Source organism: Lolium rigidum, chromosome 7, assembly GCF_022539505.1.
Source record: "Lolium rigidum isolate FL_2022 chromosome 7, APGP_CSIRO_Lrig_0.1, whole genome shotgun sequence".
Classification (NCBI taxonomy): Eukaryota; Viridiplantae; Streptophyta; class Magnoliopsida; order Poales; family Poaceae; genus Lolium; species Lolium rigidum.
The window spans coordinates 307,887,467-307,959,555 of record NC_061514.1 but is presented as its reverse complement, the minus strand read 5'-3'; the positions used below and the strand labels follow the sequence as shown (position 1 = coordinate 307,959,555).

The 72,089-nt window shown below is 42.2% G+C and overlaps 3 protein-coding genes and 1 non-coding gene across 6 annotated transcripts; 3 read left to right on the top strand and 1 right to left on the bottom strand.

Annotated features, from left to right (window-relative positions):
- Positions 1-19,030: 19,030 nt before the first annotated feature.
- Positions 19,031-29,726, top strand: LOC124676547 (probable protein transport Sec1a). Its single transcript, XM_047212588.1, has 21 exons — positions 19,031-19,112; positions 19,611-19,666; positions 19,772-19,853; positions 20,564-20,642; positions 22,009-22,059; positions 22,141-22,237; positions 22,307-22,339; positions 22,453-22,581; positions 22,712-22,903; positions 23,010-23,093; positions 23,197-23,295; positions 23,379-23,470; positions 24,241-24,334; positions 24,864-24,989; positions 25,076-25,171; positions 26,043-26,159; positions 26,260-26,337; positions 28,401-28,603; positions 28,996-29,086; positions 29,204-29,293; positions 29,376-29,726. Exons 1-21 carry the CDS (start codon positions 19,031-19,033, stop codon positions 29,427-29,429), a joined length of 2,025 nt encoding a protein of 674 aa, XP_047068544.1. The 3' UTR covers positions 29,430-29,726.
- A 690-nt stretch (positions 29,727-30,416) lies between these two features.
- TRNAT-CGU lies at positions 30,417-30,488 on the top strand. The gene has a single exon. It is a non-coding gene; the product is annotated as a tRNA-Thr (tRNA).
- Positions 30,489-37,713: 7,225 nt separating this feature from the next.
- Positions 37,714-55,823, top strand: LOC124673807 (probable cleavage and polyadenylation specificity factor subunit 1). Of its 3 annotated transcripts, none has more exons than XR_006992830.1 (27): positions 37,714-38,133; positions 38,243-38,380; positions 38,884-39,037; positions 39,306-39,441; positions 40,894-41,039; positions 41,488-41,583; positions 41,680-41,732; positions 42,369-42,500; positions 42,613-42,664; positions 42,767-42,883; positions 43,741-43,881; positions 44,112-44,237; positions 44,760-44,837; positions 45,674-45,793; positions 46,725-46,819; positions 47,788-47,987; positions 49,151-49,893; positions 50,716-50,796; positions 50,877-50,942; positions 51,028-51,105; positions 51,250-51,480; positions 51,709-51,837; positions 51,935-52,108; positions 53,430-53,615; positions 54,319-54,677; positions 55,014-55,331; positions 55,754-55,823. XR_006992830.1 is itself a non-coding variant. In XM_047209846.1 (26 exons), exons 1-26 carry the CDS (start codon positions 37,805-37,807, stop codon positions 55,126-55,128), a joined length of 4,275 nt encoding a protein of 1,424 aa, XP_047065802.1. In that variant the 5' UTR covers positions 37,714-37,804; the 3' UTR covers positions 55,129-55,627. The 3 variants fall into 3 exon arrangements, 1 of the variants encoding a protein (XP_047065802.1); XR_006992829.1 differs by lacking the exon at positions 55,754-55,823 and adding an exon at positions 55,425-55,627; XM_047209846.1 differs by lacking the exon at positions 55,754-55,823 and having other exon boundaries at positions 55,014-55,627.
- Positions 55,824-57,470: 1,647 nt separating this feature from the next.
- LOC124677877 (WD repeat-containing protein 25-like) lies at positions 57,471-61,219 on the bottom strand. Its single transcript, XM_047213827.1, has 4 exons — positions 60,919-61,219; positions 60,327-60,488; positions 59,136-59,620; positions 57,471-57,861 (listed from the first exon to the last, which is right to left on the bottom strand). The coding sequence occupies exons 1-4, from the start codon at positions 61,217-61,219 to the stop codon at positions 57,490-57,492; spliced, it is 1,320 nt and encodes a 439-aa protein (XP_047069783.1). The 3' UTR covers positions 57,471-57,489.
- Between the last annotated feature and the right edge of the window lie 10,870 nt (positions 61,220-72,089).

The window sequence follows — 72,089 nt, the reverse complement described above, 5'->3', positions numbered from 1 at the left end:
TTTCATATGTGACAAAACAAATATCGGTGCAACATCTTACGGCGATTTGTTTGTCATTTCCCATACAAAACTATATATATATATATCCTTAGTTCTTCTAAAGTACTCAAGAATATTCTTACTGTCGTCCAATGATCATCATATGAATCATTCTGGTATATGCTCATAACACTTTATAGCACATGACATCTGATTGTATACATATTATTCGTGATCTATAATCACTCATGTGTTTTTACTCATTGAGTGTCAGATACACTCAAGTCTTTGTTAAAACTTAACATGACAAGAATATTTTCTTAATATTTTTATATTGAACTATTTCAATATCCATTCTATGTACTTTGACTTGAACATATTATGTGTTTCAATCTATCTTCATAGATCTTGACACAAAATTTGTTTCAGTCCATATCACTTTCATTGAAGTTAATTTTTCAATGAAACCTTTTAATCAAGTATGTAATTACATTATTTATAATCAACTATATGTCATCTACATAAGTATTATAAATATGTCTCAGCGCTCCCACTTAATTTCTTGCAAATGCAAGCCTCTTCATCGTCTCTGATGAAATCAAAAAACTCTTTGACTATTTCATCTGGTGAAGATACTAACTCCATGATACTTACTTCATTCAATTGAAGTTTGTATACCTATCTAGTATTCCACGGACCAGCAAAACTCTTGGTTGTATCTTGTATACACCTTTAATACACACTTCTGATAAGTAATGTATTTTGCCATCCTACTAACATATCTCATAAAAGAAATATGTAGCGATTACTAGAATAATCCACATAGACTATAAGCATTGCTACGGAAGATCTAATCTTATCGTAGTCAACTCTTTGAACTTTGTCGTAAACAACTTTTCGACAAGTTGAACTTCTTTAAGGATATTTCATCCAAGTCCATCAATTATATAGATCCATTTACTTTCAAAAAGTATTCATCTATCTTGGATTTCATGGCGTATAGCCATTTTAACGGAGTCAGGGCCCATCATAACTTCTTTGTTTGTAGTTGGTTTATCATTGTTCAAAATCAATCCTTTGTCCACAAATCATTTATTTGATCACAAAGTAAACCATACCTACAAGGTTCAATATGTACTTCGATCTCCATGACTAAAACACTTTGTAGTCATGGGAGCCATGATCGTCGTGGCCGCTTCCGGACCAATTCCGATGCTCGCGCTACTACGATCATTATGCTCAGGTTCATAAACCTTATCAAATTATATTATCCTCCCACTCAAATACTTCACTAGAAACAATTTCTTGGAAATAAGAAACATTGACAAACACTTTTGTCTTTGTCTCGTGGGAAGAATTCCCAACTAAATCTCTGGGATAACCAACAAAAACATTTATCCGATTTTGGTTGTAAACTCTTAGACCAAAATTTAAAGAAAAGACTATTAGGGTTTATACCCATACCATAACTTGTATGGTGTCATTTCAACGGATCATGATGATGCTCTATTCGAGTGTAAAAGCGGTAGTCACTAAAGCATAATCCACAAAAATATAATGGCGTCATAATATTTTATCTCATCATTAATCCAACAAGGTTTGGATACATCTCTCGGATACTATATCATCATTATGATACTCCAAGAAATGTGAGTTGTAAAACAATTTCATGACTCTCTTAGATGTTCGCTAAAACTCGTAATTCAAATATTTTCACCATGATCCAATCATAGATATTTGACTTTTCTATTACGATGATTTCCACTTCATGCTGAAATTTATTTGAATCCATTTAAATGTTTCAAACTTCTTCCTTATCGAATATATCCATATATACTCAATTCATTGTTGAAAGTTTTCATGAAGTAGAAGAATCTCCCGCACACAACTATGTCCAGTGAACCACATACATCATCATGTATTTTTCCACTAAGTTAGTTGCCCGTTCAACTCTTCGCCTATGAACGGTATTTTAATCATTCTCTTTAGAAAAGATTTGCAAGCACCAAATGATTCAAAAATCAAATGACTCCAAAAATCCATTTGCATGGAGTTCCTTCATGCGTTCCTTTCTAACATGACCTAAATGGCGGTTCCACAAATAAGTGGAATTCAAATCATTTGCCTTATGGCATTTTAGCGTCAGTGTTATGTATGTGTGTTTCACCATTAAGATTTATAATAACTTATCCATCATATATGGAGTAATGTCATAATTTGAACAACTCATTGTTTTCATTTGACCAGAGCAAAATAACAATTATTAAGTTCTTTATTATAAATTGTAAGGGCTAGATAGAATGCCAACGACGAACATAATAACACTTTATTTTGTTCCAGACGTGTATTCCTATCATATTCCTTGTCAGTCACTTAGGCCATTGTATTCTTGTATTGTGTTGTTTTGTATGACACTTCATACCAACCAATATGGTACTAATACCCAAGAATTTCATTGTGTGATCTAACTAGGAATACAACCATAACATGTATATCATTTATATACACCTGAGCTAGACTTTCTAGTCTTTTCTTTCTTTCTGCCAAAATATCTTTTGCAGTTTCTCTTTTAGTTTTCCTCATTATTCAGAAAAACACTTCAACATCAATAACTTCTAGGTTTGTTGGTCAAATACCAATAACCTTGAGGTTCTTACTTTGAAGTTGATCATCATATGACAAGTGTTCCGGATTTCACTATTAGTAACCTTGTAATATGATGAACAATTTCACTCATAATTTTATCCATTGTATCATGATGACTTTCCGAGACCATGTCTGTACATGCTAGGCTCATAAAGTTTTAACCTTGGTATTCGCTTGTGCAAATCTGGCTTGCACCCGTTGTAAGCACACGTAGAATCTATAACACCCGATCATCACGTGATGCTTCGAAACGACGAGTCTTAGCAACGGTGCATACTAAGGACAATCACTTCATGGATATGCGAATATCTTTAGTGCCCCAATAGTTGGAGGATTGGGACGTCTTGCGTCTTCAACCTTCGTACATTCCCATAAAACTTATGAGTTTATGTAGTCTCGCCAAAATATATTCTATCGTCTTGCAATAAGGTCTTAGATATCACATATATCTCATACCTTGATTATTTCTGAAAACTAAATTTTCAGCTCCTTATTTTTCAAACAGATTTGAACTTCAAGTTTTACGGAGACAAGATAACTTTAGGTACTAATTGAAACCACAACTCTTTGAATCAACAATATGAGGTTTACTAAAAGTTTGCAATAGGACTTAATCATTTCTTGATTCTTTAACAATACGGTACCAATCCGTAAAGTTTCTTGTCAGACTTAACAGTATTTCTATCTCAATTACAAGACTAGCGCATGGTAGAAAACAGATGCCAATACTACAAAATTAATTCAAAATACTACTCAGACTATGTTTATGATAATTAGTTCATGTTTTAATCTAATTACTAATGAACTCCCACTTAATACAACATCCCTCATAGTTGTTAAGTGGTACACGATCCAAATCCACTACACCAAAACCGATCATCACGTGAGATGATGTAGCTTCAATGGTGAACATCAACATGTTGATCATATCATCCATATGACTCATGTTCAACCTTTCGGTTTCCGTTGTCCCAAGGCCATGTCTGTACATGCTAGGCTCGTCAAGCAAACCCAAGTATTCCGCGTGAGCAACATGGCTTACACCCGTTGTATGTTGAGTTTATCACACCCGATCATCACGAGATGCTTCAAAACGTCAAACAATGCAACGGTGCATACGAGGGGAGAACACTTTATTATCTTGATATTAATGTGAGGGATCATCTTATAATGCTACCGTCGCGTTCTAAGCAAAATAAGATGCATAAAAGGATTAACATCACATGCAGTTCATATGTGATATGATATAGCCCTTTTGTCTTTGCGCCTTCGATCTTCATCTCCAAAGCACGGACATGATCTCCATCATCAACGGGCATGATCTCCATCATCGTCGGCGTAGCGTCAAGGTCCATGGCGCCGTTTTCATGGTTGTTCACCTCATGTAGCAACTATTACAACTACTTTGAAATACTACTCAACATGAAAATTAAAGACAACCATAAGGCTCCTGCCGGTTGCCACAATACAATAATGATCATCTCATACATATTCATCATCACATTATGGCCATATCATATCACCAAACCCTGCAAAAACAAGTTAGACGTCTCTAATTTGGTTTGCATATTTTACGTGGTTTAGGGTTTTCGAGAGAGATCTAATTCTACCTACGAACATGAACCACAACGTTGATACTAATGTTTTCAATAGAAGAGTAAGTTGAATCTTCACTATAGTAGGAGAGACAGACACCCGCAAAGCCTCTTATGCAATACAAGTTGCATGTCGAACGAGGAACAAGTCTCATGAACGCGGTCATGTAAAGTTAGTCCGGCCGCTTCATCCCACTATGCCACAAAGATGCAAAGTACTCAAACTAAAGATAACAAGAGCATCAACGCCCACAAAACCATTGTGTTCTACTCGTGCAACCATCTATGCATAGACACGGCTCTGATACCACTGTAGGGATTCGTTGCATAGAAAACAAAAATTTTCCTACCGCGAGAACGCAATCCAAGCCAAGATGCAATCTAGAAGACGGTAGCAACGAGGGGTATCGAGTCTCAACCTTGAAGAGATTCCAAAGCCTACAAGATGAGGCTGTTGTTGCTGCGGTAGACGTTCACTTGCCGCTTGCAAAAGCGCGTAGAAGATCTTGATCACGATCGTTCCGGCGCCACGAACGGGCAGCACCTCCGTACTCAGTCACACGTTCGGTTGTTGATGAAGACGACGTCCACCTCCCGTTCCAGCGGGCAGTGGAAGTAGTAGCTCCTCTTGAATCCGACAGCACGACGGCGTGGTGTCGGTAGCGGTGGAGAACTCCGGCGGAGCTTCGCTAAAGCTATGCGGGAGATATGGAGGAGAGGGGGGCGGCTAGGGTTTGGGAGGGGGTGGCCGGCCACTTCAAGGGGGGCGGCCAGCTTGTGGTCTTGGGGTGGCCGGCCCCCTCCCTTGGCCCCTCATTATATAGGTGGAACCCCAAGTGTTGGACTCCAAGTCTTCGAATAAGACCCGAAACCAAAACCTTCCATATGAAAAGGAAACCTACCTAGGGTGGGAATCCCACTTGGGGTGGGATTCCCCCCTTCCATATGGGGGGGTGGCCGGCCCCCTAAGGCCTTGTTTGGCTAGCAAGTTTTGACCGGTTTTGCAGTGTATATTTCAAGTGTAATTAGATAAATGTTCTCAAATCCACCAAACTAGCTGTTTGGTTGAAGAGTATTAGAACGAGTAATACCGAGTTTAGATCCTAAAACTCGTCGGGTTGAAAGGGAATCGAAACGCGAGGTATCGTTCGCGTTTTTTACACTTCGCGACGCAGCGAACTCACTGGATACAGCGCATGCAGCGGACCTGTGTCGCGGCCCCGCGCCGTGTGAACACGGGAAAACCATCGATGTAGCCGTGGCTGGCGGGAGGTAGCACATGCATCCACAGCGTGTGTTCACACTGGAAACTGCAGGCAACCATCACACCTGCCGTGCACGGTCTAGTGCCCTATAGAGTATTAAAAGTATGGAGGGTAAAATTTCACCAAAAACTCTCCATGAAACACCTCCTAACACCTACATATACACTTGCACCAAACAAGGCCTAAGGGGGAGTCCACTTGGGACTCCTCCCCCACTAGGGTTGGCCGGCCATGGAGGTGGAGTCCCACCGGGACTCCACCTTCCTTGGTGGTTTCTTCCGGACTTTTCTAGAACCTTCTAGAACCTTCCATAGAACCTTCCGCATCATTTTAATTCACATAAAATGACATCCTATATATGAATCTTATTCTCCGGACCATTCCGAACTCCTCGTGATGTCCGGGATCTCATCCGGGACTCCGAACAAATATTCGAACTCCATTCCATATTCAAGTTCTACCATTTCAACATCCAACTTTAAGTGTGTCACCCTACGGTTCGTGAACTATGCGGACATGGTTGAGTACTCACTCCGACCAATAACCAATAGCGGGATCTGGAGATCCATAATGGCTCCCACATATTCAACGATGACTTTAGTGATCGAATGAACCATTCACATACAATACCAATTCCCTTTGTCACGCGATATTTTACTTGTCCGAGGTTTGATCTTCGGTATCACTCTATACCTTGTTCAACCTCGTCTCCCGACAAGTACTCTTTACTCGTACCGTGGTATGTGGTCTCTTATGAACTCATTCATATGCTTGCAAGACATTAGACGACATTCCACCGAGAGGGCCCGGAGTATATATATCCGTCATCGGGATGGACAAATCCCACTCGTTGATCCATATGCCTCAACTCATACTTTCCGGATACTTAATCCCACCTTTATAACCACCCATTTACGCAGATGGCGTTTGGTGTAATCAAAGTACCTTTCCGGTATAAGTGATTTACATGATCTCATGGTCATAAGGACTAGGTAACTATGTATCGAAAGCTTATAGCAAATAACTTAATGACGAGATCTTATGCTACGCTTAATTGGGTGTGTCCATTACATCATTCATACAATGATATAACCTTGTTATTAATAACATCCAATGTTCATGATTATGAAACTAATCATCCATTAATCAACAAGCTAGTTAAGAGGCATACTAGGGACTTCTTTGTTGTCTACATATCACACATGTACTAATTTTTCGGTTAATACAATTATAGCATGATATATAAACATTTATCATAAACATAAAGATATAAATAATAACCACTTTATTATTGCCTCTAGGGCATATCTCATTCAAGCTCTACTATCCACGGACTAACACACTCAAAGAGAGCACCCTCTCATGAGGGTAATCATTCAGAAATTAATACTTGGTACAATTTGCTATACTATGTGTACATTTTTCTACACTATGGTAATTGCCACCCTACACTAATAGTTATAGTAGCTCATGCAGTCATGCTTTTCTAGGATCTTTTTGTTACTTTGTCTGTATCATTGTTATGGGGATGTTGTAGGATAACGTTGCATAGAAAACAAAAATTTTCCTACCGCGAACACGCAATCCAAGCCAAGATGCAATCTAGAAGACGGTAGCAACGAGGGGGTATCGAGTCTCACCCTTGAAGAGATTCCAAAGCCTACAAGAGGAGGCTCTTGTTGCTGCGGTAGACGATCACTTGCCGCTTGCAAAAGCGCGTAGAAGATCTTGATCACGATCGGTTCCGGCGCCACGAACGGGCAGCACCTCCGTACTCGGTCACACGTTCGGTTGTTGATGAAGACGACGTCCACCTCCCCGTTCCAGCGGGCAGCGGAAGTAGTAGCTCCTCTTGAATCCGACAGCAGACGACGGCGTGGTGTCGGTGGCGGTGTAGAAGTCCGGCGGAGCTTCGCTAAGCAAACCGGGCAATATGAAGTGGAGGAGCAAAGCTAGGGTTTGGGAGGGGTGGCCGGCCACTCAAGGGGGCGGCCAAGCTATGGTCTTGGGGTGGCCGGCCCCCTCCCTTGGCCCCTCATTATATAGGTGGATCCCAAGTGTTGGTGTCCAAGTCTTCGAATAAGACCCGAAACCAAAACCTTCCATAGGAGGGGGCAAACCTAGCCCAACTAGGACTCCCACCCAAAGGTGGGATTCCCACCTCCCATGTGGGGGGGGCGGCCCCCTATGGTGGAGTCCACTTGGGACTCCACCCCCACTAGGGCTGGCCGGCCATGGAGGTGGAGTCCCTTGTGGACTCCACCTTCCTTGGTGGTTTCTTCCGGACTTTTCTAGAACCTTCTAGAACCTTCCATAGAACCTTCCGCGACATTTTATTTCACATAAAATGACATCCTATATATGAATCTTATTCTCCGGACCATTCCGGAACTCCTCGTGATGTCCGGGATCTCATCCGGGACTCCGAACAAATATTCGAACTCCATTCCATAATTCAAGTGCTACCATTTCAACATCCAACTTTAAGTGTGTCACCCTACGGTTCGAGAACTATGCGGACATGGTTGAGTACTCACTCCGACCAATAACCAATAGCGGGATCCGGAGATCCATAATGGCTCCCACATATTCAACGATGACTTTAGTGATCGAATGAACCATACACATATATTACCAATTCCCTTTGTCTCGCGATATTTTACTTGTCCGAGGTTTGATCTTCGGTATCACTCTATACCTTGTTCAACCTCGTCTCCCGACAAGTACTCTTTACTCGTACCGTGGTATGTGGTCTCTTATGAACTCATTCATATGCTTGCAAGACATTAGACGACATTCCACCGAGAGGGCCCAGAGTATATCTATCCGTCATCGGGATGGACAAATCCCACTGTTGATCCATATGCTTCAACTCATACTTTCCGGATACTTAATCCCACCTTTATAGCCACCCATTTACGCAGTGGTGTTTGGTGTAATCAAAGTACCTTTCCGGTATAAGTGATTTACATGATCTCATGGTCATAAGGACTAGGTAACTATGTATCGAAAGCTTATAGCAAATAACTTAATGACGAGATCTTATGCTACGCTTAATTGGGTGTGTCCATTACATCATTCACACAATGACATAACCTTGTTATTAATAACATCCAATGTTCATGATTATGAAACTAATCATCCATTAATCAACAAGCTAGTTTAAGAGGCATACTAGGGACTTCTTGTTTGTCTACATATCACACATGTACTAATGTTTCGGTTAATACAATTCTAGCATGATATATAAACATTTATCATAAACATAAAGATATAAATAATAACCACTTTATTATTGCCTCTAGGGCATATCTCCTTCAGTCTCCCACTTGCACTAGAGTCAATAATCTAGATTACATTGTAATATACCTAACACCCATGGCATTCGGTGTTGGTCATGCTTTGCCCTAGGGAGAGCTTTAGTCAACGGATCTGCTACATTCGGATCGGTGTGTACTTTGCAAATCTTTACTTCTCCATCTTCGATGTACTCGCGAATCGAGTGGTAACGCAGCTTGATATGTTTCAGCCTCTTGTGTGACCTTGGCTCTTGTGCATTGGCGATGGCACCCATGTTATCACAATAAATGATTAATGGGTCCAATGCACTAGGAACCACACCGAGCTCTACAATGAACCTCTTCATCCATACCGCTTCTGATGAAGCCTCTGAAGCCGCTATGTACTCTGATTCTGTTGAAGACTTCGCCACCGTGCACTGCTTCGAGCTTGCCCGAGCCTACTTGCAGCACCATTCAATATAAACACGTACCCGGATTGTGACTTAGAGTCATCGGGATCGGTGTTCCAACTTGCATCGGTGTAACCGTTTACAACGAGCTCTTGGTCACCTCCATAACAAAGAAACATATCCTTAGTTCTTTTCAAGTACTTTAGGATATTCTTGACCGCTGTCCAGATGTTCCATTCCTGGATCACTTTGATATCTCGCTAGTCAAACTAACAGACATGTGCTATATCCGGTCTAGTACATAGCATGGCATACATGATAGATCCTACTGTCGAGGCATAGGGGATGTTACTCATCCTTTCTCTTTCTTCTCGCCGTAGCCGGTCCTTGAGTTTTACTCAATACCTTGCCCGGTAACATAGGTAAGAACCCTTTCTTACTTTCGTCCATTCTAAACTTCTTTAGAATCTTGTCCGAGATATGTACTCTGTGATAGCCCTATTAGGCGTCTTGATCTATCTCTATAAATCTTGATGCCTAATATATACGATGCTTCACCAAGGTCTTTCATTGAAAAACTATTATTCAAATAACCCTTAACACTGCTTAATAGTTCTATATCATTCCCGATCAATAATATGTCATCTACATATAATATCGGGAATGCTACGGAGCTCCCACTCACTTTCTTGTAAATACGAGGCCTCTCCATGACACTCTGTATAAACCCGAAGTCTTTGATCACCTTATCAAAGCGTCGGTTCCAACTTCTCGATGCTTGCTTCAGTCCATAGATTGAACGCTGAAGTTTGCATACTTTGTCGAGCATTTTTAGGATCGACAAAACCTTTGGGTTGTACCATATACAACTCTTCCTCAATGTCTCCATTAAGGAACGCCGTTTTGACATCCATCTGCCAAATCTCATAATCGAAAAATGCAGCTATTGCTAACAAAATCCTCACAGATTTTAGCTTCGCTACGTGTGAGAAAGTCTCATCGTAGTCAACTCCTTGAATTTGTCGGAAACCCTTTGCGACAAGTCGAGCTTTATAGACGAGTAATATTACCATCAGCATCTGTTTTTCTCTTGAAGATCCATTTATTCTCGACAGCCTTTCGGCTATCGGGTAAGTCTACCAAAGTCCATACTTTGTTATCATACATGGATCCCATTTCGGATTTCATGGCTTCTTGCCATTTGTTGGAATCTCGGGCTCATCATCGCTTCTTCATATGTCGCAGGGTCCTCATCATTGTTATCCACAATCATGACATTTAGACAAGGATCATACCAATCGAGGAGTGGCACGTTCCCTTGTCGATCTGCGAGGTTCGTAGTTTCCTCGTTCGAAGTTTCATGATCATTATCATTAGCTTCCTCTCGTTGCCGGTGTAGGCGGTACAGGTACAACTTCCGTCATTGCGCTACTCGATCAACGAGTATAGATTCTTCAATCTCATCGAGTTCTACTTTTCTTCCAAGTCACTTCTTTAGTGAGAAATTCTTTCTCAAGAAAGGTTCCGTTCTTAGCAACAAAGATTTTGCCTTCGGATCTGTGATAGAAAGTGTACCCTATAGTTTCCTTAGGGTATCCTATGAAGACGCATTTCTCCGCTTTGGGTTCTAGCTTGTCCGGTTGTAACTTCTTTACATAGGCTTCGCAACCCCAAACTTTCAGGAACGACAGACTTAGGTTTCTTATTAAACCATAATTCATACGGTGTCGTTTCTACGGATTTTGATGGTGCTCTATTTAAAGTGAATGCGGCTGTCTCTAATGCATAACTCCAAAATGATAACGGCAAATCGGTAAGAGACATCATACTACGAACCATATCTAAGAGAGTTCGATTACGACGTTCGGACACACCGTTTCGTTGAGGTGTTCCCGGCGGTGTCAATTGTGAAAGTATTCCGCATTTCTTTAAATGCATGCCAAACTCATAACTCAGATATTCACCTCCACGATCGGATCGTAGAAATTTGATCTTCTTGTTACGTTGATTTTCTACTTCACTTTGAAATTCCTTAAACTTCTCGAAAGTTTCGGATTTATGTTTCATGAAATAGATATACCCATATCTACTCGGATCATCCGTGAAGGTTAGAACATAACGATAACCACCGCGCGATGCTACGCTCATTGGTCCACATACATCGGTATGTATGATTTCCAATAAGTCGATAGCTCGCTCCATCATACCGAGAGAATGGAGTCTCTGTCATTTTTCCCATTAGACATGCTTCGCATCTATCAAGTGACTCAAAGTCAAGTGATTCAAGTAATCCATCAGTATGGAGTTTCTTCATGCGTTTCACTCCAATATGACCAAGACGACAGTGCCACATATAAGTAGAATTATCATTAAGTTTAATTCGCTTAGCATCAATGTTATGTATATGTGTATCACTACTATCGAGATCTAACAGAAATAAGCCATTCTTTTGTGGTGCTCGACCATAAAAGATATTATTCATAAAAATAGAACAACCATTATTCTCAGACTTGAATGAATAACCGTCTTGCATTAAACAAGATCCGGATATAATGTTCATGCTCAACGCAGTACATAATAACAATTATTTAGGCTTAAAACTAATCCCGAAGGTAGATGTAGAGGAAGTGTCCCGACTGCGATCACATTGACCTTGGATCCGTTTCCAACGCGCATCGTCACTTCATCTTTCGGCGAGCTTGTCGTTTATTCTTTAGTTCCTGTTTCGAGTTACAAATATGAGCAACCGAACCGGTATCAAATACCCAGGTACTAGAACGAGAACTAGTGAGATAAACATCTATAACATGTATATCGGATATACCTTCTTTCTTCTTCTTGACAAGGCCGCTCTTTAGATCAGCCGGATACTTGGAGCAATTACGCTTCCGGTGTCCCTTCTCCTTGCGATAATAGCACTCAGGCATCGGGCTTAGGGCCGTTCTTAGGTTTCATAGGAGGCGTGGCAGCTTTCTTGCCACCCTTCTTGAATTTTCCCTTAGACTTGCCCTGTTTCTTGAAACTGGTGGTCTTGTTGACCATCAACACTTGGTGCTCTTTCTTGATCTCAATCTCGAGCAGCTTTTAGCATGCCAAAGAGTTCGGGTAACTCCTTGTTCATGTTACGCATATTGTAGTTCATCACAAAGTTCTTGTAACTTGGTGGCGGTGATTGAAGGACACGATTAATCCCCGATCTGTTAGGAATCACTATTCCCAAGTCACCGAGTTTCTTCGCATGCCCGGTCATGGCGAGCATGTGCTCACTAACGGAGCTGCTTTCTTCCATCATACAGTCGAAGAAATGTTTCGATGCTTCATAGCATTCCACTGCCGCATGAGTCTCGAATATAGCTTTCAGCTCATTCATCAACTCATGAGGATCATGGTGCTCAAAACATTTTTGAAGATCGGATTCCAGACTGCACAGGATGGCACACTGAACTTGAGAGTACCGAGTTTTCCGAGTTGCGTAAACAGCTTTTACTTCATCGGATTCATCTTCTGCAGGAGGGTCACCTAGCGGTGCATCAAGCACAAAATGCAGATTTCCGCCGAGAGAGGAAGATCCTCACATGACGGAACCAGTCGGTGAAGTTGCTACCGTTGCTCTTAAGTTTCTCTTTCTCTAGGAACTGATTAAAATTGATTGAGGACGCCATCTCTACAACATATATTTGCAATAGTTTAGACTAAGTTTATGACAAATTGAGTTCAAATTTTAATTCAACATAATTAAAACCCTAGGTGAACTCCCACTCAAAACAATATCCCTCGCATTGTCTTAGTGATCACACGAACCAAATCCACCGCACCTAAACCCGATCATCACGAGAAAAGGTGTGATTTCAATGGCGAACACTCATAGTGTTCATCATATCAACCATATGATTCATGCTCTACCTTTCGGTATCACGTGTTCCGAGACCATGTCTGTACATGCTAGGCTCGTCAAGGCCACCTTAGTATCCGCATGTGCAAAACTGTCTTGCACCCGTTGTATGTACTTATCGAATCTATCACACCCGATCATCACGAGATGCTTCGAAACGATAAGACTTAATAACGGTGCTACTAAGGATGAACACTTTATTATCTTGAGATTTTAGTGAGGGATCATCTTATAATGCTACCGTCGCGATCTAAGCAAAATAAGATGCATAAAAAGGATTAACATCACATGCAGTTCATATGTGATATGATATGGCCCTTTTGTTCTTGTGCCTTTGATCTTCATCTCCAAAGCACGGATATGATCTCCATCATCTTCGGGCATGATCTCCATCATCGTCGGCGTAGCACCAAGGTCAATGGCACCGTCTTCATGTTTGTCCTCCATGTAGCAACTATTACAACTACTTTGAAATACTACTCAACATGAAATTTAAAGACAACCATAAGGCTCCTGCCGGTTGCCACAATACAATAATGATCATCTCATACATATTCATCATCATATCATGGCCATATCACATCACCAAACCCTGCAAAAACAAGTTAGACGTCTCTAATTTGGTTTGCATATTTTACGTGGTTTAGGGTTTTCGAGAGAGATCTAATCTACCTACGAACATGAACCACAACGTTGATACTAATGTTTTCAATAGAAGAGTAAATTGAATCTTTACTATAGTAGGAGAGACAGACACCCGCAAAGCCTCTTATGCAATACAAGTTGCATGTCGAACGAGGAACAAGTCTCATGAACGCGGTCATGTAAAGTTAGTCCGAGCCGCTTCATCCCACTATGCCATAAAGATGCAAAGTACTCAAACTAAAGATAACAAGAGCATCAACGCCCACAAACCATTGTGTTCTACTCGTGCAACCATCTATGCATAGACACGGCTCGATACCACCTGTAGGATAACGTTGCATAGAAAACAAAAAATTTCCTACCGCGAACACGCAATCCAAGCCAAGATGCAATCTAGAAGACGGTAGCAACGAGGGGTATCGAGTCTCACCCTTGAAGAGATTCCAAAGCCTACAAGAGGAGGCTCTTGTTGCTGCGGTAGACGATCACTTGCCGCTTGCAAAAGCGCGTAGAAGATCTTGATCACGATCGGTTCCGGCGCCACGAACGGGCGGCACCTCCGTACTCGGTCACACGTTCGGTTGTTGATGAAGACGACGTCCACCTCCCCGTTCCGGCGGGCAGCGGAAGTAGTAGCTCCTCTTGAATCCGACGAAGACGACGGCGTGGTGTCGGTGGCGGTGTAGAAGTCCGGCGGAGCTTCGCTAAGCAAACCGGGCAATATGAAGTGGAGGAGCAAAGCTAGGGTTTGGGAGGGGGTGGCCGGCCACTCAAGGGGGGGCGGCCAAGCTATGGTCTTGGGGTGGCCGGCCCCCTCCCTTGGCCCCTCATTATATAGGTGGATCCCAAGTGTTGGTGTCCAAGTCTTCGAATAAGACCCGAAACCAAAACCTTCCATAGGAGGGGCAAACCTAGCCCAACTAGGACTCCCACCCAAAGGTGGGATTCCCACCTCCCATGTGGGGTGGTCGGCCCCCTATGGTGGAGTCCACTTGGGACTCCACCCCCACTAGGGCTGGCCGGCCATGGAGGTGGAGTCCCTTGTGGACTCCACCTTCCTTGGTGGTTTCTTCCGGACTTTTCTAGAACCTTCTAGAACCTTCCATAGAACCTTCCGCGACATTTTATTTCACATAAAATGACATCCTATATATGAATCTTATTCTCCGGACCATTCCGGAACTCCTCGTGATGTCCGGGATCTCATCCGGGACTCCGAACAAATATTCGAACTCCATTCCATAATTCAAGTGCTACCATTTCAACATCCAACTTTAAGTGTGTCACCCTACGGTTCGAGAACTATGCGGACATGGTTGAGTACTCACTCCGACCAATAACCAATAGCGGGATACTGGAGATCCATAATGGCTCCCACATATTCAACGATGACTTTAGTGATCGAATGAACCATACACATATATTACCAATTCCCTTTGTCTCGCGATATTTTACTTGTCCGAGGTTTGATCTTCGGTATCACTCTATACCTTGTTCAACCTCGTCTCCCGACAAGTACTCTTTACTCGTACCGTGGTATGTGGTCTCTTATGAACTCATTCATATGCTTGCAAGACATTAGACGACATTCCACCGAGAGGGCCCAGAGTATATCTATCCGTCATCGGGATGGACAAATCCCACTCGTTGATCCATATGCTTCAACTCATACTTTCCGGATACTTAATCCCACCTTTATAGCCACCCATTTACGCAGTGGTGTTTGGTGTAATCAAAGTACCTTTCCAGGTATAAGTGATTTACATGATCTCATGGTCATAAGGACTAGGTAACTATGTATCGAAAGCTTATAGCAAATAACTTAATGACGAGATCTTATGCTACGCTTAATTGGGTGTGTCCATTACATCATTCACACAATGACATAACCTTGTTATTAATAACATCCAATGTTCATGATTATGAAACTAATCATCCATTAATCAACAAGCTAGTTTAAGAGGCATACTAGGGACTTCTTGTTTGTCTACATATCACACATGTACTAATGTTTCGGTTAATACAATTCTAGCATGATATATAAACATTTATCATAAACATAAAGATATAAATAATAACCACTTTATTATTGCCTCTAGGGCATATCTCCTTCAGATGTGTGGAGACCGGCTTTTGTGAACCTGGGTGTATGTGAACCCACTTTTTTAAAAGTGGGTTTGTGATGTCAAAACATGTTTCAAAAATCGAAACACAAAATGATTGCAAAGATGATCTCAAACATGTGCCCTGGACATAAGTTTCGTTCTGAAAAAACATTTTATTTTGCCTCGGCAAAAAAGTGAAATTTTACAGGGCTATGTAGCAGTATATATGTGACGTATTTTGTCTTTTTTAATTCTGAAATAAAAAAGTGCTTTCTCCTTGAAAACTTTCTACGCACACATGGAACATGCATCGTACCCCGATATTTTTATTTCAGATTTTTTTCACATTTCGAAAATGCATTTCCAACCTGGGTTCACGTGCACCCAGGTTCAACTGGGGCTTTTCCGGTTGGATGTGTGGCACTTCTATCTATAGTTTTACAACATCGTTGGGCAAGTGCCAAGTGCTAACCATTCAATAGCTATAATACGAAATATCTATTTCCTAGAATTCACAACTAAATGTAAATTTGGGCTCGTATTATTGTTTTGGATTATTAGTGAAGAAACAGTTAAGGGACCGAAGAACGATGTTTCATCAGTATTACGGGACTAAACAACGGCTGGAACAATTAAGATGCTCTAAGGTTTTTTGTACCAACAAGAACGAACATTTCCATCAGAGTATCGGACAAATCTAATATTTCCGTTCTAAATAAAATTTAATTCCATTAGATAAAAATGTCTTGTTACCATCTTTTGCAGGAAAAAATTGCACAAGGGTAAGATCTTTCATCTCACAACGGCCGTGTCAAAAAGAACGATGCTTCAACGGACCGTGGAAAGATATATTGTAACAGACATGAAACACATTTGGCACAGCGGATTTTATTTTTGATGAAGCACATTGTTTGTTTATTTTACTCCTCTGGTGTGTTTGGAACGAAGGAGTGGCCTACTGTATTACAAAGTAATTGTTCCACTTTATTGCCGATTACTTAAAATGCAAATATCTGATGGACTTCATTAGCATATTAATTTAATCCATACATAAATATTTAGTAGCTACCATTAAACTTAAAGAATTTTGTTAGCAAATACATATGACAATACATAAAACTCAACATCAAAAGATAGCATATTTATTTTTTGTGACAAAAGAAGAAAAAATTCGATACTAAAATCATGATAAATTGAGGAGTCGGCACTTGAGCTAGCATAACCCTTGACAACATTGTTTCCGCTTATTATCCTAGTCTAGATTGTCCATAATTTTTTACAATATCAGTATAACAACTAGCTAAAATATCTCTTGAGGCATGTCTCCCTCAATAGAGATACAAGTGTATGGGGGTACTTGTTAGGTGGTAGCTCTACTATCCACACGACTTCAGGGCCTAACACACTCAAATAGATCACCCTCTCATGAGGGCAATCATTCAGAAATTAATACTTGGTACAATTTGCTATACTATGGTAATTCCCATCCTACACTTATAGTTATAGTAGCTCGTGCTTTCCTATGATATTTTTGTTACTTTCCCTTGCCTTTATCATTTTTATAGGGATGAGTGGCACTCCTATCTATATATAGTTTTACAACATCGTTGGACAAGTGCCAAGTGCTAACCATTCAATAGCTACAATACGAAATATCTATTTCCTAGAATTCACAACTAAATGTAAATTTGGCCTCGTATTATGGTTTTGGATTATTAGTGAAGAAACAGTTAAGGGACTGAAGAACGATGTTTCATCATAGTATTACGGGACTAAACAACGGCTGGAACAATTAAGATGCTCTAAGGTTTTTGTGTACCAGGAAGAGCAAACATTTCCATCAGAGTATCGGACAAATCTAATATTTTCATTCTAAATAAAATTTAATTCCATTAGATAAAAATGTTTTGTTACCATCTTTTGCAGGAAAAAAATTGCACAAGTGTCAGATCTTTCATCTCCCAACGGCCGTGTCAAAAAGAACGACGCTTGAACAGACCGTGGAAAAATGTATTGTAAGAGACATGGAACACATTTGGCACCGCGGATTTTATTTTTGATGAAGCACATTGTTTGTTTATTATTTGGCACACGTAACATACTTCATGTCATTGGCAGGTGGACCCGGAGGTCCTGATCTGACATACCACTACGCGAGTGGCATAGAAAATACTCCCTCCGATCCATAGTAGATTAGTAGGTATCGTGGATTTGGTTTGAAATATGTGCTGCCGCCATTTGGTTGGAAACAAATCGCAACTTTCTTGGGATGGTAGTCTGTGTAGGCGTGAACATTTTTCGCACGGATCCTCACGCCGATTATTCTTGTGCGAACTTTTCGGTGGATCACAAAATTTCCTGCCTTCCAGAAGGGAAGAAAACTTCCTCCGCGTTCCAATTCCTTTTTTTTTTCGAAACACAGTACAATCAAAGACGCTCATACATACGCGCACACACTCACCCCTATGAACGCACACACGCATACCCTACCCCTATGAGCACCTCCAAGAGACTGCGTTGAAGAATTGATCCGGCGGGTCTTGAGATTGACGAAGTCACCACAGGCGCCTCGCTGTCGACGGGAACGTCGCCTCCCACTGAAGAATATTCCGCCTTTATGAGACACCAAAGTGTCAAATCGGGATTTGAACTCCAGTGGGCGTGAAGTCACTGCTGCCTCCTAACCATCCAACCACAGGTTGGTTCTCTCCGCGTTCCAATTCCGTGAACTTTCGTCGACCAAATTCGCTGCCTTCGCAAGGGGAAAAAGAGCCTTCTTCCTTCGATCCGAAGAAAAACCACACGCATTCCCTTCTCCCTTCAACACTCCAGCCGCGTGGAACCTTCCCGTCCGCACTCCCGTCACTTTCACCACTCCCGCCAGACCCACCCACACCCACTGACGTGTGGGCCCGCAACGGCGCGACCCGGACCGGGTCCACGCGGCAGGGACCGAGCTTAAACCCCGGGCGGCCCCAACACCACCTCGGCCCATTTCTCCCCGTCCCCGTTGCGAATTTGGAAGCAGCAGAGATACCCTCGCTACTCCGCCGCGGACTGAAAAATCTCTCCTCCCCTTCACGCCGGCCGCACGCCGCGAGCGCGGTCCTCCGCTCCGCTCCCCCGCCGCGCCGCGCCGCGCCGCGGCTTCCGCGCGGGTCGACCGACCGGCCGCGGGCCCTAACCCTAGCGTCACCGGCGGCGGCGGCGCAATGTCGTCGGACTCCGACTCCTACTACTCGCGCGGCGGCGGCGGCGCCGACCACAGGAGCCTCCGCCAGATCACCCGGGACCGTGAGTGCTCTCCTCGCCCCCACACGCCCGGCCTCCATTTCTGCTCCTTCCCTCCCTTACTCTGTTTGCCGTGGGCAATGCATCTCGAAGCGGGGAATATTTCGGACTCGTGAAATTACAAGCTAATCTAGGAACGTTTATGTTCCAAATCGACACATAATCATAGAAATTAACTTTAACTTCCCCGGCATGTTAAGTCATGTAGTGCTGCTATGTAGTCAGTGCCATTATGCAGTTATTTTCAGCTTATATATTAAGACTGACTTTCTTCTACAGTAAGAGTTTCGCATTTCAGTAATTAGTATAGGCTGAACAATCGGCGGCTTAACAATAATCTATGCTCACTGCTCACAATCCCAGTGAATACTACAGCTGACCCAACTTCCTCTATTTCTAATTTCAGTTACTACTTCAGTAGAACAACTTCGTTTATCTTCGTCTTACTGGCGTCCTACAAATTTCCCGATTTAACACTTGCTTGCCTGTGCGCATACGCAGGTTTGTTAAACGAAATGCTAAAATCGACTCGGAGCAGCTCACGGTCGACATGGAAGGTATCCCTTTTTTGAGTTGGATGATTTTTCACCATTTTGATACTGCCATCTTCTACCGCCTTGCAAAACCAAAGTTTGACATGCGTACAACTGTGTTGTGCCCAGGTTCTGATCATGGACAGACTTACGGTCAAGATAGTCTCCAACTCGTGCACCATGACGGATATCACAGAACAAGGGGTTTCGTGTAAGTGGGCTGTTAAGCATCTGGACTTCTTCTTTCTCTCAATACATACTCATCGAAACGTGTGCCATCTGTGTTGGATTAAAGCGTAAAAATAAATGGATTTTTTGTGGAGCTGTTTCTTATGGCGCGCGTATTTGATTGCTCCTGGCGGTCAAAAGGTGTTCAACCTAGGCATGTGAAGTACTCAAGTAAATCCGTATACTAGAACATTGGTTAATGTGAAGCATCTGTTCTGGCTAACACTACGTGGTTCAACTGAAAGAGTTTTATTACAGTAATGCCGTCCCGGAGTTGTGATAAGAACACAGCTTTAATGCAAGTTTGAACTGGCCCCAGCTGGTGATGCAGTCTAAATATTCAGGAGTGTCAATGTAGACCTCTATAATTAATGTTAAATGAGGCAATATGATTGCTACTGCATTATGAAGATCCATTTTTTTCAATAGCTTGCACCATGTCTAAACAAGCTACATAGTTTTTTGATTCTGCTATTTAGCACTGGAACTGATCCTAATTCTGAAGAGCTCTTGCCAGCTTTTGGTTGAACAATTGAAGTATTTCATTCGAGTTGTTTTTACCATGTAGCTTGTCAAATCTCTACGTGTCGCGGAGCTCTTTCAGTTGGAGATCCTATATCAAAACGTTCTAGTGACACTCTCCGTGCGGTATTGTCTATGTTTAAAATATCCACATTGATATTTCTTTTGCAGTGGTTGAGGACCTATACAAACGGAGGCAGCCATTACCATCTTTGGATGCGATTTATTTCATGCAACCAACTCAAGAGAAGTAAGTTATGTTGGCTAATGTATCCTCCTTGACATGGTTGTGTTTTTTCACAGTTAGAGTTTTCCCCGTGCAGCAACCTCTCAGAATCTATGATTACTGCCACATTTACTCAAATACTTGATAGGTTTCACCTAGGAATCTGTATAATAATGCCTTAGTTCTGAATTTGTTTTCATTGCTATCATACCATCCTCTGACCCAAGGTGTCAATGCTGCACTAGTTGAGTTGATCAGCTTTTGAGCCACTATGTATGTGTTGGCAAAGATATTCAATGGTTAAGTTCTAGGTCTTATGATAAAGAACACATGCATGCATGCATGCTCGGGTATGGCTCCAAGGACCAAGGCTAGGGTGTTTGCCATCAAGTAAGCTTCCGTTTGCCGCTGGTTGACTCCTCCTATGCTACCTCCAATCAAGCTCCTCTGCCTCTGAACACAACCCCTTGCCGCTGAGTAAAGTTCCTCGCAGCCTCATTGGGCTCCCCGCTGCTCCAGCTGCTACTGACTGATGCCTTGTGCGGTAGGTGATGACCACCACAGGAGTGTTCATCTCGGTGTGGGCAGAGAAAGTGGAGCAGGGGGAGAGTGCAAGAGGGGATTCATGACTGCTAGGAGTAACCAGCACACTTGTATTCGCCTAACTTCACTAGGGTTGATAGTATTTTGGGTCTTTGATTTTTTAATGAAGTAGGCTGGACCTGTCCTTTTTTTTTTCCTTTCTCTGCAGATTTTACAAATGCTGTTGACACCTCCTTGTTGGATTGCCGCCTAGGCAGCTGACACCCACTTAGCACCCAGCAAATTTTGGAACACTTAAGGTTGGAGGAAGGAGGGGCAGGCTAGGAACCTTGCTTATTCATCTCTTGATCACTAAAAGTTACAGCTCCAGCCTTTTATGGACGAATGACTTTACCACTATGAAATTGTCCTTAAGCTAGGAATCCGAAAGTACTCAAATTATGAGATATAACTTGATAACTAACCTTCATCTACTTGAACTGATGCGTTCTATAGTACTCTACATGCCTCCTGCATCCATGACAGCACAGATGGGTTTCTTATCAATGCTCTCCTGATGATTATATCTTGGACTAGTCTTTTATGTATGGTTAAAATTACAAAACAATGTTTGTCGCAAGAGCAAGTAATTAATGGTAGCCATAATTTTCTCCTGTGAAATATATGGTATGTTAAGTTAGTTTTCATCTTTTAACTCGTGCTGAGAAATATTAGCTTTTAATTTTGTTGCACTTGGTCTTTCAATCCAGCAGGAAATAAAGTGTTGTAGTTTCTTTTTCTTGCTGGTGATGTTGAATTTTTTCTTGCACTTGCAGTTCTCTAACCATTTATTGTGTTCATTATGCAGTGTACGCATATTTATTTCCGACATGTCCGGGAAACATCCATTGTACAAGAAGTATGTCATTAGTGTATGTATTTACTTATACATATCTGTTCTGTTACTTTAAGTGTTGACACAATGTTGTGCATGTCGCAGAGCCTATATATTTTTCAGTTCTCCTGTACAGAAAGAATTGGTGGATCAAGTAAAAAATAATTCAAAGGTTCTAACACGCGTTGGTGCACTCAGTGAGGTCTGTTTATCTACTCGCAAGCATGCATGCTAGTTTCTTTAAATTCTGAATTTTTGTTCTATGTTGCAGATGAATCTGGAATATTTTGCTATTGATAGCCAGGTAGGCATACAACTTCTTTCAAGATTGTCGTTTATATAAGTTAAATATCTTCTTGTTTATTCATTATGAAATATTATGTTTAGTTTCGATGAATCTGTTGATGTTATTTGTAGGGCTTTGTAACTGACCATGACAAGGCTCTAGAAGAGCTTTTCACCGAAAGTGTAGAAGGTTCAATGAAGTACAATTCATGTATTAACACGATGGCCACTCGTATTGCTACTGTATTTGCATCAATGAGGGTATTACTGTTATTGCTCAGTTACTATTTCATTTTGCCCATAAATTTGTGTTGACACCTCGGGTTCAAGTATATATGAGAACAAGAGGGTTCTGTTCTTCACTAACACGGAATGTTTTCAATTATTTTAGGAATTTCCTCGTGTGCACTATCGTGTTGCTAGGACGATTGATGCTTCTACTTTGACAACTGTACGGGATTTAGTCCCCACAAAGCTTGCGGCTTCTGTGTGGAATTGCCTGGCAAGATATAAATCAGCAATACCTGAATTTCCTCAAACAGAGACATGTGAATTACTTATTGTAGACCGATCAATAGACCAGGTACGAGATGATTCTTGTATGTTTGAGATACTTTTTAGTTTCCAGCGACTGCCACATGAGTTTTGGTTACTCCCTTCAATGTTTGACATTTTCGTGACATTTACAGATCGCACCTATCATTCACGAATGGACCTATGATGCAATGTGTCATGATCTACTATGCATGGATGGTAACAAATATGTACAAGAGGTGAGCATATCAAAACCATTTTAATACAGTTCAGTGTGGGCTTGGCTTATAGTTCTATTGTGCCCTTGATATCATGTTCCTATGCATGGATTGGAAACATCAGGTCCCAAGTAAGAACGGTTCGGCTACTGAGAAAAAGGAGGTGTTGTTAGAAGATCATGATCCCCTATGGCTTGAGCTTCGGCACCTACATGTAGCGGATGTGAGATTTTTGCCACTGTCAGTTTCATCTTCAAACATTGTTTTATGTTTTGGCAATTGTGTAATGGCGTCAATGTTTTGCAGGCTAATGAAAGATTGCATGAGAAGCTGACCAATTTTATATCAAAAAATAAAGCAGCTCAACTACACAAAGCAAGATTTGGTCAAGAAACAAGGTTAGTTCAACAAATTCAACTGTTGAGAGGTGGGGTCATGTGATTGACAATTAGCTTAAGAGAGTATGCAGTTAGGTTTTTAATGCGAAACAGTAGGGAAATTTCTCGGTACAATTTTATATTTAATAACAAGTATATACATTGCATCCTAAAATGCATACTATCAAAATGCATGCGATTTTCCATGGTTGTTTCATACTGTAACAAACATTGCATCCTAAAAGAGGACTCCTGAATGGTGCAGAAATGCAATATCAATCTGATTTAGATATTGCCATGATATCTGGATGTGAAATTTGTCACTAATCTCTGCTTAAGATTCTTCTTTTTTTGCCGTCCAGAAATACATGGCATGTAAATTTTGTCAACATTTAATGCTTTCTAAGTTTGACCAAGTATATATACAAAATTATGAAGATCTACAATAGCAATTATCAAATCATTATTAATAGATCTACCATAAGATATATATTTATAATGTATTTATTCAACAATGCAGTTATTAATATTCCCTTCTATATATTTGGTCAAACTTAATAAGCTTTGAATTTTGACTAAATTTATACACCATGTATTTTGGGACGGCGGGAGTAGTTAGATTTATGCTATGCATAATGAGTGACAGACTAAATAAGTGTGGCATCTAGGATGTACTTAACGTGATGTGTTGCAAATAGATCAGTAAGGTTTGTTCTATGATGAATTCATTCTTGTAGTTGACAAGATGTTCTCTTCTTTTGTAATGTTGAACGCTCTTGTTTGATTTGCAGAGGCGGAGAGCTATCTGCAAAAGAAATGCAAAAAATGGTCCAAGCTCTTCCACAATACAGTGATCAAATGGACAAGCTTTCACTCCATGTTGAGGTTTGTAATTTTTGTCTCTGGTGTGTTTGTGTGTGCTGCATATGTGAACTTAGAAGTAATTATTTCTCATGGACCTGTATAGTTGAATAAGTCAGTTCTAAGATTACCGAATTGTCACTCAATTTAGGATACATTAAATTATTTTTTAAATTAAAGTGTACTTGATTTTTCATCAGTATATGAACCACAGATGCTTGTACATGGCAACTAACGTTACAACTGAGATGGCTTGATGACGTGGGGTATCTTTTATTGCCTAGACTGTCAAGCCATACTAGCGCAATTTCACTAATTCCCATTTCTCCTTAAGCTAGCCACAGCTTTTCTCCGTTATGACAAGCATACAGTTCCACTAGGTGTTGCTTTCCTAGCATCGTGAGTCTAGCATTGCCTCATGCTAGCGACTCTGGTGTGATCTCCAAAGTTTGCACTAGGATAGGAATTGCATCATTTGAACTGGCTTCCTGAATATCAGCTGTTTGGATATAGCAATACATACTTAAGTTTGTGTTACTCATTTTTGCTACAGATTGCAGATAAGCTCTTTGAGATAATCAAACAACAACATTTGAAAGATGTTGGCCAGCTTGAGCAGGATCTTGTGTTTGGTGATGCTGGGACGAAAGAACTAATCGATTTCTTTAGGACGCGTCGGGTAATTATTCATTGCACTATAACCAATGAAATGCTGGTTCTAATCTTGTGTGGACATTGTATTGATATTTTACTGATTTAATGCAGGATATAAGTCGTGAAAACAAGCTACGTTTGCTAATGGTGTATGCTGCAATTAACCCAGAGAAGATCCAAAGTGACAAGGGGGGAAAGCTGATGCAGGTAACTTAAGTTTTATATTGAAAAAGTAGCTCATTAATTTGGAAAGTACATTTTATTTGGGTTTGACAAATGGGCCTTGGGTTAATGACAACTGTACTATGGGGCAGCCTGTAAGTAATGTGATGCTATTTTCCAACATGAATGGTATTTCAATGTCAATGAGAGATTACTCATGAGCTCTTGAGTGATTGTGATATGTCTTGTTCACTAGCACCTGTTATAGTAGGCAGTGCCAAGTTTGCAGTGTCTATTGTTTTTGCGCATTCTGTTTCTTCTGGAAGAATACAGGCACGGCTCTGTCTACTATGCGAAGTGTTAACATGAACAGAAGCTCAAACTGTTCACTTGTTTACTAGTAAGCTAAACCATGTCTGTTCATACCTTCTGCACTGACTAGTTGACATGCAGTAGTAACTTGTGTACCCCATCAAGAAAAAAAGTGTTGCTATGGAAGTGTATTGTCAAATAACATGAACTTTGAGCTTCTATATGTTTGGAATTATCTTAAATTTCCACATAAAAATGAAGTCGATCTGTCTAAGGACTCTATATCATGGAAAATATATGATTAAAAAGGATAATAGTCCAAGTTATATCTTGAAGACTTCAGGAATTCCAATTGTTACCTTTTGTGACGAGAGGGGGCATTTCTGTTGAAATGATGCATTTTTAAAATTACCTCATATTTCTTTGTTCATCTGAAATTCCAATAACTGATATGTCTGTCAAAAGGTGTACAGTAGACAGACATGTCCTAAGAATTCATGCATCAGATGCTTCTAGCATCAATTCTCCGATCAGTCAGTTGTTAATTTGTTATAGCTATTTTATGAATAATATCAAAATTCAGTAAAGAGGTCTATTTTTATAGCTGGCTGGATTATCTACTGACGACATGATCCCAGTGAAGAATATGCGTTGCCTATGTGCTCATGATACTAAAAAGTCTTCAAGGAGTGGCTTTACTATGAAATTTGAATTGCGTAAGGTATTGTGCCAATTATTAAGTTATGTCTTAGCTCTTCAAACCATGTAGCTTTGAATAATTATATTATTGGAAATTATTCAATCAATTCTGCAATTTTCAGAAAAAGCGTGGTATTAGAAAAGAACGAATAGGGGAAGACTCAACATGGACGTTATCCCGGTTTTATCCCATCCTGGAGGTAAAATTTTAGCAAATAGTTATGTATATCTGATCAATCGTAGCAGTAAAATGTTTTGAAGTTCTTGATACTGTTTCATACAATAAACTTTTTTGCATGCAGTATTGTTCTGTATTTGAGATTTTTAGATAACTTGTCTTCATCCCTGTTTCCTTATTCTCAGTTTTCCTTTATTCTCCATTAGTTTTATTTTTTCCACCATCTTACCTCATTTTGTCAACCGATGGTTTGCTGTTTAGAGGCCTCAGGATTAGTCGGTTGGTTTCTTTCAGTTATAATTGTGCCCATCTTTGGTCCCATCATTAATGTGCCTGGCCAAGGGAGGGATCCATCCCGTGTTGGTCAACAACGTTTTGATTTGCTTCTGTGGAGATACTTGTTCCTTATTTGAACTAATCAATTATGTGAAAGTATCTGGGCACAAAAAAAGACATTGTTGTTCTCCACTAAAACATATGCACTGTTGTAGAAACAGTATATGAATGCATGCCTGTTGCTCCTTATTCCTCCCTTCAGTATTATGGCAAAGCAGAGCTATTTTTGTTATGGGTCACCAGTTGAGTAAATGACGGTAAGTCCATACTAGGTATTGAACAGTCATGAAAAGGGGTCACTTGGCCATCTACAAGGGACATGTGCCCCTAGCTGCTACTGTATAATCTCGAGTTACACAGCGCGACCCATTCGGTTATGCGGCTGAGCTCCGATGGTTGGGGCCCGTTGGCGGCTAGTAGGCCACGCGACTGCAAGTAGCCTGGCCATGGTAGGGCCGCCGTAGTTTAGGTTAACTAAACCTGTAACCATCTGTTTATAGATGGTCATTTTGGCCAACTAATATTAATGAAGAACTACTTATTATCACGTGTCAATGATGGGCGGGCCAGGAGAGGAGTCAGGCAGACACCAAATCAGTCCGTGGGGCGTCCACGCTGACGCATTGCCAGCCCAAATTTGGGCCGTGAATGCGTCGGCACGGACAGGCCGGTTACTTTGCGTCAGGCCTTTGGGCTTGCTCTTTACCCATTCCCGGTCCGCGCGGACCGAAACGGACACGCGCGGTCCTTTCGCTTCAGCCCGCTGGAGATGCCCTAAAGAATTGGCTGGTAGCTGTGAAACATCTTATACTTGCATCCATGGGCGGAGCGACTTGGAGGCGAAACTGGGCTACAAACCCCTTCCAAAACGCAACTAGGCATACTTTGTCTTTTGTTTCTACAGTACTCCCTCCGTCCCAAAATGTAAGGTGTCTAAGAATTGGTCAAAAGTCAAATTTTGCCAACTTTGACCAAATATTTAGAAAAAAATATTTACATCTACAATATCGGATGGACATATTAAGAAAATATACTTTATGGTGAATCTATTCGTGCTGATTCAGTATTGTAAATGTTTATATTTTTGTGTATAAACTTGGTCAAACTTAAAAAACGTTGACTTTTGACTAATCCTTAGACGCCTTATATTTTGGGATGGAGGGAGTACTTGGCAAGCTTTTGTTTCCCACTTGCCAATCAAGCACAGCGCAGGAAGAGAAATAGGCCTCTGTTTTCATCCTGCACTTCTTTCACACTTCGGCGCATTTGGTGGCTGGTGTCTAGATTGTCATTGGCTGTGGCCTGTTTGACCCGATGGGCCCTGATGGGTGCCCAATCTAATAGCAGTAGGTTTTTCTTTTGTTTAACCTTGGGGCTTGGGCCATGGGCTGATTCTTCATGTTTTTTCCCTGCTGGCCATAGGTAGATCTTGGGGTTAGCTCCTTTTTTTTAGTTACAAATAGAACTACAGCTCGCTTAGTATTCCAGTTTCATAGGAAATCAAGAAATTGCTGCTGGGCATCGATGGATCTTGGCCAAGCAAATTATTTTTCCTCTTACTTTCTATGTAAACTTCTGTGTAAATCAAGAAATTAAGTGCATTTTCAAACTTGAAAATCATCCCTAGATTTGGTGGCCAATTTAGCATGAACATGTTTCAAAAAAAGTACTGTAGTACGAAGGGTTGATTGGTGGCCAATTTTTTATTTTTGGCTTATAGGCTTTTACAAGAATGTGATTTTTTTGTAGGAGTTGATCGAGAAACTTAGTAAAGGAGAGCTTCCAAAAGATGAGTATCATTGTATGAGTGAGCCTAGTTCTAGCTCCCGTGGATTTTCAAGCAGCTCATCCGCTCGAGCAAGCCCAGCTCATCAGCCAGCTCAATCCATGAGGTCTAAATGGACAGGTGGCACATGGGCTAGGCCTAGAAACTCTGATGATGGCTATTCAAGGTTGGTCGTAGTAACTTCCATGGACTTTCCTCTGTTTCTACTTTCAATCATTCATTTCTGTTTAAGTTGATTGTACGTGGATGTGTATATTATGAAATGGTATATACCAGACATTGAGTGAGTTCAGTTGGGTTTGGCTCGGTTGGTTAATTCGTGTGGTTGTGGTTGGGTATAATTTAGTTTTAAACCCACTGCCCAGTTCAATTTACTGTAGTGGGACCAAATTAATGTTCTATTATGAGCAATTTTACTCGCATGCTATCTAGTGGGACCAAAGAGAAATGTGCAGAGCGGTGTTTCCGTAGCTGCACAGATATGGCAAATCAGAGTTGGTAATAATTTGGTTTGCCAGTAGGAGTTTCTTATATGATGTCCAAATAATCTTTTTACAGTGACTCTGTACTGAAGCATACATCAAGTGATATGAGAAAGTTGGGCCAGCGCTTATTTATTTTTATCATTGGGGGTGCTACCCGGTCTGAAGTATGTTTTCATTGCCTCTCGAATTTACTTCTCTTTTTCCAGCCATAGTGTTTTATTATTTAACTTATTAACTCCCTTCATTCTCCGATGCACGTTTTATGTCGATGGATATTGCAGTTGCGTGCTGCTCACAAACTGTCATCAAAACTAAAGAGAGATATTATCCTTGGCTCCTCTAGTCTTGATGATCCACCCAAGTTCATGACTGTGAGTCAGTTGATTGTGCTTGTCTCCTTTCTGACATGCTAGCTATATACACCTGCCAACCTGACTGGTCCCTTATTTGCAGAAACTGAAGATGCTATCAACCGAGGAATTTACATTGGACGATCTGCAGATATAACAATAGGAAGGGAACTGACAGGTTCAGGTTTCAGAACGATGAAACTGTCACTAAGATTCAGAGAGAGAAAATCGACTGTGTAATTATTATCTACTAAAGTTGTCAGTCTCGGCTCTAGATGTAGCTGAACATTACACAGGGCATAGGTTCTCAGGCTGGCTGGAGGGGCATGCTATTCACATGGCAGGGCAAGCCCTCCGTTAGTTTCTCATAATTTAGTGTACATAACATTGGCTAGCGGGTGTAACATATCTGATGACAATTATTACCAGTGAATGGGGTGTTCATTTTTGTTTATTGGCGGGTAGCACTGAGTATATCTGATGAGAGAAGTCTTCTTTTCTTCGAAAGAAGTTAGTGCACATAAATACTCCCTCCGTTCACTAATCTAAGATCTTTTATCTTTTTTCGTAAATGTATCTAGATGTATTTTAGCACTTATTTTGATTTGTATCTAGTCTGCTTAAAAATATCTAAAAAAATTACATTAGTGAACAAAGAAAGTACTCCCTCTAATCCATAACAAGTGTTGTTTAAACTAAAACCACGACACTTATTATGGATTGGAGGGGAATAACTCAGATCAAAAGGCTCATCTTTTAGAGGGTTCTAACGCACTGGATACAGACGTTTACAGCTCATCTTGCTTCTGTCTGATCTGCTTTGTGAGATGCGTTGGACCAGTGTTTTCTTACCATGATCAAGATAAGATCTAAAGAGAAGGGTGTGCTGTTCTCGTGCCATATTGACGCCAGCATTTCACTTACACGACACAATCAATTGAATTCGTGGCTGAGTAAGATGTTTTGCTCCCCTGAATTTCAGTATGCTCCGGATTTAGTTTAGTTTGGTTACTCGATTTGGTAACCCCGTCGCACAACTCCAGATGAAGGCTAGATAAATCTTGTTCAGAGTGACGTTGGGTCAAGCATAGTGTTGAAAATAACCATAAATAGAAAATAATAAGACGGATCACCATACAACAAAGCCTCCGTAGCATAGTGGTAGTGCGTTCCCTTCGTAAGGGAAAGGTCGTGAGTTCGATCCTCACCGGGGGCTGATTTATGTTTTTCTTCCCCTGTGTTTTTTTGTGCTGCTTTGAAAATCAGAATGGATAAAACTATAATCACTTCTCCGCGGAATTGGTATTGGTGGATTCTCGTAAACCTGTTTGACCTAGTTATTTCGATGGTTACATTGTGTTTTCCTGCTACTTAACTGCTAAAACTAAATGAACTATAATCACTTATTTGCAGGATTGACATTGTGGTGGATTGTCATCATCCTATTTGACCTTGTTATTTTGATTTTCTTTAGTGCTTGTTTTCCATGCTTTTATCAATTTTATGGCAACAAAAGGTAAAAATAAGTACAACACATCACAGTTCAACTACTGCAAACTCATCGGTTCGAGGAGCTCCCGCTCCACCTCCCATGAAAGTTTGGCATGATATGCATGCACGGAATTACAAAATGACGCCTTGATTACTAATGAAGTGATGAATATATAGATCAAGTTTCATATTTTGATGAATTTCCACATTCTTAAGGTGATGTGATTGTGACTGTAATGTAAACATGCAGTTTTTGAAACTCCAATTGACTTGGTGGAGATGTGACACACTAACAACATTGCTTTAGTGTTCTGGCAAATATAGTCAAAACAGGTTTCGCCAAAGTAACCGACTCTAGTTTTTTCGTATTAGATTTGACTCCTCGTGCAGCGCCAACTAAACATGTGTGCGGCCCTAGAGTTAGTCCCTTTTTGTAAGTCAACTCTAGTTTCTGCTCACTCGAGTCCACTTTTATAGAAAAACTAACTAAGATGGTCGCTTGTATAGCTAGTTTCGAAACTAGGTTTAAATGGGATGTTGTTTTAGCTACGCCTTTTTGTGTGACACGAGACCTAGTGCTCTAGCGGAAGTCAGGGCGACCAGGGTTTAAGCCTCCGGTGCCGGTTGCAACCCCGACACGGAGTTCCAATCCTCCCCGGCCGATCCTTCGACTCCTCTGGGTATTGATAGATCGTCTCAACTCCCAATCACCATACCCTTCCTATCCCCTTGGTATTTCTCAAGAGCTTGGCAAGGGTTGTTTCAACTTTCGCGATGAAAAGTATGGCGGTGAGTGTTTCGAGCCAAACTGGAAGATCGAGAAGCAAAAAAGAGGAGGCGTTTGATGATCTGCTTCAGCGCCTTGGGATAGAGGACGATGAATTGAACGATCTGATCTTTGAAGATGGAGAGGCTGCGCCGAAGGAAGGAAGGTATGAAGTGGACTGCCCTTGCTAGGGTTCATACCAAAAATTTCTATAGTCCTCTCAAACATTTGACTTGGTGGAGATGTGACACACTAACAACATTGCTTAGTGTTCTGGCAAATATAGTCAAAACAGGTTTCGCCAAAGTAACCGACTCTAGTTTTTTCGTATTAGATTTGACTCCTCGTGCAGCGCCAACTAAACAGGTGTGCAGCCCTAGAGTTAGTCCCTTTTTGTAAGTCAACTCTAGTTTTTGCTCACTCGAGTCCACTTTTATAGAAAAACTAACTAAGATGGTTGCTTGTATAGCTAGTTTCGAAACTAGGTTTAAATGGGATGGTGTTTTAGCTACGCCTTTTTGTGTGACACGAGACCTAGTGCTCTAGCGGAAGTCAGGGCGACCAGGGTTTAAGCCTTCGGTGCCGGTTTCAACCCCGACACGGAGTTCCAATCCTCCACGGCCGATCCTTCGATACCTCTGGGTATTAATAGATCGTCTCAAGTCCCAATCACCATACCGTTCCTATCCCCTTGGGATTTCTCAAGATCTTGGCAAGGGTTGTTTCAACTTTTGCGATGAAAAGTCTGGCGGTGAGTGTTTCGAGCCAAACTGGAGGATCGAGAAGCGAAAAAGAGGAGGCGTTTGATGATCTGCTTCAGCGCCTTGGGATAGAGGACGATGAATTGGACGATCTGATCTTTGAAGATGGAGAGGCTGCGCCGAAGGAAGGAAGGTATGAAGTGGACTGCCCTTGCTAGGGTTCATACCAAAAATTTCTATAGTCCTCAAACATTTGAGTAGCATATGAGAGTTGCTTGGAGTCCTGCGAAGGAAGTGAAGATTCAACATCTAGAGGAAACCATCTTTTTTGTGCAATGTTTCTGTTTAGGAGATTGGATCAAAGTTGAAACAGGCGGATGATGCATCTAAAATGCATACATGAGCTTTGTAGTTTATTCCCACATAGTACTTACTTCGTATTTGCATCTCATATAAGATTATATCAATGTTTTATATTGTTTTGGGGGATTTTCTAATGATCCTATTTATTTTAGTTATAAGTTTGCAAATCAGGAATATCTTGTTTTGTGTATTTTTTACTTTCAGTGATCTATACGGAGTGAATGGACCTGGGCTTTTTCGAGAATCAATATTTTACAAGGACTGATGATATTTCACGCAAACGGAGCCAGGAGGCCCAAAATCCTATAGCTGGCACGACCCCCACCCTAGGTCGCACCATCCATAGGATTGGGCGCCTCGAGCATCCTCAGCCGGCCATCAAGAGCCCCAGCTTATGGTCCTGGCATAAAACCCCCTATACAAAGGACCTCCGCCGTGTATCATAAAGGAGGCGGAGCGTAGATCAGAAACACCGAAATAGAGTCAGCACCAACAAAGATTGGAGGGGGGAACCTCTGCCGGAGGCCCTGCTAGAGAGATCTCCTACCCCCTTGAAGATCTGCATCAACACCACCATGATGAGAAGGGAATAATCCACTTCTGGACTATGGGTTTGTGGAAGTATCTTGTTCTATCTCTCTCTTGTTTTATCATTGTATTAGCACCATATGATCTACCAAACATGATTATGATCATCTATGTAACCTTTTTGTGGTGGGCCTCTTTTCTATGAGTTGATATTTGAGATTGGAATCCTCTTTTGTGAAAGGGCGAGATGTCGCCTAGAGGGGGGTGAATAGGCGTTTAAAAACTCTTACGGATTTAGCTTGTAAGAATGTGGAATTAAACTAATGTTTAGTTTACAAGCACAAACCCTAAATATGCTAGGCTCAACTAAGTGCAACAGCAACAACTAGAGCTAAGCAAGATAGACACAATATATATATGAACAACAAGTGATAGCAAGATATATGTACTTCAAGCACGATGGCTATCATAAGGAAAGTAAGCTCCGGTATAGAAATCACCGAGGCACACGGAGACGAAGATGTATTCCCGTGTTCCCTTCCTTTGCAAGAAGGTACACCACGTTTGGAGAGGTGGGGGTTCCACGAAGGATTCCCCAATGCCACGAAGGCTCACCTTCTTCTTCGAGCCAAAACCACGAAGGATAATGTCCCTTTCCTTATGGTTAGCTATTCCCCCACTCCGGAGATGGCAAGCTCCACAACCACTTCACAAGCTCCACGAAGGAGAAGCCCGGGCCTCTTCACAATCTTCCACGAAGAGATCACCGGGACAACAACCAAGCCAACTAGGAAGTCACCCTCCAAGAGTAACAAGTTCACAGTCTCTCACTCGAACTAATCATGGTGGAGAGCTCAACACTATGCAATGATGCAAAGCAAGAACACCAAAGGTGTTCAAATCCTTCACACTCAAATCCCACCAAACCAACAAATGGTAGGATGAGATTAGAGAGGAATAACAAAGAGGACATCAACAAATGACTCCAAGATCTAGATCCAAAGTGTTCCCCTCACTTAGAGGAGAAATGAATTGGTGGGGATTGTAGATCTAGATCTCCTCTCTTAGATCCCTCAAGAATGAGCAAGAATCATGGGGGGAATCAAGAGATAGGACAAGTTCATCAAAGTCAACAATGGAGGAGAGGGAGTGGAAGAACTTTTCCGGTCGAAGGTGGAAGAAAGCTTGTTTATAGCCTAAGGAAAAATAGAGTCGTTGGGGAATAAAACGGGCAGAAAAATGACCCAGCCGGTCCACCGGGCTGGGCGCCGGACAAGCCGGCGCACAGGCCGGCAGCGCCGACCGATAGGCCGGATGGGGTGCAGCAGGCCGATGGTGGCCAAAAGAGCCCAACCGGAGGGGCCGATTCGGCCGGGCTAGGAGCCGGACCATCCGAACCAGAGGCAGTTCGGCTGGGCCAAGGGCCGGACCAAACCGGACCGTGCGCGGGGCCAGATCCGGGCGAAGATGAAAACGTTTCTGAACTCCTTCGTGGGCCGGTGGCAGGCCTGGCGGTGCCAGTCGGTGGGCCGGTGCGCACCGGATGGGCCGGTGGCAGGCCCGACGGTGCCAGTCGGTGGGCCGGACTGCTTCAGGCCAAAACCTTTTTCTTTTTCTTTAAAACCTGAATTCCGATTGACATGAAACCAATTTTGTTGGAAAGATAACGACAAAGCTGGAGACTCCTCACAGAATATTTTTAGATGGTTCTAGAGAGGGAGTCTCCCACCGTCAAGAAACGGTGAAGACGTCCAAACTCGAAAACGCAATAGAAGATGCATGCGGATTCCGTTTTCGATGAATTTGGGCTTGTTGTAAAGCTAGCAACAAGCTCAAGAACCTCACACATAGAAACACCAATAAGTATTAGCTAGGGATATGCAAAGTATGCAAAGGGTTGAACTCCCTAAGACGATGTGATCAAGTTACCCAATCGAAAACCCCTCTTGATAGTGCGGCTATCTATCCTATAACCCGGTCTCCCAACAACCACCTTGAGACCGGTAAAAGGAAAATCTAGCAAGGCCATACCTTTGCCTTGCGCATCCCGCTTGATCTTGATGATAACTCTTCAAGCTTCACTCAAGCTGGAATGGCTTACTTGATCATTGTTGCTTCGTGAAGACTCATAAATGCTCCCCCATACAACATGATGGGAAAACTCCATTGATGCACATTTTCACATGTCCATTATCACTAAATGGACGGCAAGCTTCAAGCATGTGATCCTCCTGAGATGCTCAACTTGAACTTGCCCAACTCAACCTTGATGACGATCACCACTTGATGTCATCCTCTCATGGGCTATATGAGATCTCACTTTTGATGCATGCCCATGGAAAGATACCTAACCCATATAGACAACACAAGGACATATATATGATGAGTTAGTTCATGAAGCATAATTGACAAGGCTTACCATACCACATGACTTCACGTGGCACATTCTTCATGCTTCATGTGTTGACCAAACTTGAATCTATTCTTCACTCTTTGTATTGGTCAACCTTGTATCTTCTCATGCTCTATCATACTATCTTGAGGTGTATAAAGAACTCTTCATTTATTTGCATGCTCTAAATCTTAGTCAACCATAGCTCAACTCATGAGCCTATCATGACACCCACTTAGAGCCATATCTTGAGTTCTTCACTTGGAATCAAGCACTCAAGATCTTGATCATTCATTGCTTAACACATAAGCTAGAGCATGGATAATATTGAGTTCCACATAAGAACTCCATCTTCATTTCTTCTGCTTGATCATATCACATATATGACTGTAAATCAATGATCTTGATGCCGATACTCAAGGTATATCTTTTATCATCATGGCATCCATACTTGAATCCAACACATGAACTACAAGTAGTACCTATGGAATATTCCTTCATATAAACTCAATGAAAACATTAGTCCATAGGGGTTATCATTAATTACCAAAACCACACATAGGGGCAATGTACCCTTACATTTTATGTGAGATGTATAAGTAGATGCATATTATGTACCCCTTCTTAAGTACTTTTTTATCCAACTTGTATGAGAGAAGATTTGTGAGGAACGTGTGTGATAGATGGAGTAACATGGGGTAGTAATTGAATAGTGACATAAAATTCAAGATCTACTTTGGGTTTTACCTTTTTTTTCCGTTGACTCGCTAGGGATTAAATTGATACGTGTGCTATAATTTCATCTAGTGACATTCTACGTAGTCTTGTTAAATTAAGGTATTATATTTGAGATCCAAACATTTCGAAGGAGTATAAGAGGAGTATAAGAGAGATGTGTTAATTCTAAAATACCGAATTGCTTGGAGTTTTCCCTTCTGAAAGAGTATAAGAGAGATTGTGTTGCATCATCTCTATGTTAGGACATAATACTCATACAAATACTTATTTCACAATATGAGATTCCATTAACATAATATAACTTATAAATTATTTAAATCCATTAAATCTTTATAAAAGAGTAGATAAGTAAAACCATGAGATTCCACCAATATAATATACACCTTAGAGATGCTCTAAGGTGCCAAAGTGAAGTTAGGGCTTTGATTTTTTTTAAAAAAAAAGAAGTTAGAGCATCTCCAACCGTCTCCTCGACGAGGCCCCCAGGACGCCTTTTTGTCATCCGGATGGACGAAAATGGCCCAGTTGCGCCCCCGACTCCTCGATTTCTTCCGGATTAGGCCTTTCATCCGTCCGGAGAGCCCAGGCCATCCCCGGCCCTCCGGGGAGCGCTCGGGGACTCTGGACGAGAGAAAAGCAGGGACGGGCCCGCTTCGTCGGCGAGAGAACAGACGAACCCCACCACTTTGTCGACGCAAATCCCTCCTCCCCTCCCTTTGCTCTCTAGCCGCCGGCACCACCCCTCGCCAATCCGCCGGCGGGTTGCCCCAACACCGCCGTTCCTCCATCCAACAGGCATCAGCCTATATTCCGCCGCCCGTCGTACCCTCTGCCTATTTTCCGCCGCCAGGCAGCTCTCCCGCGTCGCTCCTCGTCGACACGCCCGGCAGGTGTTCGTCCAACTGCCCGGCCGGACATGGACTCCGACGAGGAGGAGGAGCAGATGTTCGCCGAGATTCTTGAAGAAGAAACGGCTGCCGCCACCCAAGACGAGGAGCACCTGCTCATCCTCGCTTGCCTGTCCGGCTTGTACGCCGAGTCTGTCACGCGTCAGGAGATTCGAGACTCCACAATGCATCAACAGCTGCAGGATGATCTGGTGGAGCACTTATGGACGCTTCGAGGCAACACGAACTAGTTTCCATTTGATTTGTTTGAAAACTTGTCTTATTTTGTTAAACTGTAACGTTTATTTGTAAAAATAAGCCAAATGTTGGCAAAAGTGGTCAAATTCGCCGAATTATGCATGAAATTTATCATCCAGGTATGTTTTTCTCTAAAAAACGGCGAACCCGGGTGTCTACTAGGGAGACGGCTGAAACTTCGGCGCTCCGTGGGCCAAAGTTAAAAGTTTCGTCCAATCCGCCGCTAAATAGCGCGGGATTTCGTCCCTGGGAGGCCAACGGCTGGGATGCTCTTAGGGCTTTGACAAATCTGGTGCTGACCTCCCGATCCCCCTCCCCCTCCCCCTCCGTCGTCTTCGCGGCGCCTCTTCCTACTGAACGTTCGAAACCACGCTCCAAAACCCTAGCTAGCTCCCCACCTCCGCCAAGATGAGCTACGTGGCGTACAAGATGATGCACTGCCCCACGGGCATCGACCACTGCGCCGCCGGCTTCATCACCCACTGCCCCTCCGACGCCGCCGCCTTCTCCACGGCGGCGGCGGCGGCCTCCGGGCCCGAGGGCGACGTCGACTCGGCGAGCCGGCCGAAGCGCCTGGGGCCGACCCCCAACCTCGTCGTGGCGGCCGCCAACGTGCTGGAGGTCTACGCCGTGAGGGCGGAGGCGGTCGCCGACGATGGCGCGCAGCCGTCCTCCTCATCCGGCGCCGTGTTCGACGGGATCTCGGGGGCGCGCCTGGAGCTGGTGTGCCACTACAGGTGCGGACCACCTGGGGCTCTCGCATTTACCTCCCCGTTTGGATTTCTGGAATTGGAGCTTGTGTTAGTTTCAGACTTTCAGTCGACTAACTCTCTGAATGGCGCGCAGGCTGCATGGCAACATTGAGTCGATGGCCATCTTGTCGGACGGGGCGGAAAATAGGCGAGACTCCATTGCGCTTGCTTTCAGAGATGCCAAGATAACTTGTTTGGAATTCGATGACGCCGTCCATGGCCTGCGGACTAGGTATGCACACTGGTTTCTTAGTTTCATTGTAATTGATAAATTATTTGATTATTGAGGCTGTAGCTTTCTCGTTTGCCATACATAGCTGAACAGAAAAACCTATTAAAAAAAATGTAGTTTTGGCACTTGGAAAACTTTGCAACCACAAGAGCAGTAGGCACAATAGTTGTGAATTATTAGGAAAAAGTATCTCCTTTGTACAGTCTAGTTAATACAGTAGGTATTACAGCATTACACGATCAAGAGGCTGTCATGGTTGAACTACAGCATCCCCATTCCCTTTGTTTGTTGGTTATTTCCATTCACTCAACTTATCTATTTCTCTGACAACCTTCCCATCCTGTGGGATTCAAGGTGGCATGAAAATACGAACTCTCAATTTTCGAATCCTGGGTATCAAAAGAACCCTACAATTCTTATTTTTTTGCTGAAGCTGGTTTGCTATCTTGCCCTTGCTACAAATGCCACACTACCTTATCAGATTACTTCTCTTGATATTTCAGCTCAATGCATTGCTTTGAGGGCCCAGAATGGCAGCATCTGAAAAGAGGCAGGGAATCATTTGCCTGGGGTCCTGACATAAAAGCCGATCCGCTAGGCAGATGTGGGGCTGCACTTGTTTACGGACAACAGATGACCATTCTGAAAGCTGCCCAGGTTATATTCCATCGACTCATCTCATTTCATCAAGTGCATAGTTTTTGGTACTTTTTTCTGTCTCTTGTTCCCTTTTATCATTTTTCTCTAGTAGCAGGAGGTTCCTATCATCTCGTTAACTTGTTTCTAGATTTTAGATTCATCATTTAAAGTTAGTTCGGTGCACCATGGTTTCTTTTTCTGGCCAGTAGAATTACCAATATGTTATTGTTCTCTATACTCCTACATTGCGCATATTGATTTGTAACTTCTGGCTTTGTGTACTTAGGTCGGGCAGAGCTTAGTAGGAGAAGATGAACCTACACGTGCACTGAGTTCTACTGCTGTCCGTATTGAGTCATCATATTCGATTGACCTACGTGCTTTAGATACGAGTCATGTCAAAGATTTTACATTTGTACATGGTGAGATAAGATCTCTCATTTGCATATAGATTGGTTGCACATCCTATATTTACAGTATTAACTTCTATGATTTTATAAATTCTGCTGGACTTTAGTGCATACGTATGCCATTAGGGTGTAGTGGCATATTTTCTGTCAGGCTTTTGAAATTGCCTTAAATCACTTTCAAATATGTATTCAGTAGTTCACACTGCCATTATGTTTATATTTATTCTCCCATGAGAGGCTCCATGCCATGAATTTCAGTTGTCTTTCGAGTTTTAACTATTTGTTTTAATTATCATATCTGAGTGCTATTTTGCATTTCACAGCTTAATCACCATCGTATAGCTGTGTCTTGTGTGTTACACTACTAATTAGCGGGATGGATCTCACAATGAATAAGTAGGTAGCCTGAACTTTTTTTTTTATTTACACAAAGAGGACTAGATAAATATTTTCAACCTACTTGCATTACCAGGTAGTGTAACAAATTGTTGCATTCCTTGCTAAACCATTAAAAGATCTATCACATCAATTACAGTCATAATTGTTAGTATGGAATCCTCAGTGTAGATTGTAGAACATTAGCTGGTGTTGTGGTCTGTGCCCTACATATCTGATATCTATGGAGGACACCAAATGCATAAAAAGTCGTTAACACGTCCAATACTAGGGCTTAAAGTTCTTAAATAATCTTCTATATTGTTAAAATCAACTAAAACAAAGGCCTGTTTGAATGAAAGGATTTTGGAGGGAATCACACATTCCCACACGTTCTTAGGGTCCTTATTTCATGCTAGGATATAGTTGTTACTATCATCTCACGTTCTAAGGAGTAGAATTTTTCACATGGTTCTGTTTATTGTAGGGATGACTCCAAAAATGTGTCCTGCCTTTGCATGTTGAGCACGAACCATCTGAAACCCTTCTTTTCGTTCCTAGTCCTTTATTCGTAATTCACTTGTTTGATCCAAAACAGCCGGGGCTAAGCGCTTTCCCCCTTTTCTCCTCTCAAGGCGCTACAGTAGCCAGGCCGCTTTGAGAGTCTGCCGCTCTTCTCCCCTGTTGCCGGCCCGATCCGGATTCTTCTCCGCCGGCGATGCCGTGTGGAGCGGAGGAAGGAGAGGAGCCTGGCCAGATGTATATAGTAGTCTAGGGTTCCTAGTACTGTCTGCTACCCTTGTGGAGTATTGGAGTAGGTGGTGGGATCTTCTTGGCCAGATCCGGCCCGTCCAAATATCAGGGACCTATGTGTTATTTACTATTTCATGGGGTCCTTTGTAATGTATTGTACACCCACCGTTTGTGATCAATGAAGCTTCTTCACCCTTCGGGGCGCTCCGTGTTCAAAAAAAAAAAAAATCCAAAACAGCCTCTAGTGAAATATCATACTAGTGCTTGTTCACTTCATTTATAATTCAAATGTGAAACAGCGCTATTCATACCATTTTTCTCTTATGATTTCTTCAGGTTATATTGAGCCTGTATTGGTCATACTACATGAGCGAGAGCCTACATGGGCTGGGCGTATCGCATCAAAGCACCACACATGTATGATATCTGCATTTAGTATAAGCATGACATTGAAGCAACACCCCATGATATGGTCCGCTACTGTAAGTATATAAAATTGATTGTACCTTTGACATTTCCTGCCTTCTGTATCTTCCACATCGATTTCTACTCCCTCTGTTCCGTAAAAGAAGGCGTATAAATTTTGTCAATAATCAAACAATGTAAAGTTTGACCAAACTTCAAGAAAAAGTTGTCAACCTCTACACCATTGAATTAGTCTTATTGGATACATTATTAAATATATTTTCATATTATATTTATATATTATAATCCTCAATAATTTGTTCTATAAACTTAGTCAAACTTAGCATGGTTAGACTTCTTACAAAATTTAATAAGACTTCTTTTGCGGAACGGAGGGTATGTTCTTTCATTAATAATTTTTGTAACATAGTGAGGTGTAACATTGATTGTATGTTTGGCATTTTCTGTCTGCTGCGCATTATATTTCTTTCAGTTTAAATTACATTGGTGATATTTTGCTTCCAGAACCTACCGCATGATGCATATCAAATTCTTTCTGTCCCTCCACCTATTAGCGGTGTTCTTGTGGTCTGTGCAAATTCGATCCATTATCATAGTCAGGTTTGGTCCCTCTAAATACACCTGGTGGATGTGCTTACTTTATTTTTCATTTGCTGATCCTGAGTTATTGAACTTTAAGTTTTGTTGTTGTTGCAGTCCACTTCTTGTTCCCTTGCCCTCAACAATTTCTCATCACAGACAGATGGCAGGTACTATTTGTGACTCCCTTTTTGATATAGGTTGGATCCAACTGGCAATTGAGCACACCTGAATACCTGATCTATCGAAGATGTCCATTGGGTGGATTTGAAAGTGAATTTTCAGTAACTTGCTTGGTTGTTGATTGTTTGTCTGCATAACATACATTTTGGTCTATATGTGGCTAACAACTAAGTTAAAGCTTGTCCGGGAAAAAAAAGTTACAGCTCTTAAACCTGCTTTGTGGTGCTTCTTATATGCTTAAGCTGTCTGGCATAGCCATCCACCATTGCTTGCTAATGAATGTCATATATGCACACTTGTTGACTGTTCGAACCTCCATCTCCACCTATTCGTCAATAAATACCAGTATTAACAGACACAGCTTGCTAAAGCATTTCTCCATTATTGGATATTGGAGCCTTGGTTGTCAAAATTGGAGAAATCAGCTTTTAAACATTAGAAGATGAAAGGACGTACCTAGTTTTTCCATGGTTCTCTTAATACTGAATATTTCAGCTGGACAGGTTCTGCGGAATAGTGTATTTACTAGCCCCAAGCAGTACCATATATTCATATACCTTAGTTCTTCCCCATCCAGTATATGCCAAAGCTGGCAACCTTATGTTCCTTTGCCAACTTTGCAGCCCAGAAATTCCTAAAATAAATTTCCATGTGGAGCTTGATGCAGCTAAAGCGACGTGGTTATCCAATGACATTGTAATGTTCTCGACAAAGACTGGAGAAATGCTGTTACTTACAGTAGTCTATGATGGGAGGTATGATATTATACATATCATTGTCTGTCCTATTATTTGTGCGACTGTTCTAGATTTTATTGGCATGCCAGAGTTAAACATCATCTCATCATCTGCTTCAATTTTTTTGCAGAACTGTGCATAGATTAGATCTAATGAAGTCAAAAGCATCTGTCATCAGTTCGGTTGGTTACCTACACACTTTTTTGCTTTATATGCCTTTTTTTATATTTGTTAATTACCAACCGAAGGGTTTTCTCTTATATTATTGATCCATTTGTCTGCAGGGTGTTACGACTATTGGAAGTTCATTCTTCTTCCTCGGTAGCCGTCTGGGAGACAGCCTTCTTGTGCAATTTTCCTGTGGCTTGCCAGCATCTGTGTTACCAGATTTGACAGACGACGTATGTTCTGAGACTCCTCCTTCTACTTGTCATGTGCAAGAAATACTTTTCGTATGTGCTGTACATGGGCTATATTTTGATTTTGTAATGGCTTTCTACCTAATGTTTTAAGCTTAGTTGCTAAAACCGATCAGACCTTCGTTTAAACTGGAGAAGTGCAAAACCATGGGCGACACAGGCTTGTTTTGCTTCAAATATCTTCAACACAATATTTCTTGAAAAGTGAAAACAACCAGATGAACTGCTAGGTTTTTGAGAGCCGAGAACCATGCCAATTTGTTTTTGTATCTTGACCGAGGTTTCCTCCTTTTGTAGTACTAGGGTATGGCAGGCCTCTGCCAATGCAATCTCTCCATTGCACACCCAAGCACACATTCTACATGATTTGACTTAATGTGACACTCAAGTACTGTTGATATGTTCAAAATGGGATCCAAAACATTGATACTCCGGTGTGCTCGATGAAAATGACCTACGAAGCAGACATGGAATTCTTACTTCTACTTAATTAAAGCTTTCCGCATATGTTCAGTTATATTTACTGTATAACTGAACATATGCGCATATTTACTGTATGAAATTTTGAGTTCGTGTTGAGTTCACTTCTCCCACAGTACTACTAGCATGTGGAACCACAACTTTGGGTTGTCTCTATGTGCTCACTTTCTTCATTCTGCATAAAACCAGTATACGGTAGTTATATGGAATGTGTGATTGTTTTTGAGATATTGCATACAACTGACGTTGAACCAAAACTAATCAGTGCACTCATTTCACAAATTTATATGATCGTTCTTTCCTTAATAGGTTTGAAACACATCATTTGGTTGCTGATATATGGTGATCTACTTGTGCAGCGGTCTGCTGATATTGAAGGTGATCTCCCATTTTCGAAGCGCCTAAAGAGGGTGCCTTCTGATGTTTTACAGGATGTAACCAGTGTTGAGGAACTTTCTTTTCAGAATAATATGTTGCCAAACAGTCTAGAGTCAGCACAGGTCTGAATGTTACTTTCGGTTGCATGGTAATCTGTTCTATATGTAACTCTCTAGCGCTAAAATCATGCTGTGTGTAGAACTATAGATATCCTTTATGTATCCTCCTGTTAGTTACAACTTCCATGTACTGTTTTCTTAGAGTATGCATGATGAATTTACGGAACACATGATGGTGGTTGCTTGCTATTTTTTCTTTTGTGTCACTGATTTGTTTCACTTATACTTTACAGAAAATCTCATACATTGTGAGAGATTCGTTGATCAATGTTGGTCCTCTGAAAGATTTTTCATATGGTTTAAGAGCCAATGCAGATCCCAATGCGACAGGAAATGCGAAGCAAAGCAATTATGAGTTGGTCAGTTGCATGGGACTTCACCTGTCTTTTGTTATAATTAGATCTATCTTGTTCGAGTTGTACAAGCTTTTGTTGTTACATATGCATGTTGCCTATTTGTTATTTAGAGAATCACTACTGCATTACAACTAAGGACCCAAATCCTGCTTGCCTGATGGTTTATGGTATTAGTAGTTCAGTACTAGCCTCTTATGTGGTTCTATTAAGAATTTACAATCTCATATGATGTTGGGGTCAAGAAAACACTTAATAAATAATAAGAAAGTCAAAGAATGGGTAGATTGAACCCTGACAAGCAGTGGAACGCATGTGAAAAATGTAATAGAACATAAATGAGGAACGGGTTTATCATCAGAATATTTGTTTTTGTGTCCTTACTTTGTGTGTTACTTTCCAATGTTTCTCAATATACACGAAATTGCACATCATGCATGAATGTGTCAGTACCGTTAACTTATTATATGTGACCTTAGTTTCTCCATTTCAGCTACTCTCGTTGTAACATTAATAACTCTATTTTAGGTGTGCTGTTCTGGTCATGGAAAGAATGGAGCACTTTCTGTGCTTCAACAATCTATTCGGCCTGATTTAATTACTGAGGTGCATTTTCTTCCTTTTTTTCATCCCGGTACATGTGCTCATTCTTTTGGATAGAAGTTAATGCTTTACTATGTTATTTGCTTCCTTTGTTCATCTGATATCACTGTGATCTGTTGGCTTTCTGATAGCCGATCAGCAGATATTGTTGGACCTCTATCTGTTTGGTGGCCTATTGTTTTGGACTTTAGGCATGAGATAGATCAGACTGGGCCACTTTAAACATTGTACTACGCACAATAACATACTATGGTAAATAGTGATTTGAAACACGTGGTTGGTTACTTATTGCTAATTTGGTACTCCCTCCATCCAAAAATAAGTGTCTCAACTTTTTCTATACACGGAATATCTACAATTAAGATGTGTCTAGATACATCTGTATATAGACATAACTAAGACAGTTATTTTTTATGGAGGTAGTAGTAGATGTTTGCGGGAAAGGTAATATTGCCATAGACAATCACAGAAATTCAGACTCTTGCTGTGATGCTAATGTGACATCGTGTTAATCTGCCGTACTTTTACATTGAACCTGGTGGGATGTGATGCTAATTTTGTGCGACTATCCAAAAATAAGTAAATCTATGGGAGCATATCTAATGACAATCCCTATTAACATAGGAGAGTGTTACCACTGGGTCATATCTTGTTCAATTCGGACTCTTAATAATTCCATCAATGCATTTTGAAGAACTTGAACAGCAGATTTCACCTTAAATCCCATGCCTTTTAGTGGTATTCAGTTGAGATCTATGTCGCAATGTTGTTTCTCATTATTTTCATGGAAACTTCATGTTACTTCTATCTTTACTTACATTTGTTCTTTACTTGTGTAGGTGGAATTACCAAGTTGCAGAGGTATTTGGACAGTCTACTATAAAAGCTCCCGTGGACATACCACTGAATATAATGAATATCATGCGTATCTGATAATAAGTCTGGAGAGCCGGACAATGGTAACATAAATTTGATTTTTGGTACCATTTCCTTGCACATGTATTCTAAACTTAAATGCTTATGATATTTTTTTATCTGTGTGTCACGTGGAACTAAACATAGCATTTTGCATGGAAGCTGACCGCTCCCATCTCTAAAAGCTTCAAAAATTCTAAAAATGATTCATGGCTATAGAGAACATCAGGACTAGTTTCAAAATAGGACCAGCCATCTGTTCCTAGTAAACCAGAATCTCGGTTCACTAAAAATCATGAGGCCCTGCCTATTTCTGCGTTCTTTTAGCGAAACAGACCTAAAAGTTAGGTGCCGTATCTGTTCCCGGAATCATCGCTTGTTTCGTCTTATTTTCTGCCGCTCCGTTTTTTTGCCCGTGCGTTTAGTGCACGGCAGACCCAGAAAACTTCACGGGCCTGCTGAGGCCCTGCTCCAAATCCGGCCGTTCGTGGGCACAACAAAACAGGCCAGGAATATTAAACCTACATTCCAAGCAGGGCCTGAAGGAAAATGGGAAAGGTATTTTTGAAGTTGCCATGTGTTCCAGTATGAGAGGTGAAGGAACTTATGACAATTTGGGTCCACATTGATGTGGCATTCCATGTTGGCAACCAATCGAGAGAGAGAGAGGTGAAGGAACTTATGACAATTTGGGTCCACATTGATGTGGCATTCCATGTTGGCAACCAATCGAGAGAGAGAGGTGAAGGAACTTATGACAATTTGGGTCCACATTGATGTGGCATTCCATGTTGGCAACCAATCGACATCCTATTTGAACGGTTTTGCAATGATTAGGGGGTTGGCCACCTGCTTATAAACCTCAGTGGGTTAGTTTGATTGTACTAGATTTTGTAAGTTTCTGTCAGCTGTGTGTGACATAGTTTTCTTTTAACGTATGTTCTCACTGAATTGTCTGTACTTATGTTATGCAAGGTACTCGAGACAGGTGATGATCTAGGGGAAGTCACTGAAACAGTTGACTATTATGTTCAAGGGGCAACCATTGCTGCTGGTAATTTGTTTGGAAGGTATGCCGATGATTACTTTTTTTTTTTCTAAATTTATATGACACTACCCTATACAGGGTTGACACAGCACATTGACATAATTTGCACAGTGTATTAGATCATCAGTAGCCTTATAGAATGTACAGACATACCGACTGGGTTGCATGTATCTTGGGGAATTGGATGCCTGGTCTGCCGTCTGCATGAGCCAGCCAGGTCAGCACAGCCCAATGACATGCTGATGGTGATCTGTTGCCTGGGCTGCATGAGCTACTAAAGCCTGCTCAAACTCTTGAGGCGTCTAATTTGTCATTGCATTTATTTACTCAAAGTAATTCTATATTGAAGACTGATTGGAAGGTTTCCCTCATGTGATAAAGCTAAAAATCAACGGAAATGCTTCCTTGCTCCATGAGAATCTTTCTCAAATCTTAAAGCATGTAAACTGTAAACGTCTAAAGTCAGTCACTATTACTTATATTATTTTACTCCCTCCGATCCATAAAAATTGTCGGAAATTTTGTACTAAGTTCTCACACTTTTGTTTTTTTGGATCGGAGGGAGTAGTTATTTATATCATCAGGCAAGTGTAATACAGGTCTTGTGTGGCAAACTGACAACCAGCCTAGTTGAGCTCACACCTATGCGCAGACCATGAAAATGGCATGCATAAGTAATAGTCCCACATTTCTTAGGAAGGTAGAGCATCGGCATTATATACCCATGTTTTGGAAGGCTGCCACTCGGCACTCCCAGTTAACCTTTTTATGTGAAGTGAGGACGAATGCATGCTGGTTGCTACGTATGTGTGACCAGCATAGTAGCGGGTTAGATTTAAGCCAGTTTGGAGCCTGGAGAGCAAATTTTTGGCATCTTTCTATAACAATGGATGGAGATGTTTCGTGATTTAGTTTTGAATTATGTTTGTCACAGTGCAAGATTATTATTTAGTGGTTTTTATCATTCTTATGCTGTTTGAATCTTTGCAGGAGGCGTGTCATACAGGTATATGCCACAGGTGCTCGTGTGCTTGATGGTTCTTTCATGACGCAAGAGCTAAACTTTACCGCGCATTCTTCAGAATCGTCGTCGTCAAGTTCTGAGCCTCTTGGAGTGGCATCTGCTTCCATCGCAGATCCATACGTTCTTTTGAAAATGGTTGATGGAACTATTCAACTTCTTGTTGGGGGTATAGTATATCCACTACTGCAGCATTCTTTGACTTCATGCTTTTTTGCTGTGGTCTTTCAAAATTTAGTCAAACTTTGAAATTTTAAACTTGGCCAGTCATAAACTGGGCCAAATTTGTCAGCAGTGTGAAAAACTTAGCTCCAAAACAATTGTTTTTGCAGAGATCCTAGTAGCGACTAAATAAGAGGGGAGTGGTACAAATTACTCATCTAGCTTCATATGGCTTTATAGGAAAAGTAACATGCATGGTTTTCAGGACGTTGAATACTGTGTAGCAAAGCTCTCTCATTAGTTAAACTATTTATAAAGTTGTGTATTCAGCTATTTTAACATGTCTGTAAAAGGGAAGTATCTATTTTAAATCCTTATTTCAGCGCCAAACCTGTGATCTGGTGAGGTCTGGATGGAATAAAAAGGCTAATCTCAGTTCTCAGGCAATGCAGAATGATGCTTTGTGAAGATCATGTTCATACTTCATAGATAAAGAGACCATATATGAATTACTGCCCCTCCTTAAAACCTCATATTTTCGTTATGAACTGTCACATGTGTGATGTTCTCTTTTTAGTACTAGAAGATTTTTTACATCATCATGCTAGGTACCCCCCTTCCATAGAATAGCCTGATTTTCGCCCCCATAATCCTGAGTCACTACTAATAGGTCAAAGCTAAGACAATCATTTAATTTATTTGGCCTATGTTATGCAAGTCATCTCCCATGGGCCATGCCCAATCTAGGAAGCAGTAGACATGCTTTAGGTATCTAGTTGAGCTAGGACCTATATATCCTTTTCAGTAATTTCCTTTCATCTAGCAGTCTGGTTTGTTCGTTTCGTACTCCCTCAGCGTGAATTAATATGTAACGGAGGGAGTACTCTTATGGTATCAGCCTTTTCCAGTATAAAGGATATGTCATTGAGGAATTATCAAGCAAGAATAAACCAATATAATTTCTGGTTCTCTTCTTCGTAGTTCCTCCCAGCCCTTGGGGTTTGGTTTCTCATCAAGTCACATCTCTTGCTGCCAGGCTTCCCATCCTATGACCACCATAAAAGTCATGCCCAGTTAACAAAAAAGTTGACTACTACATCTTATTTTCTGACTTGTATTATCTCCAATCATGAAAAAAAACTAAATACATCTGTTTATTGCCTGTTTCAGATCAGTCTACTTGTGCTCTTTCCATCAATGCTCCCAGTATTTTCACAAGCTCAAGTGAAAGAATATCTGCATGCACACTTTATCGTGACAGAGGCCCCGAGCCATGGCTGAGAAAAACGCGTAGTGATGCATGGCTATCTAGTGGCATTACAGAGGCGATTGATGGTAGTGGTAGTTCATCTCAGGATCAGTCTGATATATACTGTATCGTTTGCTATGAAAGTGGTAAACTAGAAATATTCGAAGTGCCTACCTTCAGATGTGTTTTCTCTGTGGAAAGTTTCTTCTCTGGCGAGTCACTTCTGGTTGATGGTGCAAAAGGACCGGATGCCACTAAGGTTTCTCTGAAGAAAGAAGCAGCAAATAACATTCGGATAGTTGAGCTTGCAATGAATAGATGGTCTGGTCAGTTCAGTCGCCCATTCCTTTTTGGCTTGTTGAACGATGGGACATTGTTGTGTTACCATGCTTATTGCTATGAAGGCTTGGAAGGCAATATGAAAGCTAATTCATTTTCACCTGATGGTTCTGCGGATGTTGGCAACACCAGTGACACGAGACTAAGAAATCTGAGATTTCACCGGGTTTCTGTTGACTTCCCGTCACGCGAAGACATATCAAATCTTGCACGACCAAGAATCACGATTTTTAACAATATTGGAGGTTATGAGGGATTGTTTCTTAGTGGCACGAAGCCAGTCTGGGTTATGGTTTGTCGACAACGACTTCGGGTGCATCCACAGGTATGTTGTTAAGCTGAAGTATTTTGCTGTCTTGTATTCGATCTCTTTCTTTGCTTCATTCTATGATTCCATGCTTGTTTACAAGTATTTCACACTAATTTAATTCCTTTGCATGCTGAAATGTATAGTTTTTAAATCTGACTCTGAATAAAATTTCGAAAACAATATCACCTGAAGTTATTCAAGTAGATGCCTCTAGTTCTCTAATCGCTGTTAGTGTTATGACACAACACTTTGAGAAAGAGTGTAGTTCTCCAATTAGGCTTAGTTTGTGGTTGCGTAAGTGTGATGTACTGAACTGTGGAATTAAGTCAGTTCGGAATTTTCTACTTTTCCAGCAAGATTTTGCTGGTACATCTAATTGAAAGAGTCTTTCTAGTAAGTACTAACTTCAATATATGGAAGGATAATTAAACCACTGCTTCTGAAAAGCCACTGCAATGTCAAACACAGCCATAGATGATATTGAAATGTTTCAACATTTCAAGTTCTCCAAAGATTTAAATGACCGCATACACTATCATCACTTTTTTTTTTGTAGGAAGCTAATTTATATATTCGCTATTTTCCTTTGCTCTGAAAAAATATATTCGCAATTTGTCATCTGCATGATGAGATGTGTCCACAACTCATCACACTTAAGCTGATAATGCCAAATTGACATGACTTGGTGTGGTCTTTCTTACAACATCCAAATCTTTTATGGTATATTATGCATCTCGAAATCTAGCAATACACTGCATTTGTATGCAACTTCAAGTATTCCTATATTTACTTCTTGTCAATGGAGCCATCCTGTCTTAAGCTTATTCCGTTTTGCAGTTATGTGATGGTCCCATTGAAGCTTTCACTGTTCTCCACAACGTAAATTGTTTTCATGGACTTATATATGTTACATCACTGGTAAAGAGTTATCTGGATATTTTATCGTTCTCACAACTTATTAGAATTTTTGGATTGATGATTTTTTCGTGCCTCTGTAGGGTTTTCTGAAGATATGCCAATTGCCCTCAGCGTATAACTATGACAACTACTGGCCTGTTCAGAAGGTAAATTTTGTTTTTATGTACACAACTACACATAAGTTGTATCTCTACGATTATTTGCAGGCTTTTCACATATTGCACTTTGCAGGTACCTTTGCATGGTACCCCACATCAGGTCACATATTATGCAGAACAGTCCCTGTATCCACTTATTGTGTCTATTCCTGTAAGTAGTATGCACCTGCTACTTCATTGATAATTGATAACGTTGTTTCGTTGTTGCCATCTTTGATTGCACTTACCTGGTAGTATCAAATAACAAAATATGCACACTTACCTTTTCAAGATATGTAATTTATGTTTCTTGCAGGTTGTGCGCCCCTTAAATCAAGTGCTTTCTATTATGGCTGATCAAGAATTGGTTCAACACATGGATAACGATGCTACAAGTGCTGATGACCTCCAAAAGACTTATACTGTTGAGGAATTCGAGGTTCGCGTTTTGGAGTTGGAGAAACCTGGTGGACGTTGGGAGACAAGGTCCACTATTCCAATGCAATCATTTGAAAATGCTCTGACTGTGCGCATTGTTACATTACATGTATGCACTTCTTTTCTCCTTCCACACTTCAAGCTAGTTCAGCTCGTTCCAGTTCAGTTATTAGTCTTTGCTTAAACAAAAATCAGACAGATTGAGTAGCCACATGCTCTATCTTCATCTTTGCTACCTTCTATATTTGGTCTTAAAGTTTGTTTGGGCCCAAAATCTGATGACCAAATGTCCATATGTACTTATTAATCACCAAAAGGTTATGCATTTTGACTTCAGAACACAACCACCAAGGAAAATGAAACCCTGATGGCCATCGGGACTGCTTATGTCCAAGGGGAGGACGTAGCTGCTAGAGGACGGGTGCTTCTGTTCTCTTTCACGAAAAGTGAAAATTCTCAAAATCTGGTATTGCACGGGAGAACTGCCAATCATGTGAAAATGTTTCCTACTTACATCTAAATTACCGCTGTATTATTTTTTAACATGTATAGATTAATTTCAGGTGACCGAAGTCTACTCAAAAGAGAGTAAAGGTGCTGTATCAGCTGTTGCATCGCTTCAAGGTCATCTTGTGATAGCTTCTGGCCCAAAAATCACATTGAACAAATGGTCTGGTTCTGAATTGACAGCTGTTGCATTCTATGATGCCCCTTTGCATGTCGTGAGCTTGAACATTGTGAGTATTGCACAACCTTTGGTTCACTTTACATCCTTAAGCACGCAATTGGGTGCTTAATTACTTGTTTTGGTTTCTCTAGACATCATTTTGTCCAATGTGAACATTAAATTCTTATCTATGTAATTAGCCTCCCTCCTACAAAGTGAAATCCTTTTGTTTCCAATGTTTCAAGAACAAATTAGTTAAGGAAAGCAAATAAGGAGTGAATTTATCTGTCCCTTCTCCAAAACCACGAACATATAATCTATTCTGTTCTTGACTGCTTGGAAGACTAAACTGAAATACCATGCTTAGGTGGCACACAGGAACCCGGCCAGTAGATGAATATTGCTTTTGGCTAATTCCCAGAGTTTTCTCTTGTCCTACTTTGTTAGTGTCTCCCCATCATAGAGTTTCTGCTGTGATGCTAGTTCGCGTGCAATTGGACAAGTTTTGAAGCAAATTCTGTGGAGATCATTTTAAGAAGTTCACTATGAATTCTCAAATGAAGCGTCTACCATGGATGGATGTATTCTACAGCCGTGCACAGTTTAATGTTCAAATCGAATCTTTTACGCCTTCTCACTGGCCCTCCCATCGCTTGATCTGAATGCATGCGCCCCCATCTCTCTGCTTGCTGCATGCACTTTCCGCGTGTTGGTTGAGCTAGTTTTTTTGGGGCAAAATTGAATGTTTGATTTGGACCTTTTCTGCTTGCCAGTTCCTCTGTATTATACTTCAACGAGTCATTTCAGTCAAGTGGTTCTCACTTCGGAGAGCGAATGTGATATCTGAGCCATGTTTTCTGTTCTGACAAACTGATCAGAGCCTCATGTAGAAGGTCCGTGCCTCCATGTCCCCCAAGTGATTTTTTGCCAGTGGATAATTTTACCGCTTGTGATCTCTCTGTTCTTTGGGATGCTGTGTCGCTCTTCCTCAAGAGCCGGCACGCTGTATGTATCTGCTCTTACTTGAGCAGGCGCATGAGCTCCTCTTTCACCACCTGACTTCACCACTTGCAGCCTCGTTCAGGGCTGTGATTCATATATTCATTTGGTGGCAAATTATATGGTCCACTGACATGCTGTCTTTATTTAAAGTTTGTATCTATTTAAGCTTTGGATACTACGCCTTACCCTACTGTCTTGATTTCATATTCTTTATGATGGTATATTTCTTCTTGTATTTGATGTTGCCTTACAGTTAGCTATTGCATGCTGTAACGACCTGTTTGTAGGGTGATTTTTCAAGCGACATGCGAAGTAGCCATTTACGCTTGGTTTTTTGGTCAGTGTGGTCTGAAAATTGTGCAGTCCTTTGATATTCTTTTAATTTTCAGGTCAAAAATTTCGTTTTGTTCGGTGACATCCATAAAAGTGTGTATTTTCTTAGTTGGAAGGAGCAAGGTTCTCAGCTGACTCTGCTTGCAAAGGACTTTGGATCTCTTGATTGCTTCGCGACTGAGTTCCTAATTGATGGAAGCACATTGAGCCTTATAGTTTCTGACTCTGACAAGAATGTGCAGGTTATTTCTTCCTTATAATCTTTTGTATTACTGGCTTATGTTCAATGTTCATTCTTGCTAAATCCATCAGCAAGTGATCTATTGAGTTCTTGATGGTACTAAATCAAAATTGCATCGATACTGCCAGATTGGCTCCTGTAATACCCCCTCCGTTCATAGAAAAACTTGCGACATCTTTTTATGGACAGAGGTAGTACTCCCTCCGTCCCACAAAGATGTCGAAAGTTTATCAAAATTTAGATGTATCTAGACACTAAATAGTAATAGATACAGCCAAACTTTGACAAACCTTCGACATGTTTTGTGAGACGGAGGGAGTAGTAATTTTACTAGGAGTATCAATTACCAGGGCTTAACAGTAAACATGTATCAAGTAATAACTCTAAACCTACAGAACTTTTTTAGTGGCCGACTTGATATCAGAAAATCAACTGGTAGTACGGAATCAAGTAATTAATCATGTTACTAGTGTTAAATGACACTTCAAGTCCATCTACTTGAGCTAGCTGGATATGATTGAGCACTTTGCAGTACTCCATTTCAGCGAAACTACGCTGCCAATAGTTAGTTGATCTACCATTTGACACATTGATGTTGCTTGTGTGCTACATTTGCTAATAGAAATGGGGATACTATTTCATTGACTTATATGGCATATGCTTCCTCTGTTCACCTTATTACTCACTGCACTTTACATCTGCAGATTTTGTACTATGCTCCCAAAATGGTGGAGAGCTGGAAGGGGCAGAAGCTCCTTTCCAGAGCAGAATTTCATGTTGGAGCCCATATAAGCAAGTTTCTGAGGTTGCAGATGCTTCCCATAGCATCTGAGAAGACAAATCGTTTTGCTCTTCTGTTTAGTACTCTAGATGGTGGCATCGGATGCATCGCACCTGTTGATGAGTTGACATTCCGCCGGCTCCAGAGCTTACAAAGGAAGCTTGTGGATGCTGTCTCCCATGTGTGCGGCCTGAATCCAAAATCATTCAGGCAGTTTAAATCTAACGGGAAGGCGCATCGTCCTGGACCAGATAACATCATTGACTTTGAGCTTCTTTCATAGTAAGTGAAGCTCCCACACATCAGTTTATTGCATTAACAACTTGTTATTCGACTCTTATGTTCTATGCAATCTTATTAAATATATCCAAAATCATATGCTTTAAATATCATATTGTGAAAATCAATATGATTGGTAAAAACTCAGATTAACCCAGCTTCTGTAAGAAACCAGGTACTAATCGCACCTGTGACTGAATCCTGCTGACTCTGTTCCAGCTGACCATTTATCACTAGATTGTAGAGCCTGTTAACTTCGCTACTGTAGAATGTTGTTCTATTTTAATCCTATATTACGCTATATTGTTTTCTAATCCACATTTTACTCTCTTTTTGTAGCTACGAGATGTTATCGCTAGAAGAGCAGCTTGACATTGCACAGCAGATTGGAACCACCCGCTCACAGATCCTTTCCAACTTCAGTGATTTTTCGCTGGGCACTAGTTTTCTGTGAGCTAAAGATGGGAGGTGCTGAAAGCAACACCATGATACAGATGGTAAATGCATCCAAAGCTGCTTGCCGCTTGGTGATTCTTCGGAACTGCAGTGACCCTTGCACTCTGGCACCAGCCTTCTCATTAAGATCATGTCTGCAGGCTAGGATTATGTAGTGTAACCAAGGGAACAATCATTGCCTGGCCAGTTTGATCTTACTCGGTAAGTTATGACCACAGGCATATGATTTAGCATTTCAAAGCGCATTGTAGATGCTCATGGCGGTTTCACACTATTTACCTGAGCGTCTTGCAGGTTGCTTTTAGCTAGCTGATGTCTCCTTGGGGACTGTAATTTACCATCTTAAGGACTCGTGATGCAATTTTCTATTAGGATGTAAAAGATTGGGTTTCCACATGCTGCTTAGCTGCTGAGAGACCTGTTAATCTCTGGGAGTAGATGTCTTTTGTAGTTTTATTCTGCATTTTTTGTAGATCAAATTGTTCTACTCTTGCTCATCCCCAAAGAATTATCATTTGTGAAATTCATTTGTCCATGTTGATTCTGTTGGATAGTCTTTTATCTCTCCACATAAAATGTTAATCGTATGCTCCTCTAATTGAACTTATCGGCTCTCGTGTTAGGATGCATTGGTGGAAGTGGCCCTCCTTGTTTTCCAAACTAGGGTGCTCGGCACGTCAAGATTCCTTGACCCTTTTCTTCTCTTTGCACGGATAATAACTTCATCTTGACTGTGCATGCGATTGTGAAGCCAAATGACATGATATTATGCCATGACTAAGAAATTGTGGTCATTTTTCTTGTAAAAATACTTGGTAAAAAAGGTCGCAGTTTATGCAGGTTCTTCTACTAAACTGATTCAACCTGCCAACGTTTTGAACCGCTAGTTACTCCTACCAGCCGGTAGTTCCTGTAGGACACATCTGTGACGAGTGATGAGGTATATCTACCTGTTGTAGACTTCTAGTCATACAATTTCCAAACGCAAAAAAAAATTCGTTTGACAAGGGGTGGCTGTCTTTATATGGGTTTCTGTCTTTTTGCTACAAACGCTAGTAATCAGCTATAATTTTCAATCTATCAGAAGGCAGAGCAAAACCTCATCAGTTATATAATCCTATAAACGCTAGCAATCAGCAAAAAAGTTTTCTGCTGGCCTTATATGGGTTTTCTCATGTCGTTTTTTTTTGAAAACCGAAAAGATCAAAGTTTGTAGAACCTCTATGTAAGAAAAGGTTCACTCGTTGGTAAACGTTGCAAAAGATTCTTCACAGACATCACACAAGGCATAACACTCCCTTAAAATGAACTAGTATTGTTGTGCCTCAAATTAAGTTGGTTATCCTTGACTTGAGTTGATCGAAGGGGTGCACACGCCTAGCTTATTATCATGTGAGTATTCTATCTAACTTTCCTTAGTCGCAATTATCCAGATTCAGAGAGCTAGCTAACTTTTCTTTTGCGAAAATCACCTGCCAGTAATCAACGGCAGTACAAATAATCCCAAAAAAAGAAGTTACAAATAGGTTACATGACTACCTAGCCATGACTACGAGCAAGCCAAAGTCGCGACGCCTGTCCTCGCCCTTCGTCACTGGAGCGTGGCAAAGCTTATCGTAGTAGAGCAAGTCGAAGTCACGCTGTTCTCGCCCTAGGAGCGTGACAAAGCTTATCGTAGTAGAGCAAGCCAAAGTCACGCCGTTCTCGTCCTAGGAGCGTGACAAAGCTTATCGTAGTAGAGTTTGCTGTAATAGATAAATGGAAAGTCGTCGTGTTAGGCCATGAAGGATCAACACAAAAGCAACCATAGCCAATGATGAGAACCATAGATTGGAAAAGGCATACCTACAACCAACCAACAAAGACGGAAATCTACCGGATCCGAGGTGATCCACCGAATACACAACTCCACATGTCCTCCATCTATAGTGAGGATAGAGCAGAAGAGTCTTATTTTAAGTTTGGATGTCGCTGCCGCTTCATCATCAAAAAGAAGACATTGAAACTTCCTAAAATGACGGAAATCCTCTCACTGGTGAGGAGCTGTGTCCCACCGCATCTCCAAGGCCCCAAGGGCCGCCGGAGGCAGGACAGACCGCAGCATCACCGACAAGGGGACGAAAATCCTAGATCAGATCAGGATTGCTTTTCTCTCCCTTCATTCAAAAGCAGATCCACTGACCAGTCCAGCTACACTAGTCTGAACCTGTGGTTAGTGACTCGGGGAGAAGGAGAAGCACTGTAAGAATTAGTGTTATTTCATACATAAACGGATATCTCACGAGTCCGGCCACATTAGTCTGAATCTCTGGTTAGTGATTCGGGGAGAAGGAGAAGCACTGTAAGAATCATTGTTTTTTCATTCAAAAACGGATATCTCACCAGTCCAGCCACATGAAGCAATCACATTAGGTATTACAGGGTGGTACGCAACATAGGTACACGCTTCTTTGAAGGCTTCAATTTTCCTTAGAAGCTTTGATGATTTATAATCATAAAAATAGATAGAACCATCAGATGAACCAGATGCAAGTTCCCTCCCACTTAGAGAGAAACTGCACTTTATTGGGAAACCCCATACCCCATGTCCTTCGAACCGCGTATACCTGTTTAACTTGAATGGTGGCCTAGCTGAGAAAATCGCGATGTAGTTACCATTGGATTGAGCAACAAAAGAAGCTTCGTAGGGGTGATATCTCACACAAGGACAGGTGAATGCTTCTGTATAAATCTGTGATAAAAAAAAGTGTGATTAGTGTCAAGTGGCAATGTGATTATTCAGTCCCATATGACAGCTCACAAAATACATTCCCTGAAATAACATGATTTTACCATCTAATCCAAGATCCATCAACATGGAACAGACACTTTTAGTCCACACAGAACAACTGTTTGGTATTTTAATGAGCACAACTATCAGCTCACAACTGAAAAGGGACAAGGACTAGCATGCAGCTGCTTGAGAGTCAGAAGGCAGTAGATTGGGGAAGTGTTAATTTTTGAAGTATCCATGTCGGAAACATTATCTTGTAAGATTACATGTTATAGAGTAGGCAGATTCGGTTACTACAACAACATGAAAGCCTTTGTCCCAAGCAAGTTGGGGTAGCCCAAATATGAAACCCAACAGAAAAAAAAAATCCTAAAAGTTTTCCTTCACTAAACTAGGTGATCCAATTTGCATTAGGAGGTTGAGTTCAATTCAAGTTGAATCAGTTGGTCCTATAAACTTCATCTAATCTATACCATACTAGTTATCAGCCCAAAACTCATTGTGTTCTCCGCTCCCATCTTTTCCGCCAAAACGTCAGCAAAACTCCCTGGGTTTTAATTCTATGTTATTACTATGTAACACACAGCAAGTAGCATACAGTAAGCTGAATTGGTTGACCATAATTCATCAGCTTAGATTTTTTTTCTTACTTACATAGCATAAATTTAGAGTACTAAAATTTGTACTAAAAGAGTTAGTAAAGAATGTATACTAACAGAGAAAGCATAGGAACATGGCAACGAGTCAAGCCTATTCTAGCTATGGAGGACGAACACAATCAAACAAAGAATTTTAATACATATTAAAATGTTCAAAAATGGATAATGAATGGATATTCAACAATCATGAAGAAATTGGCCAACCACATATGTAGTGTTAACTGTGCATTTCAATGTACTATACTACTGCAACACTATCACGGTTGATGAAATAGGTTGTGATCAAATATTCAAGTCCTATATTAGTGTGATCGTATATTAATAGCTACATACATGTTTTTCTTCCCTCATATATTGATGGGAATGAGCTATAAGAAAATTACTTGTCAGGACAGATAGGTGCAAATATAACATGCAAATAACAACTCATTTTAAATAAGGACATTTTCTTTCTTTCGAACTTTAAGCATGCCCAACTTGAATGTGTGCATACAAATGGGGAAAATATCATTAGGTATTGAGAGGAACATAATATGCTATATCAAATTAATAACTAACAGAAAATTCTGTTACCTGGTTAGATAAAGGAACTTGTCGTAGAATATCCCATACAATTATAGTGTTCTCACTAACATTGCTTCTGGTTGTGTCAGTTGAAGAGATAAACTGTTTCCCATCAGCGCTGAACTCAATGTCAAGGATGGTGCCGAGACTTCTGTTGAACTCTTTAGTTGCCAAGCCAGTTCGAATATCCCAGAGTCTAAGAGAACCCTTGGACCCACCAGAAAGGAAGAGATTGGAGTTGCTTGGATTAAACTTGATGACCTCCACAGGTTGATCCTCCTTGAATTCCCTGATTTCTTTTCCCACTTCGGCATCAACTAGTCGTGAGGAACAATCAAACCCTCCAGAGAGTAACACGGGCTGATGGTAGGACCACCTCACATCCTTTACAGCAGCAGCATGATGTTTTAATACTCGAGCAGAAGTATTCCCATTGTTCCATACGTTCCATATGTGGACTGTATGGTCCATTCCAGCCGAAGCAAGAAGATGTCCTGTGAATTTTCTTTTTCGTGAGTATCTGCTGACAATAATATTCTTACTGAATACAATGAAAACCGAGCAGCATTATCTTGGAATTGTGTAGATGGCATCTTTTGCAGCACACCTACACAATTTACTAACTTAAAGGTGGAATTTATCATCAACCCATCTCATAAATCACGTCTAGTGGCAGTCATTAAGAGGGAGACACGATAACATGATGACATAACAAAGAATATTAATATATATTTGAGTTAAGCAACACAGCATTGAGATATATACTTCACTTTTCTACAGGGATACTTTACAGAACAAGAATACTTCAAACTTTGTTCGACACAGTCAAACTTTGTTCCTTGAGCGGGATGAAAATGGGATAATATGGTGTGTCTAGTCTCGAGGGTGATATTTCTAGGTAACACTTTGCAAGGTATCATTAACTTCAGTAATGATGTCAATATCAGGACATGTGTCACGTGTGATTTATTTACTAGTTAACATACCATACTTGTATCATGTTAGCAGACCCAATCGGTCATAACATAACCATGTCGTTATGAACCAAAAACTGAATATCAATGATAATGAATTTTCTCAAAAAGCGAATGCATAACTCTAGAGAACACTTACAGGTTACATTGCAATACTTGTAAGTTTGTTTATTCGTAAAAGCAAAAAAAGCGAAGTAAAGTATAGTATGTCAGAATAATTACTGACCATGACTCGGTGACCAATCCACACAATTGACAGCTTTAGTGTGACTGGTCAAAGACACTGAGAGCTTCGAAGGTAAACTGTTGGTTGATCCAGACTTCGGTTGGCATCGTAAAGATCGCAAAATGTCAGGTCGAATATTTGAATCAGTGAGAGATCCCAGAACTGTAATCAAAAGCACAGAGCACATGAGCGAGGAACATAAATGATGTTTAAGAAAATAAAACTAAAGTACATGTGTGTATTTTTTCAATTCGCATGAGGTAAATATCACTACCAGGGACAAAACAGGACTTGGGTTTCCTCACACAGCGATTAACAATTCACTGATTTTAACTCGCCACATAGATTTAAGTTCAACCATTACCGGTATCCAAACAGACAAGATCAAGTCGCTGCTAGAAAGTCCACTGTTACAAGCAGGGATGAGTGACACCCAATTTTATGTTGATGTAGATCACAAAAGGATCTAACTTAAAATTTTGGTTACGATGCATTTCCGGATATTTCAGCTTCCAACCTAACAGGAACCGGGAACCTAGAACGACTTATCCAGCTTTTGCAATGTCTGACACAAAGGGTCAAGAGTCCTTACCGGGAGCCATCGGCGGCGGAAGCGGTGTCTCGGAGACCGTGGGGGCCTGCGACGCGGCCAGGAGGGCGCGTTCCCTCTTGGAGACGTACCTTCCGCTGACGGGGGCGGCCAGCGGCGGCGCTGGTTGGGGCTGCAGGGTGGGGAGAGGAGGAGGTGGCGGGTACGGGGTAGGCCCCCACCGAGGCCGCTTTGGGGGTGGCGGGGCAACGGAGGGGGGGCCTGTGTCGACCCAGCTGGGAGCCGGGTTGCCGTCGGCTTCGTCCTCTGAGGCGGCGCCGTAGGCGGCAGAGAGGAGATCCATCGGCGAAGAGGAGCCGGCGACGAGCACGGGGGTGAAGGGCTATTTGATAAAATGACCCACTTTATTTTGGCATTTGACACAAACGGCACATTTACTTTGGCACAGATGAGGGGAATTTTATATTTTTGCCCCTGTTTACTTGGTAATTTTATAATTTACCTTAATTTACTTTGTAACTCATTTTTTGCCCCACTTTTGATCTTTTGCCCCTTTTGAATTATTCTGATTTTTTTTTCCTTTTGTTTTGAGGATAAGGCTACAAACTTAGGATTGTAGTGCCCCTAATATACATTTTCTCTTCACACCGACATCGCTAGCAAGGTCCATGCTCGTTTCTCTTCCACCATAACTCATGCTCGAATTGGAACAAAATGCACAAGTTAAATTCCATAGAGACACCACTATTCGTGTTATTCTAGCTCTACCATCAACAATACTAAGTATGAAAATCAAGAGGAGAATATTACACCCATCGAGAGCCAAGGTATTGCTCTAGGAATCCATCGCACACCTCAGTCCATAGCCATCCCTCAATTATATTGTTTTTGCCTACCAAACGAAAGAACAAAAAACAAATCAGACAAGTCTAGGTACAAGAGAGGAGTAAGAAATGGAGGAGGTTGATCTCTAGATACCGGGATGCACCGCCACCGTCTTTCGTGGTCATCGCAGAAGTTGCCACACATGGACGCCAATATCTCCCATTTTAATAATTGATACCAATCTCAACAAGAGGGCTAATATTAGAAACAAATATGAAACTAATCCGAGAATAAGTTGTATATAGAGGTTGTATTTGATATGGTCAAGTAACACAAAGCTACTACCACATACCAAAACCGATTGTACTCACCTAGACTACAAAATAATGTAAGAGAAGTGAGTAGAACCACCATATATAGAGAAAACGCCCCCACAATTGATGAACTTGAATTTAGTTGCATAAATTGTCAAACATGACCTTCCGTAGAGTTTTCACTATCTAATCAACCATGCAAATCATCAAACAAAGAAGTAATGCATGAGATGCAAAAAAACTTAAGCACAATCCAAACTTAAGTATACATCATTTCCCTTAAACCCTCTAAACTTCTACATTGGCAACAAGTGTCAAAATGGATGACAAATTTAGAAGGTCAATATAGTACAAGTTTCTCCCCAAGATGTGCATTTCTCATAATATGAGTAAAATCAAATGAATGTATCCAACGACAAATACATGGAGGAAATCAAACTATATTTAGGATCAAATATTGCAAAAGTTTAATAAAGCTTCAACAAATGAAGCAAGCAATCCAAATATCCAAAGTACCACTTGGAAAAATGAAGATATCATGATAAGAGACAAAACAATGCTCTAAATGATATAATTAAGGAAGCTCCCAAGGTTCGCGTATAAATTAGAATTTTGAATTTAAATACAATATGCACACATATGGAATCATCACTCCATCTATATAATTTAGAACATGAACACGAGAAAAAGAGTATAGATAAGAATCAATACTCTTATCAAGACAAACATGAGTCTAAAAACATTCAAAATATATCAGTGCATGAATATATTCTGTCAAAGTAAACCAAGCAATCACATATCGTTCTTACCAACGCCACCACAAACCAAAAGGATAAAAAAATATGGTCAGAAAAGAACGAGGATATCAAGGGTGAGAGATTAATACTCATGTATATAAGTTTCTAGGTGCATAAAAAAACATGATAAACAATCCATAAAGAAACCTGCACATACAATTTTTTATTTGAAATAAGGAACACATGGTATCTAAGAGGAAGCCATAAAATAGACAATACGATCTTTGCATAAAGGCATAGCCCACGGCTCAATATGCTCTCATTGTACGTTATATTAATGAACTTCAACAAAGGAAACTTCAAAATCATCACAACTAAGTAACAATAAGGGAACAATTAGTTGGGTTATTTTTAGAAAGCCACTAAGTATAAAAAAATAAGATTCAAATTGCAATTTCATCAATATGAGCACTTTGAGGAATTGATATGCAATAATTGCTAAAAAGGCATATTTGGGATTGGTGAATCATGAACAAGATTTTACATACTCCCCATTATATACCTCATCTCAACTTACTTGCACATTCAATAAGGAGTTTCCATTAAAAGGCCCTTGTAAGAACCGTAACATTTGCAAATAAAGAAAATTCATGCCAAGATGCACCCTACTAGAGGTTGAAAGCTACAAGAGTATGCATGAGTAAGATACTTGTTACTGAGGTAGAAATGGTATGGTGTAGTAGATAAGAGTCCATTGATCATCCTAGCTTGACTTCTATTATCATATGGTGATAACACCTTCCTTATAAATGAGACAAGCATCCATTGCATCTCCAATAGACCTAAACAACATTAATTACATCTTGGTCCCCAACTTATTGGGTACAAAGTGGTTAGAGTAACCAACATGCACATCTTATCCATTTAGGATTTGATGGAGTCGTATACCCTATATATTAGATCGAAGAAAGCGAAGCATTATATAAATATACATTTAGAAACATGCATGCACAAGACTTTCAAGATCAAAAGAAGATATAATCTGGCCAAAAACACCAATATACTTAAGAAGGAATAATAGGTGTGACAAAACACAATTGTTGTCAAATTATATACAATAAACAAATCAACAAATGATTTATTCAAAAAAATTAAAAATATGAACACTAATAAAAATTATTGAGCACAAAAGATGTAATAAAAAGTACATTCTAAAAGATTTATCTCATTCAAGCAAATGAAATATATAAGAGGAATGAGGTTGAAAGTGCACAAATGTCGCCTAGAGGGGGGGGGGTGAATAGGCGATTAAAAACTTTTCCTAGATGGGCTTAACAAATGCGGAATAAAACTAGTGTTTACTTTGTCAAGCCCAAAACCTATATACTATGGTTCACCTATGTGCACCAACAACTTATGCTAAGCAAGATAAGAAACTAGCTATGTGATAGCAAGATATATATAATTTCAAGCACAAAGTTTATCACAAAGTAAAATGCATAAGTAAAGAGCTCGGGTATAGAGATAACCGAGGAACACATGAGACGATGATTTATCCCGAAGTTCACACTCTTGCGAGTGCTAATCTCCGTAGGAGAGGTGCGGTGGATTAGTGCCCCCGAACGCCACAAGAGGCCTCACCTTGAGGTGTGGTTGCTCGATGCACACCAACGCCACAAAGGACTCAACCCAAGATGCGGTAGTCACACCACACACCGAGTGCCACAAAGTCCTCACCTTATTCTTCGACGAGCCTCGCCACAAAAGCCTAGGTCACGGTTCACTAAGGGATTTCCTTCGATGCAGAAACCGGGCCTTACACAAATGTTGGGGCACACATCCACAACTTAATTGGAGGCTCCCAACAAATCACCACAAAGGCCTCAAATCCGTCTAGGGTTCCAAGAACCCAAGAGTAACAACTTTCTTGCTTTCACTTCCGTGAATCACCATGGAGAACTCAAGTCGATGCACCAAATGCAATGTCAAGAACACCACAAAGATGCTTAAATCCTTCTCTCTTAAATTCCAACAAAGCTACAAAAGCTATTTGGGGAATATGAAAGGAAGAACAAATAGGAGAACACAAAATTCTCCAAGATCTAGATCCCAAAGATTTACTCACAAAGAGATGATTTGGTTTGGTCAAAATGTGGATCGAGATCTCCTCAAACTTTCTCTCAAATAGATGCAAGAAGCATTGGATGGGGAGAAACATCTCAAGCTCAAAGATCAACAACAATGGTGGAGGAGTTTAAGAGCGAGAGAGAGAGAGAGAGAGAGGAGGAAGAAGAAGCACTGAAGAGAGAGTGAAAAATGCTTTAAAAAGGGGACAGAAAATCTGCCCGTTGGGCTCGGCTAGGACGGCACCGGTACCACCGGCAAGGGCTGGCCGGTACCACCGGTACTGTACTAGACATTGAGTGCGGGCTACTGTGAGCGGTAATGGCAGCGGTAGCGATAGCGGTGGTACCGGTCTAGACCTACCGGTGGCACCGATCCAGCTAGAGCGGTACCGCTTGTGCGCACACGGCAGCCCAACATGTTTTTATTTTATTTTTAAAACTAAACAAAGTGCAAATTAGAAAAGCCATATCTAGAGTTTAGGAACTACAAATGGAGTGAAACCAATTTTGTTCGAAAGAGGGCAACACGATCTATCCCCAAAAAAGGAGAAAATAAGGAAACAAGTGGGGGATAATTTTCTATGAATTTTAGAGATGCAACCCCTGAATATGAGAAACCGAGAAAATCACCGATATCGGAAATGCAATAAGTGATATACGCGAAATCCGTTTTCGATGAACTAGAGCTTGTCATGGAAATAAACACTAGCTCTAAAATACCACAAGGATAAGATCCAAATAACAACCGAGAAAGATGAAGCACATATGCAGCAGTTTGAGTTCTCTCCGAAGGATACGATTGAGTTACTCACTCGAGAGCCCTATTGATAGTACTGCAACTAAACTATAAACTGGTCTCCAACTACACCATGAGACCGGTAAGAAGGAAGCCCTATCAAGAGCAAATCTTAAGCTTGCGCGTTCCACTTGAGCTCGATGATGACGATCTTGACCGCAACAAGATGGAATGCCTTTCTTGATTGTGCTTGCTTGACAAGGTCTTGTGGATTGCTCCCTCGTAATCTACTATGAGAGAGCTTGTTCTTCAGCTTCACATATCCATGATCACCATATGGATGACAAGCTTCAAGCATATGTTCTCTTCGAGTTGGCTCATCTTGAACTTGCACTTCATTTTTCATCATGTTGATATCTTGAAGTTAAACTTGAGGGCTCACTTCATCTTCATCTTCAAGACATACTTGACACTTGACATTCTTCATCAATTTCTTCTTATTGCAACCTTGAAGCCAACATATGGTTCAAGCATTGCCTATGGACAACTCCTACAAACATAACTCAATGCAAACATTAGTCCATAGGAATTGTCATTAATTACCAAAACCACACATGGAGTGTTGTGGGTATACTTTATGGGTATATCAACGGCATTGCCTAGATCCGGCAAGCCCGGGTGGCCCATAGTTGGTGGTGAGGCATGTGGCCCATCAGGCGGCCCAGTTGCTGTAGATCATGAAGGATGAAGTCCAGCCCGAGAACGAGGAGCCGGATCCTAACCGACCTACGAAGGAGGCCGGATCCGTGAAGGCCCATGAAGTATCCGGATCCAGCGTGACCTAGAAGGAAGGCGGATCCTTGACGTACACGGCAAGGCTTTGTACCGTAGTTATGCAACTTGTATTCCGGCTAGGACTCTCCGTGTAAACCCAAGATCCGTGCGCCTTTATAAGCCGGATCCCGGGAGCCCTAGAGGCACAACCACAACTCATTGTAACAACGCGAAAGCGCCCAGATAATTCCAGACAAGCAGCAGTAGGCCCTGTCATCGTGCAGGTGTTCCGAAGCTGGGTAACTCGCGTACGCGAAAGCGCCCAGAGAATTCCAGACAAGCAGCAGTAGGCCCTGTCATCGTGCAGGTGTTCCGAAGCTGGGTAACTCGCGTACCACCGTCCCGAGAGCACTCCGCCCTATGGCCCCTACTTCTTCTCCCCCCGTGAGGATCCCTCCTCCGGGGCACCGTCGATTAGGCAACGACGGTTGGCGCCCACCGTGGGGCCCGTGGCGTCCGGAGGCCGTAACCGGGAGGGTTCCGCCATGGGAAGCTACGACGACACCATCGCCGTGGGGCGCGTCCTTTACGCCGGGAATCCGCCGATCGTCCCTCCGGATGAGTGCTCGGATTCCGGCTAGGACAAACCCCGTCAAGCTCTCCATCGTCCCAATTGGCGGCATACACATCTTCATCGGGGAAACCATCGATTCCGACGGAAACCCACCGGTAAGTAACGCGGACGCGACCGCCGCAGAGCCGGACGCTCGTCGCGAAGATCCGATCCGAGATGCGGGAGCTTCCCAAGGAAGATTCCGCCTCGGATCCGGAAATTTCAAAGCCCACCCAATCCGCCCCGTGCGGGAAACAATGGTGGAAGACCAATGCGGATCCGCCCGGGTCTCCCAGGTGTTAGAAAAGCAGAGGTGCCAATTCGTACACTTCTTGGCCCATACCGCCGGAACCGCCCCTCAAGAAGCCGGAGCTGGTCCTGAGCAGGTAGAGGCACCGAAAAACGGCGCAGATCTGGATCAGGCTCAGCCTGTCGGAAAAAGCGAAGCTCCGGTTGAAGAGTCGATTTTGGGCAATCTGAGCCCAATTTCCGGAGATACCTCCTCCATGGAGTCTGATGACTTCGTTCGCAAGATAAGGGAATACGGATACAGTGATCAGCCCGAAGTCGACTCCGCCCGGCCTAAGCGAGGTTCTCGCAACGATAGCAGCGCGCAGGGACAAACCGGATCCGAAGAGCCAACCAGCCAATCCGACCCTCAACCATCCCAACAAGGATCTCCAATGTCTCGGGTGCGACCCCACAGGGATCCTTCCTCGGAGGAAATCCCGTCGCCAGAAGAGATGGTCGCGCGAGCAGTCCTTAACACACCTATAACCCCGGGCGACGCCGCAGATCTGGAGGCCCTAGAGGCTACTAGAAAGGAAATGCTGGCCACAGCCAAGAAGCTCGCCGGTACCGAAGCCGCGTTAAGGGAAGAGAAGGCGAAGCCGCAGGATTGGCGGAAAACTTCGACGGACGAGACCGCGAGATCGCCGCCACACTCGAGCAAGTCAAGAGCATGAGGACCGAGTGGGAAGTAAAAATGATCTATGCGCGAGGCGGAGGCCGATCGAATTGTTAGAGAAGCAATTCCGCCTCGCAGGATACCCTTCAACACGCCCGCGAGCACCGACCGCCGGAAACCCCAAAGGACAACATGCAAAAAGCTGCGGAATTGCTGAAGAAGAAGGACGAAGAGGTTGATATCAACTATCTCCGCACACTTGTCACTTCAGCAATGCAGCAGCAAAGCAAGGCGGATACTTCGCGCAGGTTGGAATCCAATCCGGATAACTGTGTATCTACCGCGCAGAAGGACGCCCGCGCTGATCGGCATCCCGACGATGAATCACACACCGGATCCTCGGAGCGCAGAAGAAGGAAAGCCAGGGAACACCCAAATCCGATCCCCGTACCATCAAAGACGCCACCGTCAGATCCAAGAAAGGGAAAGGATGCTATGTACTCTGGACGAGACAAATACCGCAACCCCTCTCCTCCGCCCAACGGTTACCCGCGACCCCCTCGCCGCCGTAGTCCAGCCGGAAACACCAGGCCCCCAGGGCATGGTGGGATTGTTATCCGCGACAACGTGCTGCCAAGAAACAGAAATAGGGAGCGCTCGCCGGAACCTCGCCGGAACCAGAACAATGTTCATGAGCCCGAGCCCAGAAGGAGTCGGAATGAGGACCGTGGTCCAGAACCTCGCCGGAACCGCGATCCAGAACCTCGTCGGAGCCATGACCCAGAGCCTCGCCGGAGCCGTGACCCGGAACCGCATCGGAACGACCAGGGCAGCCAACGCCAGGGCGAAGGCAGCCACAGGAGCCGGAGCCAGCACCTGGAAGGCCGAGGAGAGTCAGAAGGCGGAAGCAAGAAATCGCACCGCCCACCTCGCAGGTCTCCCTCACCACCACCTAGCGGTGGAGGCGGAGGTGGAGGCGGAGGCAACGGTCGAAGATCTCGCTCTCGCTCAAAGTCTCCTCGCCACGGCTCACGCGACGCACGGGATCGCCTCAACGAATACAGAACCGACTACATTGGTCCGAAGTGCTTTGGCGGGATGATTCGAGAGGAACCAAAGCCAAGGATGAACCTCAAGCTACCCGGAAACCTGAAGCATTATGATGGCACCGAAAGGCCGGATACCCGGATTGAGGATTACTACAATGTCTGTAACCTTCGCCGGAGGAACCCCTAACATCGCCCGCCGCATGCTTCAGCTTGTACCTTGTAGGTCCAGCCCGGATCCGGCTCGGCCGACCTCGAGAAGAATTCCATCTTTTGCTGGTTCGACCTCGAAGAACGCTTTCGAGAAACACTTCGGGGGCACCTACAAGAGACCTGCCACAACAAGCGACCTGCGGGCATGTATCCAGAAGAAGGGCGAAACATCGAGGAATTTCCTCACCCGATGGTTGGCATGCAGAAACGAGTGCGAGAACGTCGACAACCGCACAGCAATGCACGCCTTCATTGGGGGCTTGCAGCGAGGAGGATTGCTACGGCACAAAGCTAACTTGCATGGTCAATGCAAATCAACTGACGTTGGACGACATGATCACCATCGCCAGCGATCACACTGCCGCCGATGACGACGCAGGCGGTGATCTCGCAGCCACAGCAATCCCCTTGCATCAGCAAAAGAAGAACCGTGACAACGGTAGCAACAGCAGCCATAAGCGCAAGAACCCTGATGACCAGAAGAGTGGCGGATCCGAGATGATCGCCATGGCGTTTCAACGCGGAGGTTCAGGAGGCGGCAGAGGACGCGGACGCGGAGGCGGAGCCGGCAGGGGTCAGCCAGGCATACCTCCGAGGTCACGACCGGCGGATCCCGCGCCCCGCAAACCTATGAGGAATACGAGACATGCCCCTGCTCGGCCCATCCGGATCCGGCTACGGGGAAGTCCACTCACACCAACCGCAACCGCAAGTGGGTCAATGATCTAAAGAACGACCCGGAGGCAGGATACAAGCGCGCCGGAAGCACCGCCCACGCGGCAAAGGTGGCAAGGGCAAGAACAAGGACAAAGAAGATGATAGTTCCGAGGCGATGGATGAGGATGATAACTCGCCGGATCCCAAGGCAGGATCCGCAGGAAAATCCAACCCATTCGATAAAAAGAGCGTGGGGGCTTACCACACTTTCCTCGGAACCCCAACGGTCCGCGCTACCAAGTCGGCTACCCGGATCCCGAACGCCACGGCTTCCGGGCCGTGCCGCGATATGTCGGTGGTCGGAAGTCCCGTGCACATTTGACGAGGAGGATCACCCTCGCCGTTGTGCCAAAAGAATGCTACGCCTTGGTTGTAAGTCCCCGCATAGACGGGTATGACTTCTCCAAGTGCCTCATGGATGGTGGGGCCAGTCTGAACATCATGTACCTGGAGACCCTAGAGCGGATGAACCTCACCAAGGAACAGCTCAAACACAGCAACACTGAGTTTCATGGCGTGGTTCCGGGTAAGAAGGCGAATTCCCTCGACAGCATAACACTTCCCGTGGCTTTTGGCGATGTTCATAATTTCCGCCAAGAGAAGATCACGTTTGAAGTTGTGCCCTTCAAGAGCTCCTACCACGTCATCTTCGGCAGGCCCACCTACCACAAGTTCCACGCAAGAGCGTGCTACATCTACAACAAGCTCAAGATTCCGGGTCCTAAAGGTATGATTACCGTATCCGGAGACTACAAAAAGGCTCATGAGTGCGAGTTAGGCGAAGCCGCCTTCGCAGAGTCTGTGATATCCGGAGAAGAGCGGAAAGGCTACGAGCCGCGGTGGATCCGACCGAGCTGCCGACCACCAAGAAGCAGATCTCCGAGCAGAAAACCTCCTTCAAGGCCGCGATAGAAACCAAGAAGCACGACCTCATCCCAGGCGACTCTTCCAAGCAGGTTTCGGTCGGAGCCAACATGGACCCCAAATAGGAAGACGCGCTCGTCGAGTTCCTCCGCGCTAACATGGATATCTTCGCATGGCAACCTTCGACATGTCCGGAGTACCTAGGGAACTCGCCGAGCACTACCTCAACATAAATCCGGGGGCCAAACCGGTGAAGCAAGCTATGCGACGCTTTGGAGACAAGAAGCGCCGCGCCATAGGAATGGAACTAGCAAAGTTACTAGAAGCAGGTTTTGTAATAGAAGTTATCCACACCGATTGGGTCGCGAATCCCGTCCTTGTACCCAAAAAAGACACTGAAATACTAAGAATGTGCATCGATTACTCTGGCTTGAACAAGCATTGCCCGAAGGATCCGTTCCCCTTGCCGCGCATTGACCAAGTCATTGATTCGACGGCGGGGGCGGAACTTCTGTGTTTTCTTGATGCGTATTCCGGGTATCATCGGATCCGGATGAAGGAATCCGACCAAAAGGCGACTTCATTCATTACCCCGTTTGGCACTTACTGCTATGTTACCATGCCTTTCGGTTTGAAAAATGCAGGTGCCACCTACCAACGAACGATGCAGCGGTGCCTGAAGGACCAAATCGGCCGGAACGTGCACGCTTACGTCGACGACATCGCGGTCATGACCCGGAAAGGATCCGACTTGATCAGCGACCTCACGAAACCTTCGACAACCTCCGCGGGTACAAGATGATGTTGAATCCGCCGAAGTGCGTTTTTGGCGTGCCAGCCGGAAAACTCCTTGGCTTCATAGTCTCTCACAGAGGCATTGAGGTTAACCCGGAAAAGATCAAGGCAATCCTGTGCATCAAACGGCCAACTTGTCTCAAAGATGTGCAACGACTAACTGGTTGCGTCGCAGCAATCAGTAGGTTTGTTAGCCGTCTTGGCGAGAAGGCGCTACCTCTGTACAAGCTGCTGAAGAAAACAGACAAATTCGTCTGGGACGACGCAGCTGACGCAGCTCTTCGAGGGTTGAAGGAAATACTCACCTCCCCACCTATCTTGGCAGCTCCAGCAGAGTCAGAGCCAATGCTCCTTTATCTGGCAGCTACCAACAAAGTCATCGACCTCGTCATCGTGGTGGAGCGAAAGGAAGAAGGTCATGTATATGACGTCCAAAGACCTGTCTACTACATTAGCGAGGTGCTGACGGAGTCAAAACAAAGATACCCTCACTTTCAGAAGCTAGCCTATGGAGTGTTCCTGGGCAGCCGGAAGCTGAGGCATTAC

Coding starts and splice junctions, on each gene's coding strand:
- LOC124676547 (XM_047212588.1), top strand. CDS start 19,031: ATGTCGTCGGACTCCGACTCCTACTACTCGCGCGGCGGCGGCGGCGCC. Junction 24,335..24,863: donor AGCTTTCACTCCATGTTGAG/GTTTGTAATTTT, acceptor TTTTTGCTACAG/ATTGCAGATAAGCTCTTTGA. Junction 29,294..29,375: donor ATCCACCCAAGTTCATGACT/GTGAGTCAGTTG, acceptor CCTTATTTGCAG/AAACTGAAGATGCTATCAAC.
- LOC124673807 (XM_047209846.1), top strand. CDS start 37,805: ATGAGCTACGTGGCGTACAAGATGATGCACTGCCCCACGGGCATCGAC. Junction 42,501..42,612: donor ACAGTAGTCTATGATGGGAG/GTATGATATTAT, acceptor ATTTTTTTGCAG/AACTGTGCATAGATTAGATC. Junction 44,238..44,759: donor AGCAAAGCAATTATGAGTTG/GTCAGTTGCATG, acceptor ACTCTATTTTAG/GTGTGCTGTTCTGGTCATGG.
- LOC124677877 (XM_047213827.1), bottom strand. CDS start 61,219: ATGGATCTCCTCTCTGCCGCCTACGGCGCCGCCTCAGAGGACGAAGCC. Junction 59,621..60,326: donor GGATTGGTCACCGAGTCATG/GTCAGTAATTAT, acceptor GAAAATTCACAG/GACATCTTCTTGCTTCGGCT. Junction 57,862..59,135: donor AAGTTCCTTTATCTAACCAG/GTAACAGAATTT, acceptor TTTTTATCACAG/ATTTATACAGAAGCATTCAC.